General features: G+C 39.5%; 4 protein-coding genes across 8 annotated transcripts in view; 3 read left to right on the top strand and 1 right to left on the bottom strand.

Moving 5' to 3' along the window:
• Window positions 1–5,974, top strand: part of stk16 (serine/threonine kinase 16) — a 6,857-nt gene extending 883 nt beyond the window's left edge. The window contains exons 1-8 of one of the 2 annotated variants that reach the window (XM_062424283.1): window positions 23–88; window positions 389–513; window positions 1,039–1,258; window positions 1,345–1,478; window positions 1,723–1,810; window positions 2,884–3,012; window positions 3,161–3,282; window positions 3,792–5,974. In XM_062424283.1, the coding sequence (XP_062280267.1) occupies window positions 428–513; window positions 1,039–1,258; window positions 1,345–1,478; window positions 1,723–1,810; window positions 2,884–3,012; window positions 3,161–3,282; window positions 3,792–3,930 (918 nt within the window). In that variant the 5' untranslated portion in view covers window positions 23–88; window positions 389–427 and the 3' untranslated portion in view covers window positions 3,931–5,974. Of the gene's footprint in view, window positions 1–22; window positions 89–388; window positions 514–1,038; window positions 1,259–1,344; window positions 1,479–1,722; window positions 1,811–2,883; window positions 3,013–3,160; window positions 3,283–3,791 lie in introns of those variants that run through there. The other variant, XM_062424276.1, reaches the window with a different exon arrangement.
• A 22,390-nt stretch (window positions 5,975–28,364) lies between these two features.
• Window positions 28,365–32,282, top strand: mnx2b (motor neuron and pancreas homeobox 2b). 2 transcript variants are annotated; one of them, XM_062418439.1, is made up of 3 exons: window positions 28,365–28,797; window positions 30,025–30,185; window positions 31,855–32,282. In XM_062418439.1, exons 1-3 carry the CDS (start codon window positions 28,365–28,367, stop codon window positions 32,266–32,268), a joined length of 1,008 nt encoding a protein of 335 aa, XP_062274423.1. In that variant the 3' UTR covers window positions 32,269–32,282. The 2 variants fall into 2 exon arrangements, with proteins under 2 accessions (XP_062274423.1, XP_062274422.1); XM_062418438.1 differs by having other exon boundaries at window positions 28,365–28,821.
• Window positions 32,283–37,012: 4,730 nt separating this feature from the next.
• Window positions 37,013–43,960, top strand: atic (5-aminoimidazole-4-carboxamide ribonucleotide formyltransferase/IMP cyclohydrolase). The gene is made up of 15 exons (XM_062424265.1): window positions 37,013–37,205; window positions 37,403–37,529; window positions 37,623–37,766; window positions 39,117–39,205; window positions 39,430–39,581; window positions 41,178–41,334; window positions 41,662–41,787; window positions 41,896–42,003; window positions 42,091–42,176; window positions 42,288–42,377; window positions 42,465–42,590; window positions 42,733–42,825; window positions 42,907–43,089; window positions 43,225–43,380; window positions 43,582–43,960. Exons 1-15 carry the CDS (start codon window positions 37,187–37,189, stop codon window positions 43,699–43,701), a joined length of 1,776 nt encoding a protein of 591 aa, XP_062280249.1. The 5' UTR covers window positions 37,013–37,186; the 3' UTR covers window positions 43,702–43,960.
• A 243-nt stretch (window positions 43,961–44,203) lies between these two features.
• LOC133984765 (fibronectin-like) lies at window positions 44,204–66,034 on the bottom strand. 3 transcript variants are annotated; one of them, XM_062424254.1, is made up of 46 exons: window positions 65,737–66,034; window positions 65,329–65,454; window positions 64,887–65,024; window positions 64,427–64,558; window positions 63,909–64,046; window positions 63,609–63,755; window positions 63,310–63,492; window positions 62,884–63,066; window positions 62,404–62,580; window positions 61,744–61,899; window positions 61,468–61,596; window positions 61,225–61,368; window positions 59,674–59,795; window positions 58,814–58,982; window positions 58,551–58,727; window positions 58,290–58,418; window positions 58,090–58,179; window positions 57,767–57,961; window positions 56,378–56,656; window positions 56,011–56,274; window positions 55,810–55,904; window positions 55,014–55,182; window positions 54,691–54,777; window positions 54,298–54,489; window positions 53,043–53,321; window positions 52,577–52,768; window positions 52,289–52,378; window positions 51,182–51,448; window positions 50,900–51,016; window positions 50,636–50,797; window positions 50,384–50,539; window positions 50,118–50,234; window positions 49,644–49,913; window positions 49,358–49,545; window positions 49,184–49,271; window positions 48,908–49,087; window positions 48,686–48,775; window positions 47,892–48,080; window positions 47,627–47,716; window positions 46,787–47,223; window positions 46,538–46,676; window positions 45,855–46,016; window positions 45,630–45,755; window positions 45,445–45,551; window positions 45,222–45,317; window positions 44,204–45,038 (listed from the first exon to the last, which is right to left on the bottom strand). In XM_062424254.1, the coding sequence occupies exons 1-46, from the start codon at window positions 65,870–65,872 to the stop codon at window positions 44,961–44,963; spliced, it is 7,377 nt and encodes a 2,458-aa protein (XP_062280238.1). In that variant the 5' UTR covers window positions 65,873–66,034; the 3' UTR covers window positions 44,204–44,960. The 3 variants fall into 3 exon arrangements, with proteins under 3 accessions (XP_062280238.1, XP_062280221.1, XP_062280229.1); XM_062424237.1 differs by lacking the exon at window positions 53,043–53,321; XM_062424245.1 differs by lacking the exon at window positions 53,043–53,321 and having other exon boundaries at window positions 44,977–45,092; window positions 45,195–45,317.
• Between the last annotated feature and the right edge of the window lie 4,547 nt (window positions 66,035–70,581).

Below are 70,581 nucleotides of genomic sequence, written 5' to 3'. Positions count from 1 at the left end.
AGAAGAAGAACAATGGCGAAATATGACAGCAGCGAGCTAACTCGGTAAACAGAAAGCTAGCTGATAAAAGAAAAAAAAAAAAAAACAGGTAATGACTTCCAGGGTCGATTTCTTAAGTCAATATTATATACAATTACTCAGTGATAAAACAGACCTCAATCTCTTATTTTGACTATTGTAACGTTAGCTTGAAAAGTTGCTGTTCTCACGTTAGGTGTAGATGACGTTACAGTAACAGTAAATGTTTTATTGCTTGACACTTCTTTGTTTAAACAGATGTTTATTTCCCACAATGGGCTAACATTTCTCAGTTTGCTTCCAATAATTAATATTTTAATGCGTAAAATAACATTCAAACATCACTCTCTGTACTTGTCATTTGCCCCAGGTCTTTAAAAGCTCGCTGGTGAACAATGTACCAGTCAACATGGGACAGACCCTGTGCATATGCTCCCGTGGCTCCATCACCATTGACAACAAAAAATACTACTTTGTCCAGAAACTAGACGAGGGGTAAGATAATATGTTGATATTGTATGTTTGTTTTTTTCTAACTCCACCTTTAAGCTTAAATCTGTTAATATTTCATATTTTACCTATTCTAATAACACTTGCACAACTTTTACATATCACTGGGTGACATTTTTCTTCAATACAATGAACACAGGCATTGTATTGTCCTGCTGCCTTAAGTACTCATCTAAACCTCAATTGGAAAATAGTCCCCAACATATGCACTGTTTAATCCGGTTCAGGTAACATTTACTGAACACTAAAGTTGACCAGCTGTTACAGGAAAACAATGAAAGTATACATACCTGACTTCTTTTTGAGAATTTATCATATTCAGTGGAACAAATGGGCTTTGGACTTAGAGCCACTGACAGGCTGGGGAAGTCAAAGTATTTAGAGAAGTACATTATTGGTTCTAGTTTTTTCATGGTATTCATTGAAAGTAACAATATATTGAGTGGTGCTAGCCTGTAACATCCAATTTGCCCCTCCCTAAATTTTAATCTCTCTGTGTCCCCTCTTCAGTGGTTTCAGTTATGTGGATTTGGTAGAAGGGGTAAAGGATGGTCACTTCTATGCCCTGAAGAGGATCCTGTGCCATGACCGTGAGGGCCGTCAGGAGGCTCAGACAGAGGTGGAGATGCATCAGATGTTTAGTCACCCCAATGTGTTGAGTCTAGTAGCACACACCTTTGTTGAACGTGCGGGCAAGAGTGAAGCCTGGTTACTTCTGCCTTATATAAGTGTAAGTTGGTGCTACAGTTTGTGTGATGAGATTAACCGCAAGGAAAATGGTTTGATTGTAACATGTTGGTGTGTTTGTGCAAACAGAAAGGCAGTCTGTGGTCTGTTCTGGAGAAACTCAGAGACAAAGGGAGCTCAATGCCTGAAAAACAAATTTTGCAAATCTTGCGTGGCATCTGCTCTGGACTAAAGGCCATTCATGAGAAAGGCTATGCACACAGGTAATCTCTCTCCACACACACACACACTTACAACAAGCAATTCTGCATAATGTGGTTGAAATACAAACCATAAATTGGCAACAACATTAAACTTATCAGAGAAATCTGAAATTTCTGTTAGGAATCATAGTGTTAGCCTACTTATGGTGATACCACAATTTGCCAGACAAACATTGAATATTTGGTTTGCAACTTTTTTTATGCTGACAAAATTGCAAACATCTAAACACATGTGATTCATCAGAGATCTGAAGCCTACGAACGTGCTTCTGGATGAGGATGACAAACCATTGCTGATGGACCTGGGCTCTATGAACAGGGCCAGGATTGAGGTAAGAATGCAGAGTTTTTTCAAGATTTTACCAAGACACTTGTTTGAAGCCTGAGGTTAGTCACACCCTCATAGTCTCTTCATTTTGTAGCATTCAAAGACTTCTTTGGTTTGGTAAGATCATTTCTTACGGTATAAGAAAACAGTAAGGTGCTATCATTCTGTAATTTTGTCTGTTAGGGTGATTGAAAGTCATTTGGAACATTCATGCTTTTATGTTGTAGTTTTTAGTATGAAATTGAATATATGCCCACTAGAAGAATCTTATGTTATATCTGAGAAAGGGGTCTTGAAATGAACACAAATAGACCCAAGTAACATATAACAAATCATTTCCAGTATAGTGTAATGCCCAACCATCAAAAATTATAACATAACCTTTAGTGGAAGCTTTCAGGTTCCTATACAGATACATATTTTGAGAGTAAAAGTTCACCACACTTCACATTGTTTTAGAAAGAAGAAGGACAAAATTTCTACGTCTAGATAACATTTTTAATGCCAATTAAGCATTTAGTAAACAGAAGCAAAAGTGAACATAGTCAAGCTCGGTCCTTAAGCTCAATAAAACCCTCAGTTTTCTTCATTATCTGCTTTGCTTTTTTGTTCCAAGGGAAAAGTCTGTCATCATGTTGCATAAATGCTTCTAACTATGCTTGTTTCATTGGCAGGCTTTTCTTGTTGGCACATAATAATAGCATCCCTATACATATATACAAATACATAGTGCTTCTCCTTTTACTTATTAGTGCTGCAGTTTTGTCTTTGTTTTTTTGAGCTTCCAACACTGATTGTGCCCCATTCTGCTGTTATGTTTTTCCCTCTACAACAACAGACATGATTACAATAGGAAACGTTTATCATGTGTACAGATACAAAAAGATGTTACGTAACGAACAAATCAAAAGTGATTGGCATACTTTTTAAAGGTATACTATGCAGGATTTTATGAAACAATCAGGAAATTGTGTTTTATTACTCTGATTCACACCTTCCTTTTTGCACCACTCTCGTCTTCATTTATATATCTAGGAAGTGTTGCACTATGATGATTATAATCTAACTGAATTACAGGTTAGAGGAACCAGAGAAGCCATGACCATACAGGACTGGGCAGCCCAACGGTGCACAATTTCCTACAGAGCTCCAGAACTCTTCAATGTAGAGAGCCACTGCATTGTAGACGAGCGCACTGACATCTGGGTAAAGCCTTGTATTCCTCAGCCTTTTTGGCTGGCATATTATTTTCTTAAGTGACATCAGTAGCACTCTGAAACCTCAAGTGCAGATCATTCACTCGCCCCTTCTTTTTCTCTTTGTTTTTTTCTGTGATCTGCCCATACTCCTGTAGTCACTTGGCTGTGTGCTTTACTGTATGATGATGTTGGAGGGGCCTTATGACCTGGTGTTTCAGAAGGGGGACAGTGTTGCCCTGGCTGTCCAGAATCCTGTGTCCATCCCACAGTCTTGCAGGTCAGTCTTCATTCAGACTGTAACATTATCTCACAGTAACTTAAATAATGTTTCCTTTTGAAGTATTGTTTTTTGTTCCTGCCCTGGTTTGTGGTAGGAAAAACTCCCACTGATTTTTCTGCTTGGGGAAAAAAAACGGTAGTTCCAAAGTTAATATGAGCTGTTAAAAAGTCTTTAATGTCATAGCAGACCAAAACTGAATTGAGTTAAATTAACTGGATTTTAAACAAACATGTAATGTGAAAAGATTAACTGGGGTATATTATTTAGTTTTGGTTGTTTTTATCGTATTTGAACACAGCTCTGCCCCCGAAACCCCACTTCCTGTTGCCCTAGATTCTCAGGTGTTACTTTGTGCAAAATCAGTGGAGTTTGCATTTAAAATGACCCTGTTTTCAGCATTAATAATGTATGGTTCTGGTTAAGTTTAAAAGTATTTTTAACAAGATCTTTATGACAAAATCGAACTTAAGTTGTACTAATTTGCTGTTTGTACATCTTGTACCCAGTTACTCTGAAGGCCTGCAATTGCTGCTGAGCTCCATAATGGTGTCAAATCCCCAGGAGAGACCAAATATCAACTGGGTTCTTGACCAGGTACAGGACCTGCAGAGTCGCAGCCCCAACACCCAAACCAACATGGTCTGATCTTGCACAGTACAATAGTTATGGGGTCTAGGAATGAGACCTTTGCACACAAATGAACGTCTTATTTTAAGCGTGAAAATGTTCCTTTTATTTATTGACTTCTTGTGTAACACCTTAGGTAGGTACAGACTTTAATTCAGCTTGGGGAGCTTTGCAACACTTTCAGCTTTTAGTTTGAATAATCTGATGCAGCCAGTGTATCACAGTTGAACCTTGTAATCTTACAAAATGATCAAAAATGGCCTTAAACTTAGTTTCACCCTGCAATATGATGCTTCAAAGTCAAATATTGCTTCTGATAATTAAGTGGCTTCACCTTGTAATCTTAAAGGAATAGTTTGAAACAAAAGACTCTTATTTACTATTTTGCTAAACGTGACATGAGATAGATTAAAACCACTCATGTCTGCCAGCTGATGCAACAGCAAAGACAGGAAACTGCTAATCTGTCTGTCCCAAGATAACAAAATCTGCTTATCAGCTTTTTACAGCTCACCAATTATTACATTATGTTGCGTTTGTGAAATCCATATGAAAACCAAAGTGTAAAAATAACAAGCAGGTTTATTAGGTTATTGTAGTTTTCACACTTCAGTTTGTGTACAGATTAAAACAAATAAGATATAACAAACATGTTGATGAGTGAACTTTAGAAGTGCTGTAAGGTGAATCTTTCTCCTTTGGTCAGGACCAGGATAGCTGTTTCCTTGCTGGCTGTGAACTTATATATAGCCTACAGACATGAAAGTGGTATAACATATAAGCAAAATTCCCAAAATGTCAAACTATTCCTTTAAAAAGTGAAAAACGTTTTATCTTATTATTGTAGGTATTTTATTTTATTTTATTTTTTTTGCAAGAAAAGGGAAAACACAAAAGCTTTTCCAAACTTTCCAGTGGTTGAAAGCTACCTGAGTTTAAACCATATCAGACATAATTCCCTACTAAGAAGGTCCAATATTATACAGTTCCTTTGATTCCAGAGTATTGGCTGTGTAGTACCTCGTGGCTACACGTGTGTGCTGTAATCATCAATGTGCAGAGTCGCCTTCAGCTTTTCTCCACACTTGCACTCATACTTTTTGTCTCTACCTGGGAAAAGTTGAGACAGTACGCTTCTCTCCTGCAATGCTGCTTTTGAACACACAGAGGTGCTCCACCATCAAAGGCCACATATTAATGTGATCATGGTTCTGTCTTGTACAGCTTATAATGTGTGAATGGGCTCTTTGTAAAACATAGCAAAGAGTATCCACTTGCATAAAAAGAAAAAACGTAACGGAAAAGGGGTTAGGTTTTACTGCTACACACCTGAACAATAATAAAATGAACTTTTAATCATTTTAATGAATGACTTAGAAATGTTTTTATTACCTGAAAGTCAGTCATTGTCATACCTACCACTGCAGTTTAACCTTTTTACTTCACTTTTCACTGTATTGTGTTTTTAAACGGTTTAGTATTTTCCATTCCAGCCATGCTTTTATTTAATCCTGGGTTTCCTGTTATGTGTGAATGTGGTACACACTTTTGTTCTCTCAGGGTTCACCCACATCTCAAAGCGTCACACGGTCTTTCCTAGTAGACCTAAATGGTACCTTTTAAAACCAGTGTTAGATACTATTATGGGCATTTAAGTTAAGATTAATGCTTTTGTGACTCTGTAATGCTGTGGTATTGGATCGTATTACAACTAAAACAATTCCCTGTTGAAGTGCAGTCAATTCTTTGAATGGTGATTGACATACTGTTTAAATATATCATTATTTTAATGCTAAGTTTGGATATGTCAATTGACGTTTTGTGTTTTTGTTCATGGTAAACTAAATGCAGGTATCACGCTGATAAACTAAGACATTTTTTTTAAGTACTGGTCAAGTTCACGGATATCAGTGAGCAACAGTGTATCTTCTGATTATGGAAAATCCTGTTGAAAGTATGTTAAATCTCTTATTCACTGCACATTAAAATGATAAGTAAATATAAAATATGTAGCACTGTATACAGTTTTAATACAATTGTCTGTGAAATAAAGCTGCATTTAAAGGTCGTCGGTGAAGAAAAATACTTGAATCATTACTGATATACAATTACTAATTGGTCTCCATGATATATTTGGACACAGCTTCTAATTAGTGGGTTCAGCTACATAAAATCATGCTTACAACTATGCATTTTCTATTGACAAACATTTGCAATTAAATGATTGGTACTGAAGAACTCAGTAAATTTAACGTGGCACTGTCATTGGATGCCATCTTTCTAACAAGTCTGTTCATTGAATTTCTGCCTTGCTGTTACTCAAGGCTTGCATTACTGTAATATTAATATTAATATTAATACTCCAGGCCCACATTTAACATGTCACTTAAGTGAAAGTGCTAATGTTATAAAGTAGTGTTATCTCAAGGTTTTATTTAGTATTTAGTATTTATAAATTGCCCCTGAGTATTATATTATTGATAGATAATTTGGTTAGAAATTTACAGGTATATTTGGTTGATGGTGCTCATTTGAATTATTTTATGTTTAGTTGGATAGTTTAATCTATAACAAATCATCTTGTTTTATCATCTCATTGAGTTTTATAAGTAACATTACAAGTATGAAGCTTAATTTACACTTCTATGTTAAGGGGCTACACCGTACTATATTTAAGTACAAATTTTACTTTTCAACTAATTTCACTATGGTGGCTACACACAGGTACCATAGTGAAATTAGTTGAAAAGTAAAATTTGTACTTAAATACAGTATTTGAGTAAATTTACTTTGATTCATTCCACCACTGTCTGCTACAGTTGCCTTGGTCATCTATGAGTGTGTCTTTTAAAAAGTGTAAATCTCCAGGAGCCACAATCGCTCAGCTGGTATGCTGCACAAGCTCATAGAAAGGGACTGCTGAGTGTGGAGGCACGTAAAAATCATTTGTCCTGTTTCGACACTGACAACCAAACTACCAAACAGCCTTGGAACTCTTATTCAGATACAATGCAAGAACTAGATTGGAGCTTCATGTAGTGGATTTCCATTGTTGAGCAGCAATACTCAATCTGAAGTCCAAGCTCCTTGTCTTCCCAGCCAGTCCATCTATATAACATGAGATCTGTATCCAGCTTGAATCAATCCAACTCATGCTAACAAAGTCTGCCCGAATCCTTTCATGATTGATGACCAACTAACCTTTAAGATTCACATGGCCTCAATTTCTCAGTTGTCCTGTACAACATCACGAAGATCAGATCCTACCTGTAAGAGCATGCAGGAGAACTCCTGGTACAGGCTCTTGTAATATCACACATTGACTATTGCAGCTCCTTACTGGCACGCCTCCCTGCATCTGCATATACATTCAAACCTCTGCAGATGATCCAGAACCCGGTGGTATTGGATTCAAACTTAGCTTTATGGCATTTACTCGTGTTATTCTCTCCTGACTAGATCCCTGCTTGTGCTGTATCCGCTCTCAGATGTACGTCGCTTTGGATAAAAGCGTCTGCTAAATGAAATTGTAAATGTAAGTTCACCATGCACAATGGCAATTGCAAATGGAGTGGTGTAAAGCACACCGCCATTGGACCCTGGAGCTGTGGAAACGTCTTGGCGTGATGAATCATACTTTACTATCTGGTGATTTGATGGATGTCTGTTTGTTTGAAAGATGACAGGAGAATGCTGCCTTCCGGAATGCATAGTGCCAACTATAAAGTTTGGTGGAGCAGGAGTGATTGACTCATTTTTTTAATGTTTTGGGCTAGACTCCTTAGTGTCACTTATGGGACGTCTAAATGCTGCAGCTTACAACATTTTAGGCTTTCAGCTTCTTAGCAACAATCTGGGGCACAATTTGGAAGGCCTTCTCCTGTTAACATGGCAGTGCCCCCATGCACAAAGCCAGGTCCATAAAGAAATGGTTTTCCAAGTTTGGCCTCAACCTTATCCAAGACCTTTGAGTTGAACTGGAACATCAGTGCCAGACCTCACTGATGGTCGAATGGCTGATTGAGAGCTAATCCCTGCATCCCAGTTTCAAAACCTCATGGAAAGCCTAGCAGAAGAACGGAGGCTGTTGCCGCAGTGTATCATTGCCCACGTTTTTGTAATACAATGTCGAGCAATCTCATATAAGTGTTACAATTATGGCAATGTAGTGTAGAGTGCTTACAAAGGTGACACTCATCCCTTTAGTGTAAATAAAGAAGTATTTTGAAATAATAAATAATTCTGAAGTAGCAATGAGTCAATAAGAGAACGTGAAAATGATCTATTTACAGATTTAGTTTTCTCATTTCTAAATCATTTGGCTCCAACATTCAGAGGTTTTAATAAGACAAATTCATCTTTTTTGTTTGTGGTACCTGGTTTCACTTCAAATATATGCTACAATTTTTAATTAAGAGGCTTCAGCCTTTGATGGATAGTGTCTCATGACAGGCTTGTACAACCTTGATATAAAAGTATTACAGAAATGGTTATTTGTGTGTTTGTGTGCTTGGAAAGAAATATCAAATTGCTCATGTAGCAGGATTTACAACCCTTGCGTCCACTAAGATCAGTAAGATGTCACACTTCACTGCTGTCCCAATTACTTCCGAAGGTAATTTCTACCAGACCAGGCACAAACACACACAAATGACCAGTCATAAAATATACATACTATAACATCACACATATTTACACTGCATATGCCCTTTTATACACAAACACCCTAAGGATTCATTACACTTGAATTAATGATACTAGTTGATTTCTTCCTCAGGCCCACCTACAAACCCCAGACTCCCTAGAGATTAGGTTCAGGATGGAGAGGCTATGTTTATGGGTCCAACATGTGTCCACACACACACTCCCATATTCTGCCCCTGCTTTTTATTTTCACTATCATTTGCCTGTGAGGGGCTGAAATGATGTCATACAATACAAGCGCAAGGTCAACTCAATGCTGGCCTACATTTTAGCACCAATTTCATGTGCTTTTGCTTGTCATTCAGTTAGTCAGTGTGTGTGTGTTTCATCTGTAACCCAACCCCAGTCCTCAAACACAAACACACTTTAGCACTCATGCCATAAAACATCTGCAGGCTTTATTGATTTGGCGATGAATCAATTAGTGAATTATTTAATTAGCAAAGCATTATGGGTCAGCGCATAGCTGCTCCCACCTTGCAGTGTTCCTAGGTCTCTTTAAATCATCACACATATGTTTGGATCCTATGTGTCTGTGAACATGCAGTCTTGTCTATAAAACATGGCCACACAAAAGTTTTCTTAATGCACTGAATTAAGATATGATTTTAGTGAGACCTTGTAAAGACGCCCAGTAAAGTTTCTGTTGCTACGCGCCAGACAAGGGATCCTATTTCTTTACAGCTTTATGTGTACAGACCCAGAACTTTTCCTGTCACTCAAGTCCAAATTAGCCTTGGCTGCAGTTGAAAGACGGAGAAATATGGACATTACGTCTACCCAGTTGAGTGGATGAGTTATGACTTGTGTTCGTGATCGGGGCGTTCTTTTCTTCCAGGAGCTTTCTTTGTGCTCATTAATTCATGGGAGCGTTTGGGTTAAAATGCATAATGAGTTCATTAAGGGGGATTGGCGTAATCAGGAAAGGTATTGCCTTAATTACTGGCACAGGGCCAGACCTATCCGTTCTCTGTGAGATCGGCAACCCACCCTGTCCACAGAGCTCACTAATTTAATTAAGTGTACAAAATGCTACACCCTAACGTCGCCCTTGGGGGCAATTATGGCACTAGAGATTGAAAGATCTCCACTGGGGGTATTTTACTTACTGGCAGGAGATTGCCTGTGTCAGTTAGCTGATTGCATTGATTATATTGATTTGTAACAGCTTTTCGGGTAATTTCATCTGCAAAGGTGAGAGCAACACGTTGGCCCAGAGACTTTTTTATTTATTCTTTCTTTATTTAGTCCATGGACTCTTTTGCCAAGTGATTAGATGAAATGGAGCTCCACAATAAGTCTTTTAAAGTGGGAGTTAGGGAGGGAGGATCAATAGTTTTTATTTGCCGTATAAGGTCAGTACAGGTTGGATGTTATGAATTCTTTTAAAGGCATCACAACTCTTTCATCCACTGTGTAGCTGCATGGTTGTGCTGAAGCAGCAAGAAAGTGGCTTAAACAGGACATCCAGCAAATAAGACAGACAGACACAGTGGACAGGTCTAAAACACTTAAATCACACAAACCTGCACTTTGAGACAGATTGCTTTATTATTCTCTCTTAAGTCTGTCCACACTGTCTGATTAAAAAGCCAAAAAGCCTTACAAGAAAAATTACCTTAAATGCAGGTTTAGTTTCTACTATATATATTTGGTCAGCAGGCCTAGTAACACTGAACCACATCTGATATGTCAATATATATGCTATTATCTCATGTTTAATGATACAGTAAATAGTTATATGGATCAAACCATACTTTCAACATTAAGGAAAACAGTTTCACTTTCACAGAAATGGTTTCATCTGTTTATAGACATTCATTGTGTATATTTCTAAAGATTGTTGTGTACGAATATGCTGAGAGCAACTTAAGCAAACTTGGCCAATATAGATTATTCTGATATTGGCCCTTTACGCAGCCCCTCAGTTCAGCCTGTGTCTGACACAGACCGTTTTAGCCTATGTGTTTTTAAAGGCCCCCATCCCATTGAGCCCACTCTGGTTTGGTTAGCTTCTGGAAGTTGCCCCTCTGCAGACTACTGTTGGCACCAGAGGCTAAATAAAGAAATAGCTGGATTTCACTTCTTTTTCTCATTCTTTGCTCAAAATTTCAACTTCTCAAATACATTTGTACATGTTAGAGCTAAAATCTGTGAGTGGACCATGTAAACAACCCATGGAACAACATTAGCAACAAAGGCTACGTATGCTACGCCAGAGTAGATGTGTGACAAGTCACGAGGAGGAAGTATGGGTTACTTTGCAATCGTTTAAAGCAGGCTGAAGCCTTGGCTTTTGACATTGAGGGAGCATTTTTAACCATGTTTAACATAGACATCTGACATTATAACAGTATATAAATGACAGGAAATAACAAAAAAAGGCATGTAATGACCCCTTACACAAGGAAATATAGAAAACATCTTCATCACATTTACAACACATATGCAGAATTTAGAAAAAATATTACAAGTAAATAAAACAAAAGCAAATTAAGAATGGGGAATGTGTCACTGGTGTTTCATATATTTTCAGCCTATGTGTGAAAGCTGTGAAGATGTTTTCTTCATTTAGTGTTTTCTGAATTGGTGTGTGTCAAGGTGTCTCGGCCACCGTATCCGAAATGCTTTTGAAACAGCAACTAGTGTGTCCATTAAAGAGAGAAATGTGACCCACCAGATTAGTTTTAAGTGCAGGCCTATAACCTTTGCTAAGCATGGCAAAGGCAAACGGAGGCTAATAGTTTGATGAGCAGTTCATCAGCGCTGATTAAGAGGATCGGGTGACAAGATAATCCAGAGGTGGCATGGTCATTAACAGTGGCCAAAGAAGAGTAAATTAGCTGATTAAACAACTTCCCACCCAGCCAATGCCAAGCAGGCAGAAAGGAGGAGTTTCATGATTGATGGATGAGGAGGCGTGGAGGAAGTGTTTATGTCGCTTGCCAGTAGAGTTGTCACTGAATGAGTGAAGTGTCTTCATCAATTTCGAGCCATTACCATGTCAAAAGGAGAGGATGGTGCTTGAGGGAGGGGAACAGATTGGAGGAGGAGAGTAGCAGAAAGCCCATCTGCATACTACAAGCTTATTCATTTTCACACACACATACACATACACATACACATACACACACACACACACACACACACACACACACACATACACACACACACACACACACTTCACTCCTCCTGCCCCTCCCCCCACCCCAGGCAGCCCAGTTTACCGTAAGGCTGTTTAATTTTCCTGAAATAGGGCTGTGACAGCTGTGTCATGCTGATGAGAAGGTTTTGAGAAGAGTGGCAGCCTGTCACATTTCATCTATCTCAGCTCTGATACTGCTGAGCCTCCTCCTCTTCTTCTCCTGCCTTCACCTGTGTCTCTTCACTCCTCCGTCTAAGATGTCAGACCTTTTTCTTCAAATAAACACAGCAGTTCCAGTCTGTTAAAGTGATGTGTATGCATACATTAGGGAGGGGCATTGATTGACGTTGGAAAAGGACAAAAGCAATAACTGGGAGCTGTTTTTTATTTCACCTGCATTGATTGTTATAGGTCCCTTTATCATCTGACCCGGCTCAATTATGCCAATTGGATAGCGCAGTGACACCATGAAGTTGTGGGGACAGTAAAATGAAACATAGGAGTGTGAGATTAAAGCATGTGTGTGTGTTTGAGGAAGGTGGAGTAAAGATGAAGTAGATGAGTGTAGAAATAGCTTGTTTGTGGGAATATGCATCACTTAGGACGTATTACTCTGCAGAAAGAAGGACAGCGATTTAAATGTTAGTGATGTCATTTCCACCTGTCAGTCATGTCAGGGATGCGATAAATGTGGAGCCATTACATAAATGAGATGTTGACGTGACCCTCTATATGCAGGGATGCAGACACACATACTGGTATCTCTTTGGTTTTATGTAAATAGAATACAAATCCAGTAAAGGACCCGAATCCACTCTGTCAGCTACAAGCAATGCTTTTGTCAATTGTACATCCAGAGCGTCCAGTAGATTCTCCAAAGAGCTCTAAAAGTATCAGAAATAAATTGAGTTAGTCTGTTTTTGTATCAAAATAAAGTAAAAATGTAAAAAGCTATATTCATAAATTCATATGATCTATTTCAGCAAATAATATCCAAGTTTTTGAGTATTTGCTTTCTTTGAAATGGCTTTCTTTGACTACTGTTAAATTAAAAAAAATCACGGGAGACTGTTCCTGAAGTAGATGAGCTATATGGATGTGTTCAATATACAGTGACAGTGGGACAAGAGTTGATGCAAGTGGACCTAAGATTTCTTAGAATTTGATAGTTGCATCTTTTTTTAGTAGACTTTGTTGATGAAGCTTTTACAACTTTACCTGCTTCTTTTTGGTCATCAGCTGGTAGAAATTCAACATCTGTCCTGACAGCTCTCCAAATACAGTGTTCTGCACTTGCCACTCTACAAAATGTCCCATACCAGGAAGAATAAATGAGAGATGAAACGCTTAGTCAATTAGTCAACAGAAAATGAATACCCAACTGTTTTGATAATCAATTCACCATTTCAGTAATTTTTCAATCACAATGTAGGATGCAATTCCCTCATTATTTTTTTGTAAAATGACAGCATTCTACCTCATTAAAAAATCAAACAGCCACCCATGTGTGAACATACAAATATTTGAAACATTGGAGGGTTTTGGATGGTTCAAGTTTCCACATCACACTTGACTAAGCTGCATACTGGACAACAGTTGGCTCCAAACCATTAGTGATTTGTGATACAAATAGCAGTCGTAGGTACACTTCTTAAACTTAAACTCTTAAAAAAAGATTAAGGTGAGCACAGACAAACTTTCCTCCCTCAGCAGATGAATGTGAAAAGAGCCTTCTAGTGTTGAACTTTGCACCCTCTACACAGTGAAATTAACATGACCAAACGGAAGAAGAAAAAAGAAAAACACTCATACTCTAAGCAATAACTTCATTAATAAAGAAAATAGTTGGCAGATTAATTGACAATGAAAATAATCATTAGTTGCTGCCCTAAACCAAATGTCCAAATGCAAACCTTTTCTCAGTCCAGAGCATTAAAGGACCATTGTGTAGGATTTTTTAGTTTATAATCACATAAAAACTAAGAATTGTGACTTTGTGCTTTTGTTACCTAAGAATGAGCCCTTCATATCTACATAATGACTCTAGAGAGGGAGTTACATGTTTTTTGCAAGTTTCATGGGCCACGAGTGGTGGTTGGAAGAGGGTGGGGGGTGGGGGTGGGGGTGGGGGGTTCAGTTTGTTACAATCTGCAACCTCACCACTAGATGCCACTGAATCCAACACATTGGTCCTAAGACAAGAAGCTTCTTTTTTTTTTAAATCAGGGAATATAATAGTTACATTGTACCATGGTATATACCAAGATTAGTTACCTGTCTTTTCAATGATCTCTCTCTTCTGTGATTTGTCTTTTCTCCTCTCCTATGTGACTGTTGAACATTAGCGAAATGTACTGAGAGAGAATATCTTGCACTTTAACTGAGGCACTGATGGCAAAACTCTATGACCAAACTTAATATTCAAGTGTTATGTGTGAAATTTTGGGTTCACTTTGTGAATGTCTCTGTGCACACACAAATACAGGTACCTGTACCTACACGAGGACATGCAATTGCATGTGTAACCTTCACAAACAGTGGATGGAGCCGATGTGACTACGCCTCCGCCTAGGACTGTATTAATGATGCCTGCCGCTTTGATGCTGTCAGCTAGACAGATTACCACCGCTCTTAACCCTCTTTTGAACTCGGCGTGCCACACAAAAGCCAGCTGTACGCCTTCATACCGGTGCAAACACTCAATGCCACTTTATTCACTGTCATTACTTCACAAGTGAAGGAAGGACACATTTATTTTGAGTCAGCATTAAGATCATATGCCACTCAGTGAAAACAGGCTGGATTAGAAAAGGTCAACACCTCAATAAAGGCGTACAACAGTTGAAAGGGAAAAGCATCATCATCATATGTCGATTAGCTCAACATCCCTGGGAAAGCAAATATAGTTATAGCAACAAAAAACTCAGATCAATCAATGTGGGAAGAGTATTACAGAGTTAACAGCGGTGTATGAAGTTGACTGTGGTAGTTATTTAAAGAATCTGCATTGGCACACCAGTTAAAGTATGAGGACCAGAGATGAGAGCCATTCATGAGTTTATTGACTTGTTCAACAGATTTCCATTTAAATAGTTGACAGTCTCAGATCATTTAATGGCTAAAAGGCAAATGAAGACAATAATCAGTAAACAACAACACTAATAAATCTAATCTAAATCAAATCAAAGCTTTTATTAACCATTGGACAAAGAAACAACAATAACTCCAACAAATATCCATAACTTACTCAATAATGCATCCAGTGAACAGTCAACTGGAGGAGATAGCTGATATTACATTCAGATCAGCATGCTGCAGACAAAGTCAAAGACTGAGCAAGACCTGATCCAGTCAGTTCAGGTGTGACCTGTTAGGTTGAGACTAAGTCCCACAGACATAGGACTGGGCAAGAAGGAAGATTTTCAACAAGCAGTGTTCTTCTTTCTCTAAGAATTGAAATGGTTTGATGTTCTGCTCGTGGTCACAGTTATCTGTTCACCCATCAGTCAAAGTGAAACAGGGAAGAATTAGACAGTCAGCAGTCGGCATGACTTTGTTCTGGTCTATGATGGGCATACTGTAGATGTGATCTGTGAGGCATTGTAATCTTATCATATACACATAAACAAGTCTGAGAATCTACAGCCACTAGTGGCTCTCTGAGGATGTATTTCAGCATGCTAACATGCCCACAATAACAACAATAACATGCTGATGTTTAGCAGGTATGGTTTATACCATGTACACCATCTTATATTAACATTTTGGCATGCTTACATTTGAATTAACATTAAACATAAAGTACAGCCAAGGCTGATGGGAATGTCTTACATTTGTAGGTTAAAATTTGTCATATACTTAAGTTCATGAAAGTGGACAAATGGAAATGCATGATTGTGCTAGATGAAACATTCATGGATCACTAATGTGGTTGCAATTTATCCATTTGTCAGTCCATTTAATAGTTATATTCAGTCTGAATCAAAGTAGTGGACTAACAAACAAACTTTTTTATCCTTACTAGCACATATTTAGTGTTACACATTAAGAATTTTTGGGACTATTTTATCATTCATTAAATTATAAATATATGAAAAATCCCATTTGGATTATGTAAAATCCTACAGTATGGCTCTAATGATTTAAAGTGATGTGTAAACATAATTTCTGTTCATTTCTGTTTGGGGACTATTTTATCATATATAAATATATGAAAAATCCCATTTGGATTATTTCTAATCCCACAGTACGGCCCTAGCGACTTACATTTATGTGCAAACATTGTGACAGTACTGACAAGCAAATGACAAGAAACATCTTCCAATAAGAGCGTCTGATGCTGATCTGTAAAATCTGATCTTAAAATCTGTAATTTATGATCTAAACAGTGCATGAATCCTTGTTTTTAGTCTGAGTAAGTGATATTGAAGCTTGTGGTGTAAATTACAATTGGGACAGAAAACTGCATCCATGTGTCACTTTGCGGTTTGGAGAGCTGAGGTGGGATATGTGCGGGTGGGGGTTGTGGTGTTGGTGGTGGTGCAGAGGGGTTAGAAGGTCAGTGTCTCTCCTGCCCAAGGAGGGGCTGCTGTCTTTGTAGGTGTGGGTGGGTAGGTGGAGGGGGGATTTAATTAGAGCAAGTGCCTGCCTCCCCCTCTGGTCCCCTGCTCCGTATTACTACTTGCTGCCAAGGGTTAACTGGCCTGATAAATGGGATCAGTCACACTTGTACACGCACATACACATGCACACACCTGTTTTGTAGAGGGAAAACGGCTAAGGCCTGAAAGATACTGATACTATACTGAAATATCATTTAACCCACACACTACGCGCTCTAGATATTTAGCTGATACTGACCCATGTACAGATGGCAGAACTCTGCAACAGCTGCATCAAATGTTGTACTTTTTGTGGGTTGGAAATCAAAAGAAGCCTAAAGGAACACTCTATAAATGTTCCAAGTCAGACACCTCCGACACCATGATGTTAAAAGGCTGCTTATAAAATTAAATCTATTCTTACGCACAATTTAAGGTGATGTACCTGGCTCTGGTCAACTGCAAACTTCCACTCACATCCTCATCTTCCTCTTAGCGATATACAGTATAGTATCGCTGAAATATTGGTAGATGGCATCTCTCCATTCATTTATCAAGCTTTACTCCTAGATTGCTGACTATCTTTAGCATTTCACAGTACATTAAAGTACACAGTGATGTAAAAGAGACAAACACTTAAAGCAGTATCAAAAATAAGTGTAAATTCTTGATTACATCTTAAAATATTTTAAAGACTTCACATACCTCAGAGTCCTGACATTGTGTGGTGTGTTTACTGCGTGTCCAAAAAAAGAAATATGATGAAAATGTATCCTTCTGTTTGGTGACATTCATAAGGTCACTTCCACAGAGTCTATCTGTGTGGGGACGCCAATGAAGAAAAGTATGTTAGTTGACACACTGCTAGTGCATGTTTTTTCATAAATCTTCAGTCTTAATCAAAGCGGAGGCCATGTCCATTAATAACCCAGTGTGGTTGGCCTGATGACAGAACACAATGCACCTAATGGAACAATTTATTTCCATAATGCTGCATTGTCAGGGCAAGCACACAACCTCGGGGAAGGGGAAGCAGAAGAAAGTGTAAGAGAGAGGGAGCCAGTGCAAGAAAACTAAGAGGACAATGAAGGACATAATAGGCAAATTCAGTGAGTTTTGAGAACATTAGTGGGTGCATATTTATATTTTAATGGTAGAAGAAACAAACAGTGCCAGGTATTTGCCCAAATCAAAACAATACTGAATAGCATTCCACTTTAAGAGATGTTTTAACTCCATATTTATAGCTGTGGGACACACACTGGGGATTGCTCATACTTTAATGAACATCCTGCAAGTGAGGGCATATACTGATTAAAAGGTCAAAACACCTGTTATGATTGGTAATGTATATGCCCTAAAATTCCTTCAAAAGATAAGTGCACATTTTGGGAAATGCTTTCTTGTAAGGAGCTACTCTGGCTATTTCCAGACTTCAAAAAAATACATCTACCAACATGTCTAAAGGTACTGTAATACTGAACCAATCCTTTAAATAAGACTATACTTATACTTTAGATCAGATGATTAATAACTGCCTTAACACTGAGACTTTAGACAGGGTCACTTTATCATACAATACTGTCAGTCCTTGAGTCCTAACACTAACCCTGGCGTAGTTGTCCTATTGTTCTTGAAAAACACTGTGGTCCTTTCAGATGAACAAATATTTCATGGAAGAGTTTTGTGTGAGTGGCAGAGCAGGATACAGTAGATGTTCTAATTAGTGGCTGAAGTTTTGTGTCGGCCACGTTGTGAGACAGGGCAGGAGACAAATCACTTAGCGGCAGCTTCATCATCCTCGCTTGTCAGAACCTCTGACAGAACAGACAATTATGGAATTGCTAATTCCTCAGTTAGCTCACTCTGAGCCAGTCACAGTTTGGCACATCTGGAACCTTTCATGAAAGTCAACACATCAGAGCACCAAGCGCAAACAACACTTGGACAAATAGAATATCACAAACGCTAATAATCACAAGTGTTAATCTCATAAGGATATTTGAACAAAAAACAAATGTCAATAAACACAAGATTTAGCAATGTGAATGTGATTGGTTACTCAGTTTGATGAACACACACCACACACTAGAACCCAGTTTCTTTTTGTTTGAAAGAGGACGTCAGTATTTATTTACCCACCTTATTTGTATAGCCCTTTTTTAAAACAAAAGCTTTGCAATGCACAAAAGTATTACTATAAAAACTAAAAGTGGAAAACACACATCATGTTAAAGACTGAAGTTAGTTAGGATCATAAAATTAATATAAACAGCTGTGGTGAAAGAGGATGCTTAAAAAAGATTGACATTGCAAATTCACTTTGATATGAAAGTGTGTTTTGCAAAGAAACTTAAAATATGCTAACAACTTGGCTAGGGAGCCCCCAGTAATGCAACTGTGTGAACCAAAAAAATGTGTCTAAAAAAAGAGATTGAATGTTGTACTTAAGTAACTGGTGGTGTCTGACGTTGCGTGCATTGTGTTTTAATGAAGATGATCTCCATTTTAACCCATCTACAGTGATTTTGTGTCATTATAATACTACATATTACTTAATTAGTTATTATTTAACTATGTTACACATATATTTTGCCACTGTATATTGACCCTGTTACACTTACGTTTGTCAGGTGGCAAGACACAACTCCAAATAAATGCTAATTGTGTCTGCTGGATGTTGTGTTTTCAGCTTGTTGTTGCGCTCCCTTCAGATGACCAAAAAAATAACAAATGCAGGTTTAAAATCAGCAGCCAGTGAGAGGAGGCATGAATACATTTTACATAATCTACTTTCTGGGGTTAATTTTACGTATGGTTGAATTGCAAAAGATAAAATGAAAAGAGGCACGTATGACTAGTTCACTAGAATCAGCGAAGGTCAAAAATATCTGAATTTCACTAGAGGTTATGTTTTAGAATGTTTATTTAACCATGATAAACGGGCGTGGTCAAATTTCAGACAGCATCCTCGGCATAAGTGGATGAAGCACGGAGCACAAAAGGACACATCAAAGGTCTCCGATTTTGATTATTGTAGCTATAAAGGCCGGGGTGTTCTTTGTTGTCTGAGCGCCTGTCTGTTCCTGTTCAGGCAGGCCTCAAAGGCAAAGGAGGAGAGCTGGTCGACAAAGAGATGCAGTTATTGTTAAAATATTATTATATAAATAAAATAATGGCACACACTTTCAGACAAACTCTCCTGGAGGTTATTCATAGTGTTGCAATTGTTTGTCCAAAGAAAAAGTGTCCAAATAAAATTGTGTATAGAAAGAAATAAAAGAGTTCAAACCCGGAAGAACCTCAGATTTAAGTTGTGACAAAGTTCTTGTTTAATTATGATAATTGTCTTTATGTCTCAAAATGAATATGGTGATTATTTCAATTACAGTACCACTTATAAAACCTTTGGATCCCTGTTTACTAAATGAGCATGGATAAGCCAGACTGCTGATAGATTGACATTTTCAATGCACATTTTTAACACGAACAAGATGAATAATTTGTCCTTCTTTAGGTATGTATGACGGGCTGACTAAAAATGATTTAGGCTTCCTTAAAGAATGAGCATGTGTAGTTTATCAGGAGGAGGGGCAGCTTATTCAAACCAATTAGCACACTGACAGAGAGGGATGAGTCCCCTGACCTTCCTACCCTTGTAGCCGTAAATAGAACAAATTTAATGAACAAAGAGTGAAAAAAAGATGAGTGAATGATGCAGACAAGTTTATTTAAACCACCTCAAATCTAAAACTTACATTGTAACTTTGTCCCTATAAGTCAGTGGCACAATGTAGTGATTCTAATGTAAGGCTAAAACAAAGGCAAAAACGTGTTGTTTATTTCTACGTGCACTGTTATGTGACATGCGTTATTGAAAGTTAAAGTTAATGCTAACTCTTTACACAGATCTAAAAAACTAATGTTAGCCGTATAACATGAATACAAAATGAATAGAGATCTATCCGTTGATACTCTCATGTGGGTGTGAGGGTATTTTGACTTCTGTCACTTCATCAGAGCTCTGCTGCCGAAGGAGCCGTACTGACCACACTTTGTCACACCTCTGGCGACATTTTGATCAATTGAGAGCCATTAAAATACACCACAATGCTGTGATTTACATCTGCCACAATGTCATAGATTGACGAATCTTAACAGCGCTCCATTAGTCTATTGACAAAGTCAAGGGACTGATCAATTCATATAAATTTTTTTGGAATATTGACTGCGTCTTAACAGAAATTACCTGATGGGAGGTGCCACTACTAAGAGCTCAGAGCGCAGAAAGAGATTCATTTGCTTAAAAGATTAGCCTCATGCATGATTGAATTTGTTTTTTAATCTGCACGGGCCATCTTGCACTGCTCATAACAATTACTTGAAGTAACAGAAAGATCTTGGGATTTAATTGGATGAATTTTTTTTTTTTTTTAAACTTCCTCTTCTCCTCTAGCTCTGTCTGTGTTAAACTCTAAAAGACACATGATGGTCTTTTGTTTTGTGGTCTAATTTACTTCAAGACCAGCTGCTGAATTTTATATGTACTTATGTGAAAACAGCTGCAGTATACTGTACAGTATGTTTGGAACACAGGGAGTGCTGCTTAAAGCTTATTGGTATTTATTTAATGTGGCTACAATCAATGTTTTATATTAACACTGGATCACACAACTGCTTATATGTCAAAGTGGTCTCTCTTAGTGATGATCCTACTGAGAATTATCACCCCACCCTGCAGTTACTCTAAACACTATGGAGCTTTAAAGTTTCTTTCAATTCATTGTTGTGGGTTTCTGTCCAGCAACTTTTACTGTTTTGATTCACTCTCACCATTGACATACTGTAGTTTTCAGCCACACTTTATGCTAGCACCAAACAGTTAGCAGACACCGTTAGCAAAAAACGTCATGGAGCATTTCGAGACTTAAGATCCAGATATTTTTCTTATGAACAGAGCTACAAAGACAGTGAACATTCAAAGTTTAAGGTATCTTTATATTGGACTTACATTCTCCAGGTGGCCAGAAACACAGCTCCCAATGTTGCTTTGTGTCTTCCAGTTATGTAATTTTATTAGCAACTGTGGACAAAAATCTAGGTACTGCAGGTTTTAACATTTTCTGCAGGTGAAATAAGTTTTTTATTCTTAAAAATAGAGTTCGACCAATGCTGGATTTTGGGGACTGATGCCAATAATATTAGGGAGTAAAAGAATCCTGATATGGATATCAGCCGATAATCCTATACATTATATATATGTGCACACTTCTTTTTTTTTGCAATGAGCCCTTAATTGTGGTTATCAAACATTTGTGACATAGTTATGTAATGAAGGCATGATATTTTACCTTTTAACAATAAACATTATTGTATAAAATCACATCACTCCACTGATACAGTGAATTCACTTGGCTCTACTTAAAGTCTGTCTGTGTCTTGTGCTCGCTATCTTTCACTGCTTTCCTCACCCTCTCCCCTCAGTAACCTTTGGTTAGTGTTAACAGGCAAATCGGGCAATAAGAGAACATTACCTGAGAGCTAATGGCAGTGGGCAATTTCCTCACAGCGGAAAGCATGGTTGAAGGCATGAGCAACAAGCCTCATCCCCAAAGTAGCAATTAGATGAAGATTTAAATGTCATTTTCGACAGGAAAGTGTGGCTTACAGTGGACAGGTATTTTATTTGAAACACTCTGTATCCAAAAGTGAAACTAATTTGATCTGTAGGGAGAACCAGGGAGAGCAAACAACCAACTGGCGGAGATTTCAAAGCACTTGATGGCTCTGAATATCCTCATGCAGTAAGTGGCCAGATAATGCATAGTAGAGAGGCACACTGAGATAGCAGGGTGAAAGTAATGATGTCTTGTTGTGACTGATAAGGTACATTTATCTCCTATCTCCCATGTCTTTGCACAATGGGGCCCTTGTATGGCTGATAGTAAAACAGGGCCGTTAGATGGAAGGACCCATTAAATGGTCATAAAACTCACACTGGACTGGATAATGTTGAAAGGAAGCTTTTGTTTCCTGTGTGGAAAAATAAGCAGGTGAGCTGAGAAAGAAAGCCGCAAGGTTAAAATCCCCCAATTTAGATCTGAAGCCGACTATGAAGTTGTGATGTTTTATTTGTTCTGCCTCTATTGTGGCTCATCAAACGTGTCCACTTTATTAAGCTGCCATTGATTAGCTAAGATCACATTTGAACAATGCAAGGGAGCTATTCAGATCAGATCAAATGTCACTAGATTAACAAAGCAAGGTAGCACTTTTCATTCCAGCACCATGCATTTATTTAGATATCTTTACATGCACAAATATGTAAGGATTGTTTAATTTCTTCTGAACACAGTTAGTTACTTTTGTAATCTAAAGTGTAACATTCACTCATATAATGGAATACATTTTTGAGATGTTTGATTTATCTGAAGCATTTTGTTATATGATTATTTATTAGATTCTATCTTATGATGGAAATAATCATCCATGCTCTTATGCCATTGTGGAATGCAGGTACAGTATTTATTTTAAAATAGAAATTAAATGGTAATCAGTTTCATTTTTAGCTGTTCTTCAATGTTGGTCAGTCAGTCCAACCACTATCACATTGATCCTTATTGATACGTCTCAACAACTCTTAGAGGGATTGACACGAAATCTTGTATTTTTTACTTTTTTGGAATTTTATTCTTTGGTTTATGACTATCTGATAAGATTCCATCACCGTCAGCTATACTTTGTGTTTTATTGCTAATAGAGATGTGAAGTGGCAGAAGTGTTTGTCTTCATCGTGTATTTCCATTTCAAAAAAAATATTGAACACTGAACTCTCCTGGATAACCTAACAACCATACAGGTTTATGTTATGACCAACAAGTTCTAATTATTTCTGAAAATCCTGTTTTGTCTGTCATTTTCCAGTTAGTCACAAATCAGAGCGGCAGCAAAATCAAACATACTTCATCTTAAATGCCTGTAAAAAAAACTCAGCGCTGTTTGCTCAATGAGTCCAAAATCAGAATCCACAAAGTGTTTTAAGTAGCAGATAGCAACATTGGTTTTCTCAACTCTGTAATCTTTATCTTTGTTAGCAACAATTTTGAAAAGAATGGCCTGTTTGTGCCTTGCCATTTATTAGGTTTGTAGGAAACAGACATATTTTCTTTCAAAGAACTGCATTTTGTACCAGCAGCTCGTGAAAGTGCTGATACACAACTGATTTGAGAGAGAGGGAGATGAGCAGGAAGGGGCCAAAGTGGGTGACAGAAGGAGATTCACATCCATTGGGCTAGATGTCATATGGCAAAGCTCAATATTGGTTAATAAATGATGGGGACAGGGTACAGAGACTGAGAAGAGAAGTAAAACTCTAATAAATTACTTTTATCTCCTTAATGAGACAACATTAATTTTGGTCTCAAGGTCTGGCAGAAGGCTGGCTGATTTATCATCTGCCTTTAACGGTGTGGGAATTAGTCTAATTACTGGGGGGTATGGAGAGCTGATTTTCACTTCACAGAAAGCCCATTGTGCACATGGATCGTTCATCACAGCCATGGTCGGGATGTTGTACTGCAGTCATGGTGGGAAAAGTCAGATGCATGTCGACAACGTCCCCGAAGGCCACATGTGCCACAACAGGCGTAAAAGAACTGCAGAAATAGGAATGGGCACATAAACACACACACCGGCATGCACACCACACTGCTGCATGGTGTCGACATGCTTTCAAATCACCTGTGCAATTAGAAATGTTGCTTATTTCAGCCCCTGTACAGTTTAAACTTACTGTTAACAGCATGAAGGGTCTTATCAATAGGTTAAAAAAAACAGCAAGGATCAGCAACCCAGTGGGAGTCAATAATGTGCTGACTAGTCGAACAACTTGCACACAGAAAGCACCGAAGTCAACCTGTATTAGTTTTAGGACAGGGCAAGCTGTCTCAGAGCTGTGGTAATGATTGAAAAATATGCCTGTAATTGCTGATAAGCTCTTTAATGTTTCAGTAAACTCCTGTTGGCCGCTAAGTTTACTGACGCATAACTCCTCGATAAACTGCAGCTTTGTAGTGCAGCGTCAAGGGCTGGCGGCCCCTTTGAACCAAATGTACTCACACGGCGGGAAGGTGTGTGCTGCATTTTGAGAGTTCTGTATAGAGTTCAAGAGGGCATATGTAACAGAGGAAAAGGAAGAAGGGAATGAGAGTTTAAGGTTGTATGTCAGATTCAGTATTAAAAGGCCCTCCATTGAGATCTCAAGAAGTTCCAGTGAGTTTTCACCTATTGTCCAGATAATCTACCTGATGAACTACACCCAGATTATGAGGTAGCTGTGGTTGCTGTTGTGTGACTCAAATGTGTGTATCATCTACACTAAAATGTCCCTCAGCAACAGAGTAAATGGTACAAGTCTGGTTGCACTGCACTGTGGCTGACCACCTCTCAAAGGTTTTTCCCTAAAGTGATCAATACAGGATCACATTTCTATTTCTGCTATTAGCCAAGATGCAAAAGAAAAAATGCTCAATTTATATGTTTCTGTAATGTCAAACAGGTATTCAGTTTGTCTGTTATTTGAAATGCAATTACTTCTCATGTTAAAGATGCCCTATGTAGTTTTTAACTACAATATTAGAGCTGTGGCTCAAAGTTTTTATGAGTGATTCCCTGTTTTATTTGGTCTTGCATACACACACAAGGATGTACATATGTGTGCACAAGCCAATGGCTTCACACTATTCCACTGGTCTTTCGGTGGCAGTAACACATCAAGAGTTGTTAATGACATAACAAATTTAGCTTGGAAGGACGTGTTGGACATATCACACACATAATGAGTTTTGTTGAGTAACACTGAATTTAAATATAACTTTTGTTTGTTTGCAGTAAAACTCAACGGGACAACTTTAAATGCGATAGGAAACGTACTGCACATTTTCTACACAGGAAGACATGATAAATGCTTACCTGAGGGCGCAAGTAAAGCGGACAGCTGACCCAGACTGACAGTGGCACCAGAATCCCTGAGTTAATTGCATATCCATTTTTGCACAAAAGTTGATTCATTGACATTTACAACATTGAAGTTCAACAACTAATTTACCGTTGGGGCCCCCAAACAGGTTAATACAGGCATAAGTGCTCACATCTCACAAAGCATCCTAAAATCAGCATTTGTTCATTAATTTTTTATTTACTTGTGTACTTATTTGTTAATTATTAACTTGCTCGCTTCTTTTTTTATCAGTTTATATTTTTTAAAGCTAGACACTACCCTGCAAATCATGTTTGTGTGAAGTATAAGTAAGTATCCCAAAAGAAGCATTTTGGGGATTTTTTTTGTTTTTATTATTAAAAAATACCAATATTGGACTAGCAAGCAGATATGCACACATCTCTTACGACACCATTTGATCCCTTCAAGGAGAAAACCTTGTGCAAAGCGCTGCTCAGGCACAGGCAGCTGACACTGGATGCAGGGCCGCAGTTTCAGGCACTGATTCAATTTAATTTGTGCACCTCTGTCAACAGGACTGGGTGACGGATTTACCCCTGGCCTGCCTATTTAAATTACTTTCAAATCATAAAAGCAAGGGAACGAGGCTTCGGGGGGGAAGAGGTTGAGAGAAACAGGCAGAAAGCAGCACTGATTTCCCTGGAGCAAATTACCTCTATATCAGCGCCAGAGACAGGCGGTAATCTGCCTGATAGAGAGCTGAGGGTGCGAGAGCTGCTGTGGTGAAGGGGAAAGAGAAAGAGAGAGAGGAGTGGGCGGACCTGCCAGACCGCTCCAATTTTCTGGAGGTCAACAATACGCACACACATAACATAGCATGAGTGGGGGTCCTTGAAAAGATTCCCCCCAATGTAGTAGTGTTTTATTCATATCAGCGGAATGGATTTCAATTTCCTTAGATTTAGAGGCTCTAGGGTGGAGGCCTGAACTGCAGTTTGGATTAGACTGTAACTTTGTGACATCTAAGACAAAAACAAGACTGACCGTTTGTTATTGAAGGTGTTACCACTGATAAAGTGATGAAGCCACTAAAAAACTGATGTAACGCCTTCATTTAACAACTTTTAAACCAAATATGACTTCTAGAGGAATTATTTGATAAACTCCAATCATCATAGTGAATTTTGACAAATGCACACTTGGTACACAGGTAGGAGAAAAAACATTATGCAAAAGAAGATAGTAAGGGCCCATGAGGACATTGAGGTCATCTCCTTGATAAAACAAAAACTTAAAAACGTACTCATGGTGCACTTATAGGCCTCCAGAATCCCAATAGTCAATAAAGTTGTTAAATTTGACTATGTTTAGGCCAACAATAAGTAAAGAAATAGGTTAATTGTTAATTTCCCCCCACCAGAATTGCAATATATTCATGGCTGTGTGAAAAATAAAGCAGCATTTAGACCATCTTGTCAAAACTTAGAGGACATTTGTCAAAACCTTTTACTAAATATAGAAACTGTTAGTTTGGGGCTGTTGGGCAGAATCAACCATAGCATCCTGGTTTGGCCTTGACTTTCAACACTAAAAATCAATACAGATATTTAGCAAAACAGAATTTCCTTCATAAAGATCTATAGCTCAGTGCAGAACTGTTGCTTTTTTTTTTAAATGCATTGAAACTGTTTAAATTAACTGTTAAAATTCAAATAATCAATATCTAATTATGCTCAAGATTTCATAGATGTTGAGCATAATGTAAGCCCTTGTTTGCATTGTAGCAGCGTGCTGATATAAGAGGCACACTTTTTAAGTCACGTTTTAACAGATTCTCTACAGACTGCACTTTAAATTAGGCTACTGTGTTATTATTTTTTGCGAAGAATGTATAAATAAGACTTTTGTTAGTGAAATTAGACCTCGTGCATTGCATTCAATTGACATAGTTTACTACACGTAACCAGTTTTTAGAGAATAAGTCAGACTGATGCACCTCAGCTTTTGCAGGTCTTAAAATGGCATTAGTTCACATTAAGCAGAAGGCCAATTAACTTATAGCCTCTTTTGCCAAGTCATTACACTTTTATACGGTTTGTGTGCAATTCTTGGTCGTAAACTTTAATGGCGTCGATATGGCCTTATGAGAATGAAGCATGCCATTAATATTAATGATTTAAATACCGGACACAATGTGAGGTTTTTTGTTTTTTTTTGTCACATCATCACGCAAATGAAGGTACCCAATACCATTAAGACTGCTGAAAAAGAGCCAATATTTGTTGCTAAGGTGTGGAAGATGTTCGCACCACTGATTTGGACAATCAAAGCGGTGTATTTCTTTGTTTATGGCAAGGTAGATGCAATCTGTGGTGAGTATGAGCTGGCAGTAAGATAGATACTGAAAATACAATTGGCTAATCTTCTAATGTACCTTCAAGCTTTGATGCAGTTGAAGGTGTTTGCAGGCGGGACAGGGGTTGGACATTACCTCACTCAGAATGCTTTCTGGGGTGAGAAACGAGCGAGTAATTAGCTGATTAGAGGCCCGTCAGAACGGCTCAGCTTCCAGCCAATCCCAGCTCACAACGGCCTGCAGGGGTGGAGAAGGACGGCTGATGGAGTGAGACACATACCTCTGTGTGTACTTAGTGAAGTTAGCATTAAACACCAGCACGGTAGCGATCCTACAAACTGACATTTACTAGGTAGGCTAACATCTGTAAACTGCAGTCCCATGGAAATAGATGGAGGGATGCAAATGTCAGTAAACGAGTCTGCCAGAGAGCTCCTTTTCGAAGATCATTAGTAGTTAAGATACAAGCTGATAATGTACTGATGCTTATTTTTGAATAGTAGGGCTATAACGTGTGTGGTGACCCCTCCAGGCTGAACTTTTGAGAAAACACAAAGAAGAACATGAGTTTGTGAGTGGAATAGGATCCACTCTGTAGGCGCTCTGACGCACGGCACAGGTGCGCACCCGCCAAACTTGGCACGTTTGTTTCTTTAAGACTCTGCAGTCCTCCTGGGTGAAGCCATCATGGAGAAATCGAAAAACTTCAGAATCGACGCCTTGCTCGCCGATGAGACAAACCGGGGCAGCCGAGACCTCTCCCCCGGTCTGAGCAGTGACAGCCCCGCGGGCAGCCCGGTCTCCTGCCGCCGTGCGGACACTCCATCTCCGCGGGCCTCACAACTTCAGACCGGAATAATCCCCAAGCCGAGTATTCTAAATCTCCAGCACCAAGGACTCGCTTCACTGCACCATGGGGCAATTCCCGCCATGTATCCTGCACCCATGTACCCATTATCAGCTTTGGGTGGCCAGCACCCCGCGTTCGCGTACACCGGTTTCACGCAGCTGACACAGACGTACCCAGAGCACCTGAAGGCGGCTGCCATGGCAGGATCTCTGCCTCTGGAGCACTGGATCCGCGCTGGGATCATGATGCCACGACTGCCAGATTACAGCTGTAAGTATGATCTAATAAAATCATTTCATGGGCCAAAAATATCTTAAAATAAACTCCAAAAACTCCAGGTGAAATGAGAGAATTCAGGTGTAAATTGTTTCATGTGCAAAAGTTTTTTTTATTATTATTATTTATTCAGAGACAGACCCAAACATGTGTCACTTGTACGCAATCGAAAGTGGATAATTTTTTACAGGAAGGAGACGATCTAATCAGGTCGTTTGACTTCTGAGGAATCTGCCGCTGAGGTGTTGTAAACTCATTCATTCAGCACAATGGCTAATTGTAACCGAGTTTATTTTTGACTTAATTCGATTTAGATGCCGATAAAAATAATAATAATAATAATGACGATGATGATGATGATCATAATAGCCTAGATTTAGAATTTAAATTACATATCTTTCTATGCTTAAATATGAATTTTTAAGTAAAAGTTTAATATAATTTCATTGGTGATTGCGAAAGAAGCTGACTAAGCGTTTTACTTACGTTATTTAGGTTGAAGTGGCATTCATTCATTTCGCATCCATTATGATTACTATAATTTACAACCTATTTTTGAAAGCAAGCTTTCCCACTCTCGGGGAGCTGTTTTATTCAAAGAAAGGATGCACTGAGGATCTATGTGGATACAGCCATACATTTTCCCTTGGCCTCGGTTTATTGCTCATATCTGTGTCATATTTTAATTTTGGCCCATTTATTTCTCTATAAACGCCAACCACATGAAAACTGTCTTTGTGTGACGAAGAAACTATAAACAAACACCTAAAACGTTCTGTAGTTCATCAATAAAATCCCAAAAGCCTTCATTGAATTTTCATTAAGTTAATGGCACGCCTGTGTTTTTATGGCCTCTGCGCCAGCTTCTGCCGTGTCCCCCCCGTCAACAATAAACTGGAGTAAAGCTATTATTGTTAATGATGGCCAGTGAGTGCGGGCATATGTGTGCGTGTTCCCACCCGCAAAATTATATTGAACTTCCTATGTCCTTGATATTACATAAATAAGACTAGAGGCAGCCAAATGTTTCAGACTTAAATACTTGAATGTTCTCTAAAGATCTCAATTGTGTGTTTAATAGAAAAGCCCTGCAAGAAATCAAATTAAGCCTGAGACCTATTATATTTACTATGAAATGAGCTGTCATAAAATAACTGGAGGTAAATGTCATCAATGAAGCCACAGATGTACAAGCTGATCATTTTGCTCTGTCTCTTCCAGCAGGCCCTCAGTCAGGTCTGTTAGGGAAGTGCAGGAGGCCCCGGACCGCCTTCACCAGTCAGCAGCTCCTGGAGCTGGAGAACCAGTTCAAACTCAACAAGTACCTGTCCAGACCCAAACGCTTTGAAGTGGCCACCTCACTCATGCTGACTGAAACACAGGTGAGCGAGATCAGTCCACCTCACAGGACATCAAAATGAGGTGCATGGCATTGTAGAGTGTAGATGTAGTAAAACATAACAGTCTTCTTCATATTGTTTCAAGGCGAATACAAACTGCAACAGGCCAGCCACAGCATTCTCATCCAACATCAAAACCATGTATTTGTGTAAGATAATTGGATTTTAACAGATTATTATAATTAACATAGAGCAGGGACCTTTAGTGGATAACTCCAAAAGACATTATAGCCATTTTTATTTTATTATTTAACCAGGAAAATATAATTCAGCTGTGTCCTGGCTATGATAGAGACCAATAACAATGAGACAGATAACACTAAATATGCCACAAATCGCATCAGAATTAAACAGATGCGGTTATAAAATCATGATTAACATTCCTGATTCAATCATGTAAAAGATTTCATCCTAAGAACAACCTAAATTTCACCATAAACCAAAGCTGTTTCAATCTTTACATACCGTTCAGGGTGTAATTTGACCCATTTTTACATTTGACAGAAGAAAAAACACCTTGAAAACTTTTCTTTTAGCCAGAAACTTGATGACTTATCCCAATGTGACCCAGAATATACAAAAATGGAAATATTTCATCTTTTTAAAAAACATTTTTGTGCAGCAGACATGCATTTTTGTTAAGTGTTTAATCAATATTTATTAAAAAATCTAAAACCACCATTCAAAAATACAGTTTTCTTCACATTCAATATAATGAATTGCAATCGTTATGTTTTCCTGTGTAATGTAATGTTGGACCATCATATAGTGTGATTGTAAAGGTTTTTCTCCATAAACAAAAAATTTAAAAATTAAAGAATACACTCTCTCTGCTAACCCTAACCCTCCCTGAAAGCCTCATTGGGGATTATTCATCAATTTATTCATGGCTGATGAGGTATTAATGAATGATTTGTGGTTTGGAAATCTATAAAGACTAATTATGAGTTTATATTCTGTAAAATGGCAGAATATAAACAGTATATTAGGGTTAATATCTGAACTGGTGACTTTGCATTTCACCATTTATGCTGTTGTTTCTATTTTAATTGCAAATTCCCGATAGTGTTGCAGAGTTATATTACACTCTTTTCGTTTATAGCTATATTTTCTATCAAGTGCACTGCACAAACTAAATATATCATGTTCTTTCATTTTCACAAAAATGTTTTAAAACAGAGAAGTTGTACAAGGTTTTATAGAGTAACAAAAATATATATATTTTAATGGATTCTAAATTATTTTAGAGATTTGTTGGAGATTCTGCACTTCCTCTTGAATCATATTTGACTCAAAAACTCGTGATTTGTACATTAGTGTCAATGAGAAAGGAAAAGTGAATCAGAAGGTCTACAAATTATTTTTGACCTGGCATATATTCAAGTCAAGTGAAGTTAATTTATTTATGTTGCCCTGAATAATAGATTTGTCTCAGAGAGTTTTACAATTGGAATAGCATTGGGAAAAGAGGACCGGAGGGAGAACAACATAGGAGGAATCCCACTTCAGACAATGAGAGAAATATATTAAGATTTTTTTTTACGGATGTACAGTAATAACAAAAATGTGTTATGAAATCTATTCACACAAACTCTGGACAATAATTCATAAATTTGACCATCATTGTCATTGCTCTGTCATCTCTTTCCAGGTCAAAATCTGGTTCCAAAATCGGAGGATGAAGTGGAAGCGCAGTCGAAAGGCGAAGGAGCAGGCTACTGCCTCGGCCCAGTCCGAGACTGAGCGACTACGCAGCGGAGGGAAAACAGCCACCAACAAATCCGATGAGAGCAGACGACCCAGGAATCCAGACGACAGAGAGATAGATCTGGATTTGGAGGATGGTGAAGAGGAAGAAGAGGAGGACGAGGAGGAGGTGGAAGAGGAGGAAGCCCAGCATGGTTTTTCTGTTGCTATGGGTAACGGCGTTGGGATGCCACGATCCACAGACTTCTTGCAGCGTGGCACCGACGTTGGCTACAATCCCCACAGCCCTTTCTCCGATGATGAGCTGGAGGGGGTGCAAGTAGGAGGAGGTGACAGGAAGATCGGGGCTGGACTGTGAAAAGACCTTTACACCGAGGAAACCCTGGTTTGATATCCAGAGTGACAGATGACAGAGACACTGGGACATGTTTGAGTTTGGGGTCATGGTCATATCTTTTGTCTGGTCTGCTCCGTGAATGATTCTGTGTTCCAATCAGGACTTTTTGCTGGAATCACTCATTATTCACGCAGCTACCAAACACTCTCCCAGACAAGAGGAAGTCCTCCCATGTCCAAACAGACTCATGATTTTGACACAGCTATACTGTATAAACTATCTGTGAATAAAATAATCTCTAAACACTGTAAATTTCATAGCATGCCACGGGGGAGGGGGAAGGTGCTCATATCCTCCTCAGATTTAGCTGTTTACCTGAGAATCTGCCAGTCAGTTTCTTTGTCTTTGATCCGTCCACTGCCAGCTGGAGGCACCACCCGGTAAACACACATGACTACATGAATGAAGGATGTGAAGCGAGACGAGCAAACTGTAGTGCATTCAGACAGCGTAAGAATGTACAGTACATTGTGAAGACAAAAAAAGTTGAACAAGGGGGGGGAAAAAATAAGACAAGCTCAGAAACATCTGCTGCGTTGGACGTCTTCAAGGCAGAAGATCTCACACTACATTTACTTTGTGCATTTTGTGTGAATATTGATGTGATATTGGACTCATATTGTTTTTGTTCTTGATGATGTTAATGAATTTGTTCTTGTCGCTTACATGTAAATGAATTTAATTTATTTGAATGATTGCAAAGATGAATCATACATGTATTTATCTGAAACTCGTTTGTGGTCTAACTGTGAAATAAAAACAGAAAAGAAAAGAAGAAGCTGTCAAAGTTCCTGATTGGAAATGGGAGTGTGTTAGACTGAAAAGTTATCACGAAAAGTGACCAAGATGCTAGCTGCGCGAAGAACAAAGTATTGACTAATTTCTAGCTTAGCGTTGAATGAGTTTGTCGTGCTCTTCTTGCTAATAGCTTTATAACGTATTACAATGGAAAAGAAAGAAAAAATCACAAGTTAAGACAACTTTGTGAAACAAAACACCTTCTTTTGTAAACAAAAGAAGGTGTCTCATTCGGAGGAAATTTGCCAATTTTTTAGACAAATAAATCTTTTCTCTGTTCACATCTTCAACTCTTTTCCCATCTTTCGGAGCCACCATGCTGTCTCTGGTAGCAAAGCAAGAGCACATCCAAAGTAATTCTCAGTTAGTGGTTTAATTTATTACGAGAGCTCTCAGATATTAATTACTCGGTGGGGTTTACTGATAGCCAAATAATTAAGTTAATGAAGAGGAAGTAAAGCAATCAAAGCCTGATGGTGATGTCACACAGGCCCATTTTAATTTCCACAGAGCAACAGCACGATGATTGTGCGTGACTGTGGTGGGGCGTTTTATTGGGCCCTCATGTAAAAGGCTGTGATTAAAGAGCAGATGGGAGGACAGGCCGTATGGTGTCGTTTAGCCCCTTCTCAGACCACAGTCCCATATTTATATAGTGATTAGATGCATTCTTAACTGGCTGGAAAGACACTGGCTCTTCTTGTAAAATAAAAAAAACAAAACAAGACAGAGCTCTACAATAATTGGAAGTGCCTTTAAACACTGATAGGACTTTTAGCAGAGACTCTGAAGCTGCATCATGCTGCTCAAAAACAAGAAGGAACTGATAAGAATCTCAAGGTTAAGCAATCAGTTTTAAGTTGTTGTTCTTTTCCCAGAAATGTTTTTAAGAAATATCAGCAATCATCTCTAAAATAATTCACTGCGTTGCCAAGTTTATATGAAGGAGAAATGAGTCACAGTGAGAAAGCAGATTAAAATAATCTTATTGCACATGCTTGTTGTGAATGTGTGCAGATTTAGGTTACTTTATGGGGTCATATCATCCTACTTCTATAGCTGAATGTCCAAATCAAGAGTAATACATCATTACATACAAAGAAACTTTCCTTTACACATCACCTGTAATCTGTGAGAGACCTGTACTGGATCAAATTAAGTATAGTGGATTTGTTGCTCTGTTAAGTGAAGGTTTGTGCAAATACACTGATGTGTTATTATTTGAATTTAGTGTGAAATTAAATGTATATGTAAAATCATCCTCATACATTCATGGATCTTAGAAAAGCAGTTGCTGCTGGTTAGGAACAAGCAAAATGAATCAACTAAATGATCACTATTACTCACATTTATTTCCATGCCATCAATATTACTGTACAGGAGCAGTTTAATAATATACATTTATCAGTCAGATCAGGTCATTTTTGTATTTGTAGCCCAAAATTTACCCATAATTCAGATCAATCAAAACTGTTACCAACAAACCTATAACAGGAAAAAGGGAAGAAATCTCAAGGCCGGCAGAGGAATGGAAAATTCACAGAACAAAAGATGTTTGGGAGCTTTAAAGAAGCTGGTCAATGGCTCACAATCACTTACTGATAATTAACCAGAAACAGAAAACCCTGCAGCATCAAATATCCTGCTCAATTCCCTAAATTAACACCACCAGCATGTCTAACTCGAAGGACTCCAAAGGAGTTTTCATTGAACTTTTCAGACTTGATTTAATAGGGGCGAATAGAGTGAACACAACACACATGCAGACTGAAACTCTATCAAACTGCAGCTTTTAATTTGGCTGATGAAAAATCATGGGAATCAATAGGAGCTCATTTAGTTGTGTGACTTGTCAGCTGTATGACGAATGCCATTCGGCCTGTTTTATGACACAGGCCCCTCTGACACAGTACAAAAATCACAGCTAATTGATAAGGCAGTGGAGCAATATATGGAGGTCATTGATTCCGTTTCTCTTCTAATTTAATCTGAATACACCAGTCATGTTGATTAAAAAATCCCTGCATAAATTACAGCTGCTGCTGATAATGCTGTCAGTTTTGTCAACAGCCAGCTCGACTAAAGTGCTGACGGCCTTAGCTCTTTCTTTCTTTTTCTTTTTTTTTTAACCAATAATGCATAGTGAGCCTGTGTCTTTCAATAAAAAATGTTTCACTGTCTTTTGAATCACTCAAGTCACCCCTGAGATGTCAAGCACAGAGTGGTTACCAGAAACCCCCCATTTTCATAGTTATACAAATAAATCGGCCTCTTTTTGCTTTGTTGAACTATAAATCAGCGACCCTTTAAAATATTTACACCCTGTAGTTTAATCAATCAGCAAAATGTCGGGCTCATTACGTAAATATGAACAGATTGTCCGATCTTTTAACGTAATCACACGTATTGCAGGTTTCCCCGGACCCGGTCCTGTCACTTAACTAATGGGCAAGTGTAGAGTGAGTGACGGGCCCCAATAAATTCACATCTGTCCGACTCAAAACGCTGTTCTAAAGCATGAAAAGGCACCGTTTTTGCCCATAAAGTTTATTGAAAAGGCGTGGCCAGGGTGAGAATGTAATCATGGGCGTCATTTATTGTTGCAGGAAATGTATGTTACAGGTGTTTTACCAATTACTGGGAACATGATGCCTGTGGCCATTCTCTGTTTGTCAGTGTAACCTTCAGTTCATGCTGATCAGCGACACACAAACACAGGAGTCTGCTCATTTTATTTAAAATCAGCTTTCACTGTCAATAAAAATGCACAAAAGCATAGGAGGAGCATTTATGATATTTAAGAGTTTTCATTATTATAAGCCTTTTTTTTTTAAAGCAGTGAGTGAGAACCTCATATTTTCTGATAGCAATAGTAAAAGGGTGTCTTCAAAATCTGAATTATGATCAAAATTGTTCAGGATCTTTGAATCAAAAATGAAGGTTTTGGGCAATGATGCAAACCTTCAGACTTATCTTTGGACACAAATTGTAATCTGCTGATTATATGTGAAGGAAAAATGTGAATTTATGACATCCTAGGGAGAAGAGGAATCAGTCATTTTTATTGCGCAGACCACATCTGCCCTCTGGTGGGGAAATCAAAGATGACACACCAGACACACAAGTAGTCAGGCAGACATGGATGTTTTTTGTGAGACATACAACAGTGTGTGTGTGTGTGTGTGTGTGTGTGTGTGTGTGTGTGTGTGTGTGTGTGTGTGTGTGTGTGTGTGTGTGTGTGTGTGTGTGTGTGTGTGTGTGTGTGTGCCACCAGATCTCAACCCAACAGTACTGGGAGAATATACCAATGTCTTCAACAGCACTCTCCATCATTAAAACACATCTCATTATTATTATTATTAGTAGTAGTAGTAGTTGTAGTAGGTAGTAGTATTGTTATTGTTGTCATTGTTGTAGTTACACAGATTGAGACTGAATTACTGCAACAAAATAAGTTGATAAAATGTGGGTGGTTAAATTTGGAGACCTCAGCAGTAGTTTTACACAACTTCTATTTTAAGAAAAATGCAGATTTTTTATTCATTTGTTTTTTTCCGGACTATAAAGTTTTAATGTAATTAAACTTGCATTGTTTCTTCCTTCTTGTTTTTAATAGTGCATTGCTGCCTTGACTTGCATATTTTGGCATGTGGATGTGTATTTGTAAGGAGGTTGCATCATACACCCAATATGTCTGTCAAACCATGTGCTGCTCATCCACCAGAACCTGCACAACAAACGCCCCTCTACAGCACCACTAGTGGGGGGAAACTGCAGAGTTCAAATAATGAATGTTGTGTGTTTTGTTTTGAAGTGAATTTTGGACAAACGGGACCTGGAAACTTTCCTCTCTTTATGGTAAAAATGCGCATTTTCTGCGCCGCTAGGGCGTGCTCGTTTGTAAGGGGCGGGCCGACTTCAGCTGGGCGGGTCTTTTTTTTACACTTTTGAAGCACATGATGAAGCATTGAAAAACTTGCAGATTTGTCTCTGTAGTGATTGCATGTGAAACTGAGGCAAGACTTAGCAGAAACCTTCCTGACACACACACTGACCGCAGACTCACACTGTGACTGTGAACATGGCCTCTTCAGAGCTTGGTAAGATTTTTATCTTCTTTAATTATCTCTCTGTCGCCATGATTAAAGTTTTTTTCCCCCTGCGACATGAAGGATGCTAGCTCGCTGGCTAACATTAGCCAACGTGGTCAGCTGTATCTTGCTAAAAGCATAGCTTAACTTCTCTTTCTGTGTGTGTAAAGAAGTCTGTCAAGTGTTTCCTGAATCTGTCTTCGCAGCACTTTTGAGTGTGTCAGACAAAACTGACCTGCTGGGGTTTGCCAAGAGGCTGGTGGATGCGGGGCTGTTTCTGGTCGCCTCAGGTGGTACAGCCAAAGCTCTGCGTGATGCTGGACTCTCTGTCAGGTGGGTGCTCAGGTTTGACCCTTCATATTTTATCAAAAGAAGTGTAGTTTTGTGTGTTTTCCTGCACTAACCTCCCTCTACTTTGGATGTCAGGGATGTGTCAGAGCTGACTGGACACCCAGAGATGCTGGGAGGCCGGGTGAAGACCCTGCATCCTGCTGTCCATGGAGGCATCCTGGCCAGGAAAACCCCATCTGACACCGCAGACATGGAGAAGTTGGGCTACAGTCTGGTTAGGTGAGAGGAGAAGAAGAAATAACTGGAAAAGATGTGATCATGTGGATTCAAAGAAATTCACAATTTAAGAATTGTTGGTGCAGTGATTTAAGTACAAAAGAGGGAGAAAGCTGAATGTTAAGGGATTTGCTACAAATCCCAGTTGACTCAGAGAGCATTCATGACCTGTGTCTGTCAGGCAGATCACAAGTTACTATGATTAGAGTATAGACGTGCATTGTAGCATCAGGAGGCACGTGTAGTTGATTTAGCAGCTGGTTAATTGGGAAGGTGCTGCTCCTGCAAGCTCATCTTGTGACTCTTATTTGTTTAAGTCTCAAGATTAGATCACATATTTTACTGTGAATTGAACCGCTCACTTGATTTAAACCTGATGGGGATAGCACGTGATTGATTAGACACTGATTGCTTATCTCAGACATTTCTGTGTATCAATGATTCTGACAAATTTGAAGTGTTTCTCAACTGTTTGCATGGTGAGAAGGAAGATTGAATGGATCATCTTAACAATAACCCTGAAATGCATGTTTATCTAAGTGTTTGCTTACACACTGACAGGAAGGTCTATAGTTCATGAGATCCTTGTTCACAGAGTTACTTTAACAGCGGCAATATGAGCAAATGAGAAAATGCTTACATCAGACACAAGGACAAAAATGTAAAAAAATAAATAAATAACAAAAAACACTGAAGTACAAAAATAAGTCTGCACAAAGTCTCTAATGCAGGAATGTGGTGAATTGTGCTGAAGTGATCAATCAACTGATTATCAGTTATCATTATCAGAAAATGAATAATGGATCAACACTGTTTTATAAATGTATGTATTGTAAAATGTAAGTCATTTTGTAAAAGAAAATGTCAGCTGGTCACAACTTCTCTGATGTGTAGATTTGCTACTTTTTGCAGCTTCATATCTATAAATTGAATGTGTTTGTTGGACAAAACAAGCAGTTGTAAGACAATGGGCTCTGGGAAATTGTGATTAGCATTTTTCATGAAACAATCATTTATGTTACTGATTAAATAACACATTAATTGATAGTGAAAATAAATGTTAGTTGGAGCCCTAGCAGCTAAATTTATTGGACAGAGAATGCAAATGGTGATACATTTGAAAAATTTACTGAAGTTTTACCTTCTTTTAAGGCAAGCAACCAGCTCTAAGTTGCTTCAGTGTAATAAACCCAAAATATGAAAAGAAAAGAAACGCCTTTAACAAGAAGTAAGAGAGCGAGCGTTGTTGTGAGTGTGAGCATCATGGTTGTGTGTTTTCAAACGGAGAATGCTGCTGTTTATTGTGTTGATGATGAAGAGTATGAAATTAATCTCTCTGTTGGCTCTCTTCAGGGTGGTGGTGTGCAACCTCTACCCATTTGTGAAGACTGTCTCTAACCCGAATGTTACAGTGGAAGATGCTGTGGAGCAGATTGATATTGGTGCGTTGTGCAGCAAAGATTGTGTATAGCTTCAAACTGTAAAGTAGAATAATGCTAACTACTAAACTAATGCTTGTACCACTTGTAATGCACAGTACCAACAGATGAATGTGTCACATTGCATTAAACACTGTATTTGTTGATGTCCTTCACACCACTAATATTAAAAATGCTTAGATTGTTGGCATGAGCATTTGAAGAATGTATATTTTCTTTCAATGCAGGTGGTGTGACTCTGCTGAGAGCAGCAGCCAAGAATCACGCTCGGGTAACCATTGTGTGTGACCCCGCTGATTATCCACTGGTGGCCAAGGAGATGGAGAGTTCAGGAGACAAAGATACGACCATGGAAACACGCAAGACTCTGGCGCTCAAAGTAAAACAACTTTGTTTTCCCTTTACTGTTTTAACTTGCAAGTAGGTGAATTGAATTTGGATTATATTAGAGGGTTTAAAGGGACCTTTCTGATTGGTGTATAAAACAAAGTTTATGAAAAGTACTATGAAAAGTCAGGGCCTCATTTGTGTACACAAAGATTTGTTTTTAAGCTTTAAAAAAATCTAGATTTTAGGGTTTCTGAGTATGTTTTTAATATGCCCCCCCCCCCCCCCCTCTTTAAAAAAAAAAAGTTTATTTTTGTGTTTTATGTGCTTCAAAAGGATTGTGTAATATTTAAGTACTTTAATTACTCTGTTTAGAGAAGAAGAAAACAAGTACATATGATTATTTATTTATGTGTTGCATAAATTGCAAATGATTGAAATAAACTACACTAAATAAATAGGCCTCACAGCAGCTTAAAAATGTATAAGTTGCTTTTTAATTGAGAACCAGAAATCATTACAATGAGCTGAAACAATTAATCGATTTGATAAAAAATTAATCAGCATCCTTCTTAGTTTTGTGTGATAATGAACTGAATGTGTTTTAGGTTTTGGACTGCTCGCCTGAACAAACAGCTGCTTTTAATATTTTTTCAATTAGACAATGTTTTTCTCCATTTCCAACATTTTATACTAAGTGATTAAACAAGAAAATAATTACATATGATTGTATAATTGAAATAGGTTAGTCGGTCAGTTAACTCTGAAACCTGCTGATTCCCCTCTTCAAGTACACAAACAATAACAAGTTTGACATATGAAAAAGTTTCTGTGAGAAATAATAATTTTTTATATTCAGATTTGCTCAGTCATAAGCAGGAAATGATAATTTTACCTTCAAACCAGTATTTTAAAATGGGAAAGACTTGAATTGCTAGTGTGTTACTGCAAGCTGTCACTGTTCAGACTTGTTCAGACCAGACTCATTTCGATCTCAAAGACTTGCAGTTTCTGGGTGAAGAGGTGAATCATGTTGTTGGCTCTTTTTTTTTTTTTTTTTTTTTTAAAGTGTGAGCAGGCCTCAATCCTAAAATGATGGTTGCGTAATATTAACCACATGTTGGATTCTTACAAAACATATGAGGAGGCAAAAGTCAGTCAATATCTTTTCACTGTTCATACTTAAGTGATCACATCAGTCAGTGTATGTAAAGGCACATGGGTGATCACCAAGGAAATGTTGCTGCTGTGCTCACTTGCTTTATTTTTATTGTTTACTTACAGCTGAGGGTCAATGCAAGACAAAGTCCAGTTTAGGCTTTTATCACAAGTGTTGAAATATGTGTTTAGGTTACTGAGTTTAACTTTTGATCAACTGTGAACTTTCACCTTTTTATGCAGGCTGAGCTGCACATTGAGGTCAATGGGTACAGTAAGCTCGGAAATTATGTTAATTTACTTTAGGGATGATGCCTCTTATAAATGTGCAGATTGTATTATGTCAGTCCTGATCCTGAAGCGCATTTTATCTAATTTTAAACTGTTGTGCTCTGTCATAAAGGCTTTGGGTTGGATGATTTTTGCTTTGGCACACATGGTATGTTGACATTTTTTCTCATCAGTGTATTTCATGTGCTTTGTTCTTCAGGCTTTCACACACACAGCACAGTATGATGATGCCATATCGGACTACTTTCGTGGACAGTACAGCAGAGGTGTTTCCCAGCTGCCCCTGCGTTATGGCATGAACCCCCACCAAGCACCTGCTCAACTCTACACCCTGCGTCCAGCCCTCCCACTCAAAGGTAGACCCACAGTACACCACAATTGTCTTGACTGATTTGTTACATGCAGTTTATTTTGCATTTAGCTTTTGCTCTGACCAACTTACCGTAAGTGCAACAGAAGAAGAATCCTTAAAGTTTATTTTACCAGTAAGACTGCCAGGGTTGGGCTTGTAGCACCCTGACATCCTTAAATAAAATAATCGTCTGTGTTTAAGGTACATTTTTGCTTTTGGTTGTAAATTAAGTAATGAAGACTTAAAGATTAAAACTGCCCCCGAATAATTTACCCTGATACATGATGGATTTTGTGTTTTTGCTTCTACTCCTCTCACTGCCTGCTCTCAGTGGTCAACGGCTCCCCCGGTTTTATTAACCTGTGTGACGCTCTGAATGCCTGGCAGCTGGTCAGGGAGCTAAAGAGCGCTCTCGGTATGGCTGCTGCCACCTCCTTCAAACACGTCAGCCCTGCTGGTAAGATGAAAAGAAACACGCTAACACTTCCTCAAAGTGAAAATGTGAACTTGGAATGAAGTGCCTTGAATCTGAAAATGACTCTTGGCATTTTTTTTTCTTCTGAAGGAGCTGCAGTAGGAGTTCCTCTCACTGAGGAGGAAGCCAAGGTGTGCATGGTGCACGACATGCTGAAGGATCTCACCCCGCTGGCCACGGCCTACGCCAGGGCAAGAGGTTAAAAACAATAAATTACACATCACCTGTAGTATTTACACATTGAGCTTTACATGTCATATGTGCTAACCTTCTCTTCATTCCCAGGTTCTGACAGGATGTCTTCTTTTGGAGACTTCATTGCCGTGTCAGATGTTTGTGACGTTCCCACTGCCAAGATTATATCAAGAGAGGTAAAATCATACGTTCAGTATTGTGGAAAATGAAATACTGATCATGTGAGGAACTGAGTGTTTGGTTAAAAATCTGATTTGCTCAGTCAAGATTTAACTTATTGCTCTCAGGTGTCTGATGGTATCATCGCTCCTGGTTATGAAGAAGAGGCACTCAAGATCCTCTCTAAAAAGAAAAATGGCAACTATTGCGTCCTTCAGGTGAGAGATTTTTGTCAGTTATTATTTTTCCATTCAAATACAGATGATTAGAAAACAGAGTTGAGTTAATGTGTGTGTTTGTCCCAGATGGACCCTGAGTATGCGCCTGATGAGGCTGAGGTGAGGGTGTTGTTCGGCCTCCATCTCAAACAAAAGAGGAACGGAGGGCTCATCAATAAGGAGTTCTTTAGCAACATTGTGTCCAAGGGCTCGGTGAGTCACTATTCTTGTAAAGATGTACAGTGTATAAATGTGTTCAGGGTCATCCTCCTTTGGCATTTTAGATTATTATTGACCCTAATCTTATCTAAAGGACAAGCGTTGACCCTTTTTTGATTCTTTCTGTGTCCTCAAGCTCTCTGAGGAAGCTGTGCGTGACCTCACTGTGGCCACCATCGCTGTCAAGTACACTCAGTCCAACTCTGTCTGCTATGCTAAAGACGGACAGGTAATACAATGACAGAAAAAAAGGATAAGGAGAGAAGAATCTGATTCATGTTGACTATTTTTTATGTTGTGTGGCTCACAGGTTATTGGGATTGGTGCGGGTCAGCAGTCTCGTATCCACTGCACACGGTTGGCAGGTGACAAAGCTGATAACTGGTGGCTGAGACACAACCCTCGTGTCCTGACCATGAAGTTCCGCAGTGGTGTGAAGCGAGCGGAGATGGCAAACGCCATCGACCAGTATGTCAGCGATACTATTGGAGAGGTAAGTGGTAACAGTGCTTTAGTATTAAACTTAAGATATACATATTAAAATGAACGAATAGGGATAGCCATTTTCTAGTGTATTTCTAGTGTACCTTGAAAATAATTTAAAAATCCATGCATATTGTGTTGATAGGGTCCAGACCTGGCAGTGTGGAAGTCCATGTATGAAGAAGTACCTGAGCTTCTGTCACAGACTGAAAAGAAGAACTGGATCAGCTCCCTGCAGGCAGTGGCTGTCAGCTCTGACGCATTCTTCCCCTTCAGAGATAACATAGATCGTGCCAAACGGGTAAATATGACACACCTTACAACCAAGCATGGGGTTTGCACTGTATGCACTTTAAGATATTGCATGGAAATGGCCTGCAGGTATACTGAATTGTCACTGCTACTGTGGTTTGGAAATTCTATTGGCTTTGAAAATAGCAACACGCTGACAAGCTTTCCACCTATCTTTACTAACGTTTCTTCCCTCTGTGTGTGTCTGTAGAGCGGTGTTGAGTACATCGCAGCTCCTGCAGGCTCTGCTGCTGACGAGATTGTGATTAATGCCTGTAATGAGCAGGGCATCACTCTGGTGCACACCAACCTGCGGCTCTTCCACCACTGAGCATCTCAACACTATCCCAGTTTTTCTGTAAACTCAACTCACAATTTTGCATTATTACTGAGTCAAAAACCTTTTTCTAACATTTACTGATACTTCAAACATTCCCACCCTCATGTCACGCTAGTGCAGATATCATAGATGCTGTTTTGCAACACTCTAATACGTTCCTGACTCCCCTGACTCCCCTAACAGAGATAGCTGTTAATGCTTATCATAGGTCAGTCATGTTTCAGTATGAAATAAACTTACTGTGACAGTTCATGAGTGTTGCGTGAGTTTTTATTGTCAATGTAGAGACATTGTTTAAACAGTATGACGTTTTGTAACCCCTCCAATGCCTTCAGTTTCTAATGGATCTGCTTTATTTTACTTATTCCAGCAGTCTTGAGACCATTGACCTTATCTGTTTAGTCTTCTGCAAACATTTTAGTGTATATTGCAAAACTAGTGTGTGCCCTTAACCCTCAGGTTTGCAAAAAAAATAAAAAGAATAAACATAACATTGTGTAAGGGTTCAGGATCTCTCCAGCTTTATTAAAATAAGGGACTTCTTTTTTTTTTGTCAAAGGTAGAAACAACTTTGGCACAGACAACAAAGTACAAAAATAGAACAGTTCAAATTCTCACATCTCAGCTCACACATTCACACATTGAGATTAAAGGGATAAATTAGTAAAAAGACAGAGTTCAGAATGTGTCAATCACACACAGTGCGACCCCCCTCCGCATAACAGAAGAAGGGCTACAGAAAAGAAAAGCACATTTTCATGGACAGTTTAAACAACATTATGTTAAAACTACATTGACATTCTTTTTACGCAGTGCTTACTTTCTGACAGTTTCTGCTCTTTCATTAGGAAATGTTTCTGAATTAGTTGAATGGAAAACAAAATGCCAATTTGACATATGTAAATCTGTGTGGTGACGAGATCAAAATAACATCCATTGAGGCGCATATACAAATATGTGGAAAATATTGTAACTCTTTTAAAGCTGTGGGAAATGTTGCACAGAAAAGAATATTGTGATGGCACGAGTCCTCATTTTTCAAGAGACTTGACAGTCAACAGTGAAAAGACATTAGAACATTTTTTCAAAAGGCAGCAGAGCAGTTTAACCTAACCTAATCTTTAGCTGAAGGTGTGTCAGAAAGTGATAAGGCAGTTAGTTCAGTCACAGACAGCATGGCTTCTACAGGGTGAGACAGTGCAGCGATTGGACGGTGAGGGAGCAAAGCAGATGTCTGATGGCTGATCCTTTTATTCCCGAGTATTTTGGGGGACGTGTGCATCTGCCAGCAGGTCGGGACGGAGACACTCAATGGGGCAATGAATGTTCTGAAAGAGGAGTTGTGGAAACATTTAATCACAAACTTCAACTGTTTTTCCAATCTGGACCTAGAGACCTCATGTAGGATCATTTATTATATATATTTAGAGAGATGTTTAATCAGATTGTAAAGAATTAAAAATATATATATTTGAGAAGGTAACAATTGTATGTATACTAATTCCACTCACCAGTTTGCGTAGTGTGTTGTCTCCATATCTAACAGGCTGCAGCAGACTGGCATCTACATCAGCACCTGGTCTGCGGCAGTTCTCACAACGCCAGCCCTGACAAAATCAAAGATGAACACTTATACATGCTTCATTTTATTTAAGAGTTACCATAAGTCATTATAAGCACCACATTGTACTCTTAAACAACAGACCCAAAGTTACAGAGGCTGCTGTGCCTTACCTGCTGTCCTCCGAAGCATGTGCAGGTGCAGATAGCACCCAGGTACTCCTTCTGCCACTGGTTGCCCACCTGGTATGCTTTGCCATCATCATAGCACACAGAGTCATCTGCATGGACATAGACATTAGCATTCATATGCGACTCCTTCACATTAAACATTTTGTCGGGGTATTAAGAGGCCTTACGTGGTTCACACTTGAACTCTCCTTTGCCATTTCCCAAGCAAGTGCAGCTCATCAAGTGACCATTCTCTGCCTGGCGGTCCCACTTCTCGTTAATGCCATAGTTGACGCCGTTGTCATGGCACCACTCTGATGGAAAAAATAGTAATTAATAAATTCTAGCGAAATAAACTCCAGTTTGATTTCAAATTTAGGTATGTATTCCTGTTAAATAACCAAAAAACTTACTAGAAGAATCACATCTGAAGTGGCCACTGCCCAAGCCCAGGCATCTGCACCACAGCTTGAAGCCGGTCTCAGACATGCGCTCCCACTCAGCACCAACATCATGGTAGGTTGCGGTAAAGGCATCATAACAGGAGTCCTTATTGGATGGCACACCCTCTGGAACTGAATGAAAATGGATGAGGAAAAATATTAGGAAAAAATGTATGTAAGTGGTTAGTTAAAGATTTGATCTGCCACCTCTTGTCCCGAGCAAGAATCATGTTTAGTTATTTATAATACATTGGATTTTCCTTCAGTATACCTCTAAGAAGATAAGAGGCAAATTTCAAAAGTGGTTTAACAAAGTATTAGCAATAATTCTGTATATTTGTTTGTCAAAAGATCATTTTCACTGAGTTTTCACAGCAGGGTAAACACAAGCTGCAGGAATACAATAATAGTTTGATTTAAGGTCAGCTAATGAGCAAGTGCTGATACAATAGTCTGAATTATTGTCATCACTTCTACTATTGTCCCACAGTGCAATGCACAAAGGAAATTGAGGAGCTGCTCACAGCTGAAAGAATTAAAAACAAATTGTGGATTTTGGTCAAACAGCTCCTCAAACCTAACCCCCAAAAAATGGATGATTGACATGAATGAGCACCTGTATCATTTCTTGTTAGCTGCTGTGGTATGCTTACTTGTGTTTCCAGCAGTGACGATCTGCTCCAGAACCTTGTGTTTGAGTGCTCCCTTCAGAGCCTCCACAATCACATTATAGTCTGCTCCAGGGGTAAGTCCAATCAGGGTAGCAGTGGTGGATGTCTCTGGCAAGCGAATCTGGACAGGCAGCAAGAGACAAGGTTTGTCCACATGAAATAACAATGCTCTAAAATGTAACCGATAAATAATTAAGTGCAGACTTGATGGACTGGAAACCATTGTTTTACCTGGAACATCTTCTCATTTGTGTGTGTGAGTGGATTGCACGAGACCAGGTAGGCGTTGCTCTGACTGTATGGCTTCCAGGAGATGGTGGTCTGAGTTTGAGCCTCCTGTGGCACTCCTGTTTCATTACCAAACGTGGTGCCAATGGGCACGTTCAGCTTCACAATGGGCAGCCTGCGGCCCTCTGCATCAGGGAGGGGCACAAAGACCAGGGGCTCACGAACTTGACCATAGGGTGACTGTGGGTAGCCATTGTTCCCATTAAACCTGTTGTCTCCATTGTTGTTGTCGAACTCTTTGTACTCTATGTTACCAACAATCCCATCGTGGCCACTGCCGCCTGCTACCGGGACTGTGTTGTCCAAGTCAGTTTCAGGCACATCCAGCCTGTCATCACCACTGCCAGGGCGCTGGGGCAGGGGAAGCAGGGATTCTGGTTCTGGGCAGGAGAGATGGGGTTAGGGAAGCAAGCAGGTTAGACAAGGGCGAGCTAAAGCAGAGCTGCTATAACATATTACAGCCAACAGGAGGTGACACAGCTTTGCTAAAGTACTACTTTATGACAAAGTGCCACAATGCAATATTACGAGCACACACAGATATTTTGAATGGCATTTCAGGAGGCATTCAAAATAAACATGGGGTTTTATTGTTTTAGGAGCCTAATGCTGACTGCACGGTTCATCTCATGGCCTCAGAGCTGTTGCAACAAAACATGTAATGCAGCTGAGCATATTAAAGCTGCCATTCAAACCATTACCTTTTTAAGATGTTTACCCACTGCGAATCGTGAATTTCTGCACTTATTACATAATATAAATGATGATTCTTAAAATACTCACGAGTCCTGATTTTGCCAATCAGAGGTGTGCTCCTCTGTGTGTTCTGAATGGCGATGATCTTGATGATGTACTCTGTGGATGGTCTCAGGCCTGAAGAAAAGGATGATTATCACATTTTGGGATTGGTAGGTTGCACCTGGCATGTAAGAGTATGATATATCTGGTGGAGCCTCAGTGATGCTTTGAGTTTTTAGAAAATAAATATTCCCTTTTCAACATCTATAGTGGCAGCACTCCTAGCTGTAAAAATGGACCAGCAGCATACCAGATATGGTGGCGTAGTTTTGGCCGGCGTGAGGGCGTGGGATGAGCTCTCGTGGTGCTCCTCCTGATTGTTCGTAGGTGACGTAGTATCCTGTGATGTGTGTGGCAGGAGGGTGCCAGGTGAAGGAGATGGAGGTGGGGGTCAAAGATGTGAACTGGAGGTTGGTTGGAGCCTGGACCACTGGTTTATCTACAAAGAAGACATTAAATATTAAATCATCTGATTGATTGTGTCTGTGTATGTGCATTAATGTAAAATATGTACATGATTTATTTCCATCTTTCTCTCTCTGTCTCTGCACACTGCTTGTATTCATTTTATTTATATGTTATTTGACAAGGTAGCTTTATTTGTATAAATCTGCTTTACATAAGGCAAAGAAATGCATTAGAATGACATAAAATACAGATAAAAATAATAAATAACTGGAAAAACAGTTATGCAGTTGTGCAGTTAATCATCAGGTTGGATCTATTTGTGCTAAAAGCAGCTTCACTGTGATTCACAGACTCAAGGGAACAACAATGAGCTCATTTCGCCTAATTTTTCAGAACTGTGGCACTTTACAAGCTTGACCATATATATATCTGCTTTGTACAATCCACATGTAATCAAAATTTGGACATCTAGTTTCTTGTGATTGTAAATGATAGCATATAAGAAAAAATAAGATTCAAAGCTACTCCTTAAAACAAAGAATGTGGTCAGCTCCACATTATGAACCAGATGTCACCAAAATACATTTACAGTTTGCATAGGAGAGATGATAAGAGGCAAAGATTGGCATACTGTACCTGTCTGAACAGTGAGAGAAAATGGGGCACTCCTTGTGTTGCCATTCAGAACGTACAGGTTAACAGAATACATGGTTCCAGGCTGCAATCCTTAGAAAAACAAATTAAAGACAGGATGAAGTAAGACTGGGACAATGAATCCAATTACACACATGCAGGCGCACAGACTTCCAAATCTCACATCTGAAACTAATTTCCACTTCTTTAGTAGGTGTGGTGTACCTGTGAGAGTGTACATCTGTGCGTCTTTTGGAATGGTCTTGGTGATGGTGGGTCGTGAGGCACCGACTGGTGTGGCATCAATGAGGTAACCACTGATGGTTTCCTCCTTGGTGCGCCAGGTCAGTGTGAAAGAGGAGTCCTTCACATCCGAGATGCGCACACGCCTTGGAGGACTTACATCTGTATAGAGGAAGAAAAAAAAAAGATATAAGAAAAGAGTTGTGCTTAATAATTGTAAATGTAGCATATGTGTCTGTTAACGGAGCTGCCAATTACCTTGCAGTGTGGTCGCCTCTACCTCCACTGGCCTGCTTGTGACAGAGTTCTTCAGAGCATAGACTTCAATCTGGTATGTGGTCGCCACCTGAAACACATAGGCATGCAGTCAATATTTAGTCACTGACAGAATTTATGAATCCATTAAAATACAGAGACAAGAACTCTGTTTACCATGAGCGCTGGTACAATGACACTTGTGGTGTCTGGAGCAACATTCATCTCCTTGGTGGGGGCGTTGATGTTCTTAGCCCTGACGACCACACGGTATCCTGTCAGGCGAGCACTGGGGGCTCTCCATTGCACAGTGAAGGAGGTGGGACCAACCTCTGAGACAACCAGGTTGGTCGGAGCAGGGATTACTAAAATGGAAAGACACAAACAAATTTAGAATTTGATTACACTGCAACTTTAGATCAGCGAACATACTGTATCAAAAAAGTCATGGGCGTGTTTCTACCTGTGGCCTGTGTTCCCACCAATGGCTTGCTGGGTGTGCGGTCATGGAGAGCAATGACTTTAACAGTGTACTCTGTCCCGGGGCGAAGGCCTCTCAGCACCACACTGTCCTGGTCACCTCTGGGTGGTGGACGCAGCTCCCTCTCGCCCTCCTCTGAGCTGGAGTAGAGGATGCGATATGATGTCACCGTGCCGTCTGGACTGTCCCAGGTGATGCGCATGGTAGTGGAGTCAATGTCAGAGAAGGTCAGGTCCTTAGGACGGTCCATAGCTACAGGAAATGAGGAAGAGAGAGCAGAAACCAGGTTGTTGTATGGATGATTTTTTTTTAAATCAGGTTATAGCAGAAAGCCAACTGTGACACAGTTACCTATGCATGGAAAAACATTCATTAATGATGGCAGAGTGTAACTGTGCAGAGTGTAACCCTCCAGACTTTCTTGGTTCAAGTTTTACTAAGTATAGTCAAACTAACCAGTGATGGCATTCTCCACCACAGCAGAAGAGGGTTGATCATCTGTGCCCAGGGCATAGACACTGAAAACATACTCAACAGTGGGCATCAGTCCTGTGAATGTCATCTCTGTTTGATCTGTAACAGAAAAGCAAAAAGGAATAAGTAATGGTAAAGTATCAGTATCTAGTAAAAACAGAGGATAGTGTATTGGAAGTATATAAACGTTTATATAAAATAAAGATTAAATGGTTCTGAAAAGCATTTTTTTTCTTTGCCATTCTTACCAGGAGCAACCACCTCGGAGTAGGAGGGTCCCAGACCATTCTTGGGGACACTGGTGATTCTGTAGCCTTTGATGGGTCCCTGAGCAGGGGACCAGCGCACGGTGATGGCGTTGTCACTCACATCAGTCACCTTCATTTCGGTGGGGGGCTCAATATCTAAAGAGTTTGAAACATGGCAAGCTTTAGTTTGTGTTCAAACTCTCAACATTTTGATTTGATGTTGTTGTTGTTTTTTTCTCCATATTGCCATACCAGTCTTGTGTGTGATGTAGACAGGGGTGTTGGAGGTAGGGCTGTCCCCTCTTCCGGTAACAGCGTAGACCGTGATGGTGTAGTCAGTACCAGGCTTCAGACCAGTGATGGTGGCAGTAGTCTGAGGGGCTTGCACTATGAACTCTTGAGGAGTCTCACCACCTAAGAAAAAGAGAAGAAAAGGACAGAGAGTTAATCTTGGAATATGGTGGAGGTTTATTTGTTGGTTAAAAGGAAATATAAATGATAATACTGTGTGCAGACCTGCTCCTCCATAGGTGACCCTGTAGTGCTTCACTGAGGCAGAGGGAGCTTCCCAGCGAATGGTGATGCTGATGGGGGTAGATGATGTTACCCGCAGGTCAGTGGGAGCATCAGAGGCTGGAAAAATTAGGAGAGGAGAGCAGAGGAGAAGACACTGCATTATAATAAAAATATATATTCAGAGCAAATTAGATCACAATTATGATTTAGATTCAGATGAGGAATGTCATTAGAAGGAAGGAAACAGATGATGTGATGATAGAAACCAGCGCAGAAACTCACTGGTGGCCTGTGTGCCAGTCAAAGGCTGACTGTCCTGGCCGTTGTTAACAGCGTACACAGAGATGATGTACTCTGTCTCTGGTGCCAGTCCAGTCAAAGTGTAGAAGGTCTTGGATGGGGCCAACCTCTCAACCTTGGCCGGTCCACCACTGGTCCTCTGATAGCTGAGACGGTAACCGGTAATAACAGCAGTTGGGGCCACCCAGTGAACTTTGAAGGCGTTGGTCTGAATTTCAGAGAAGTCCAAGCCAGTAGGAGAGTCCAGAGCTGGAGTGAAAGATATCAGTTCAGATGAGGAGCTATTGCATGCAGTCACATAATTATAAGGCGTCACAGCCTGTTTAACAATTTGTGGGTTGTTGACTTTTTTTAGAGTGGTTGCCTACCTTTTTTTAAACCATAGCACCCTTTGACACAATGTATCAGAATGTATTTTAATGAACTAGCAAAACCAATAACATTGATGTAAAGTATGTAATATACTAATATCAATAATATAGGCCTGTTCTCTCACACTCAGAAATAAAATAAGTCGGGCGTTTTAGGCTATGTTGCTATACAAATAAAGTTTATTAAAAAGCATGAAAAACTGAGCCATGATCATAAATGAGACAAATTCTGGGGTCTGGAACAACTTTGCATACTTATGTGTTATTAATTTATTTCTTATGCTTCATGAACAACAATTTGTGTATATAATGTATATTATATTAACATAATGTGTGTATATTGTTGTTTTTTTCTGTTTTCTATGCCTTTCTGCTGTTGTTGTTGTTAATGAGTGTTTATGTGTTTGTAAAAACGTAAAAATCAATCAATACGAAATACACAATGAAGCGAAATTAAGCATGCTAATTGGTGAAATGTATTTCTTTTGTTTAAAAGCAGAGCAGTCTTGTTGCCAATCTAAGCTGCAGCATAGTGACATATTTAACTGGGTTTTTAATTCAGTTTTTTCAATGTTTTTTCTTGTTTAATTCACTTTGATATGCTTGAAAATATAGAAATTACTGATAATGTCACAGTTTTTCTGATGTAACATTATTTATACTGTACAGTAAAAAAAATGGAAATGAGCACAACTTTGGTACATGTCTTCCTACTCACTTGTCCTCTGAGTTGCTGTGGCTGGTTCACTCTCTCTTTCACCGTACACACACACAACACTGATGCGGTACTCAGTGTTGGGAAGTAGGTCTATATGAAAAAAGAAGGTTACAGATCCAGTGAGAATAGAAAATGCAAAGAAAAAACAATATTTTTTCTTTGGTGTAGTTCTGTTTTGCACACGTTTTGCAAATGTGTATAACAGTTATTTAGCACTGACCTTAGATTTATAAAACAGTTTTCTGTCAAACACTTGGCTACTCAAATACAGTCTTTGTGCTGTCTTACTCTGCAGCAAGAAGGTGTTGGTGGCTCCGCCCACATTAACCTCCTTGATGTCATCATCAGTGGACACAGGGTGGTAGCGTATGACAAATCGAGAGATGTCGCTTGGTGTGGCAACATGGGGGACTGTCCATGTCACCCTGATGTGGTCAGGACCCACCCCTCTGAACTGCAGATTGGTGGGAGCGGGAATTGCTAGAGGAATGAGGAGTTAAAACGTTTAGCTAACACAGAAAAGAAAAACTTACGATACTGAAATACTTACTTCATAGATTGCAAAGAGGTTAACTAAATAAAATCAGATTAACAATGACATAAAGTAAAACATACTTGTCATACATTTCTGATATTTACTGCAATTGTTTTAGTTAATTGCATGTCTTGTAATAAAAGGGCTGTTTAATGTGTTTTCATAAATCCTCTCAGATCAAAACCCCGCCCCATAGATTAAGTGAAAGAATTAAATCACCAGCTTGTATTTGCTTTGTGTATGTGGTCGGCTTGCTTTCCCCCTCTTCTGTAACACTGAAGATACTGAAGTCATAGTCCACGCCCGGCTCCAAACCACGAATCGTGTAATAACCAGCAGATGCCTCCACCACATCTTGAAAAATTGGCAAACTTTGGCCTGATGCTACTACCGTTATCCGGTATTCAGTAATGGTAGTATAGTTCAGTGGGATCCAGTGCAGGCCAATGGTGGTGTCAGTAAGGTCGACAAAGTCAATATGACTTGGTGGGGGGATGTCTGAAAGGGTTAGGCCAGTTGCAAAGCGCAAGCAGAATTAGAGAGACAGAAATGCAGGACTCAAAAGCCATAAAAATCACATTAATTATGTCAAAAACATTCATTAAATTCCCTATAAAGCATTTAGTGTAACAGTAGCCATGCTGTAAAGACCAATTTCAAAATGTATTTAAAGGTAAACCCCAAGCAGCAATTAATACTACAGTTCTAAGCACGCTCCAGAAATATTAATCCACCTTCCCAATTAACAAGATCTTCATGCAAGGTTGTATGTTAGCCACCCTGTTAGTAGTAGAAGATGCATTAAATAATAACTTTTAATTTTTATAAAGGAGTCACTAATAGTAGCATATCTGCAGAGAATGAGAGGCAAAATCTTGGCTGTAATTAACATCATTGTATTGATTTTGTCGCACATTCGTTGATTTTGTTCAGCCTCACCGCTCTCATTAAGTTCATTTCCAAGCACAGCAGGCAGCTGTTTTTAGAAAACAAGCTAATAAAGCCAGTTTACACTTCATCTCTGGACCAATTGGCTGGCAGCTGAAGTTAGCACCTAGCTGGTGAAGTCGCACACATGCTTAAATATTTTTCTCAACACCGAAACAGAGTTGAAGATAGGGTGAGTATTGGACTTATATAAGTCAGGTGACAACTGCAATGGGACAATAGTGTTGCTCTGTGTAAATAGGCAATTTCCCACTAACTTGTTTCCAATAATAACTTAGACAGAGCTGTGTGTTTGTTAGATTGTTTTGAAGTTATTCTGACCCCAAGTGACCAAAAATCAATTATTGCAGCTTTTAGAAAAGGCCTGTGAACACAGTGATAGGAGGTGAAATACTGGAGTCTGATCCATTTTGGCACAACTTTTCCTGGAAAATGTCTCTTTCTCTTTCTTTCTCACATGCAGTGATCTTTTTATGAGGACACAGTTATGCGTTTTATTCCTGCTGACCTTCCTGCTGGCTCCTACCTGGAGTGATAATAGTGGACACAGGCACACTTTCCAAATGGCCCTTGGTAGTGAACACGCTGACATTGTACTCCACTCCCAGATTCAGGTTTTCTAGTGTGCATGAGGTTTGATCAGCCCTGACTAATTCTTCCAGGGAGTTTCCTCGTTGGCCATTGGTCGGTGTGCTTGTCACTTTGTAGCCTGTGATGTCTGCAGAGGAGGAGACATGGCAAATGTGAGAGAGATAAAACATTATGACAAGATTTTTTTTTTAACTTATGACTCACTGTGAGAAATGAAAAGGAAATACTGGGAAGAGACATTTGTCATGGTGAAAAAAAAAAGGCCAAGGTCTAGACTTGGTGTGATCAAATGGGCTGACTGTGCGTGGGGAGCACAGTCAATATTTACCTGGTGTTTTGGAGGCTACCCAGTGGACAGTAAGATCTCCTGTGTCGGGGCTGGACTCCACCCTCAGGTCAGTGGGAGGAGATAAAGCTGCAAGGAGAGGAAGCAGACCATGTCAAAAGCATAAGAAAACTGATTTGATGCAACCTCTTACACAAACTTGTTTGAACTGAGCTATGGTGGCCCACAGCAATACTAAAGCAATCTGGTGATCAGTTATACAACTTATTTTACATCAGCTTTTGTTTTGCAGTCATCACCATGGCTGTCTTTTTTTTTTTAAATGTAATTTTTTTTTTTTTTAATTAAGTGAATCAGATACTCACTAGTGACAACGTTGCGGGTGATGGGGTTTCCACGGTGGCGTCCGTTGAAGATGGGCTGGACGCTGTAGGTGTACTGAGTTCCAGGGATAAGATCAGAAACATAAACACGTCCAGTGTCAGAGGTCTCTTCTCTTGGAGACTCGCCTACCTGGCTGGGCAGCACAGACAGCTGGAAAGAAGGAGGTAGACATACAGACATCAGAAACTCATAAAATACACTTCAGATACACCACAGCAAAGATATTAAACCTACAATAATTGAATTTTTGGCCACTTGTGGGAAGCGCAAAGTATCTGCTTATGTAGCTGATCTGGTGAAAATGTTAGAAAACAGCCACCTATTCACAGATCCAATAGACTTGGAGCAACATCAGTACTAATTTAGATACGCCTTAAGACCCGACAAATGTAAGTCCAATTTTGCTCTGCTTTGCTCTCCAACAACTCTTAAGGAAAACATCTAGTTATTAAGTCTAGTCATAAACTTTGACTACGCTTTGGCAGACACCATACAGTGATTCTACTGTGGCTAGAAACAAGGCTGATGAGAGCGGTGAGACTATAACAAAGTAGTGGGCTGTCAACCCCTCAAAAATGAGCTAAAACATGCTAAAAACCTCCACAGAGCTAAAGGAAACTAGTTAGGCAATAATCCTCTATGAGTTTATCACTATGAGTAACCCCTTTCACATGTTGTATAGAGATTTGAACAATTCGATTTGAAATATTTATTAGAAAAGCTTTGATTTTGTTTTATTATGAACAACTGTTTCTCTTGATGATAAACTGACTCTACCTTGTAGCTGAACCTGCGGAGAGGTGTCCAGCTGACAATGATAGAGGTATCAGTGACCTCTGTGTTGAAAGGAGGAGCATTTCCCATCTGGGGTGCTGGAAAGAGAAAATTATAAAATTACGATTATTCGATTATTACGATTATATATCATTGCGATAATTTGCTGTACTTCGATGATGTCGTGTTTTTCTTAATACTGACCTGTGGTGAAATATGTAGTGACGCCCTCACTCAGGTCATTGTCCAGCTCAGAGTGCAGGATGGCAGTGTACTGGGTGTCCGGACGCAAATTCCTCAGTGGGAACTGGGTGACTCTGCCTGGGATCCTCTTCTCGATAGGGTTGGAACCCTCGATGCTCAAGAGAAGACGATAGCCAGATACGATGGCACGGGGAGCCTCCCATATTGCCAACGCGCTGTCTGGGCCGATGTCAGTAAAGCGCACATTGGTGGGAGCATCAGGTTCTGGAGGAGTTTGAAAATACAAATCATGTAAGAAGAGAAAAAATCTCTCATGTCTTATATTTTGACGTTTCCACATTTTTGTCTCAAATCAGGTCATACTTACTGGTAGACTTCTCTCCCACAAGTGGCTTGCTCTCCACTCCACTGTTGATGGCATAGATGTAGAAGCGGTACAGTGTACCAGGCTGCAAGTGGCTGATGACAGCGTACGCATTGGGTGAGATAGGTAGCTGTAGGGGCCTCGTCTCTGTGCCATCAGGTCCAATGGGGGAGAAGTTCACCCTGTAACCAGTCACCTCGCTGGGTGGGCCAGTCCAGGTGATGGCAATCTTCACATCTGAAACCTCATAAACCTGAAGGTCTGTGGGTGCTGGTACCTCCTCTATGAACAGGAATTAGAAGAATAAGTCACAAGGGTTATGGACGGACTTAAAGATACTCTGTGGGAGTTTTTATAATACAAAACCCATGCAGTGGTGCACAAGCAGTGCACAAGTACTGGGGTGGTGCAAGATATTAATATTAATGGTTTTATGCTCGGCAGTTGGTGGTGGTAATGTGCCAAGAAACACAGCAATGCACTTGCAAAGGCAGAGAAGAGAAATACTGCAAGCTGGCAATCATAGATGCATTAAGGATGCATTTTGGTGAAAAAAACTTTGCTTAATTGTGTAGGTACAGGGCTAACTTAAAAGAGCTAAGTACAATAAAACAATCCAAAAATCTGTTTATCTTTACTGTGTCAGTTTTGCCAAAAACACGTACTTTTCACAAAACCATTATAATAAAAGGCTTTAAAAATGTCCATGACGTGATATTTACAGATTTCAACAATACAGACCCAGACATTGCAAAAGCTAGACATGGTTAAAAGTATTCACTGTCATTCTCTACAGCATCTGGTTTTGCTTTTACAAGCATAACAAAACAATAAATTTTGCTGCCGTGCCAAGCACAAGGAGGAAAGAGTCAGAAATGGAAATCCAATTAAAGATATAATGAGGATTTATGAAGTATGTGTGTGGATGAGGACTGTATGTGCATGCTTGCTCTCATGAGTGTGAAATTTCCACTGTACTTGTGTCCGTTCATAAGCCCACTATGAATTAAGGAAAGGTTATTCAGGGGCCATGATAAGATTAAATGAGATAAACCGAAAGGGAAAAAATGTAACCAAAGCATACTTTGTCACAGCCGTGTTTTGGCAAGCTCAAGTCTTTCCCAAACCCTTTTTGGGAAAGATTTTGAAAAAGGAAAAACCCTTTTCAAAGCTCCCTGGCTCTATAAGGAATCTTAGCTGTGAGTATAGGCCTAATCTACGCCCTGTCAATCATGTAGCTTTTCTTTACAAAAAATAGATTTACATTTTTTACATTTACTGGAAATGAAAAGATTAATACAATGTGGGTAATGAAGGTTTATCTTTCATGTGGACCATTTCCATTAATTTCACTTTTTCTTAACTGAAAGATATAGTATTTAAAATGTTTACCTGGTGGAGGAGATCCACCAGTTGTAACCTGCACAAACACAGGCTCACTCTCCTGTTCCTCCTCCACAGCGTAGATGCTGATGTTGTAAAGCACAGCAGGGCGAAGGTCAACCAGGGTCACTGAGGTCTCGGATTCTGGCAGGTTCAGCTCAGTGCTGCTGCCTTCCACTGATGGCGTGTACACCACACGATAACCTGACAGGAACAGACATACAGTTACACACAGACAGAATAAAATAAATCTTGAAATCAAAATACTAATTAAAATTAAAAAAATTAAATCAGATTTACACACATACAGAAACAAAAAAGGAGTTCCTTACCAGTGATAGGAGCCTGAGGTCTGGACCAGCTGACTTGGATTGATGACTCTCCAATTTCATCAACATTATACCGAGCAGGGGTGTCAGGAGCTGGAGAAAGGACGTGAATGGAAATTACTTATTTGGGCAGTTTATTACCAAAAAAACAAAAAGCCCTGGGCTTACTAGCATGACAAAAAGCATCAGAGGGATTCTCCTACCTGTTGTCTGTGAGGTACTCAGGATGAGGGTCGGCTCTCCCTGATCTGGAAGCTCATAGACGTTGACATTGTATCTGCGTCCTGGCAGGAGGTCACCAATGGCGACAGAGGTGGCTGTGCGAGGAATATCTGGAAAAGCAGATTTAAAGTTAGTCAATTTTATAAGTTGAGTATAATTTAACCAGAATCTCAAGCCAATGACTTATTTGCATGGGACTTGAAGGTAGTATGAAGGCTTTAGGGATGGTCAAAGGCTCTTACCCAAGAATTGTGGCTTGGCCCCGTCTTCACTGAGCTCATACTCCACCCTGAAGCCGGAGATGGTGGATGAGGCTGACGTCCAGGATACAACAAAGCTGTTTGAGGTGATTTCTGTCACCGACTCAGAAGTGTCCACCACTGGAGGAGGCGGGGTGGTCTCTCCCTCCGATGTTTCCACTTGAAAGATAAGGGGATATCACTTTTATATAAGTACAGTGGATTTTTGGTATAAAGATGCTTGGAATCTGCTCAAGTCTACTCACAAGAACCATGGGTAGTGGTGAAATCGAAACGTGTGACCTCACGACGTCCGTAGCGCAGGATGCTAATCAGCTGACCCTCGTAGGTGATGCCTGGACGCAACCCGCTGATGGTATAGGAGTTCAGGTTGCCGGGGATGGTCACCTCTTTCCAGGGCTGGCGAGTATTTTTCTATCAAGCAGGGTGAAAAGATTTTATTAATAATCTTTTAAGAATTTTATTGCAAGCATAAATCTTTAGAGTCGTCAACAATATCAACAGATTAGAAGGGATTTATGTTGGCATGTATGATTGGGATACTGGCAGGCCCAGATTGACTTCTTTTACTGCCACATCCTGCTTTTAGTATTTAGACTGGTTTTACATCCTGTCGGAAAACTACAAATTCTCTCAGCAGTAGAGCCTGATGAGGGAAAGTGACTTTGCTCTCCAAAATATACAAACCCCAATATACAAGAGAAAATTGGTTTGACTTTAATTAAGCTTCATACGCATTTCAACCAGCATGTCAGTCTTTGAGGGCTTTAAAGAGAAAAAGATGTGTGATCCCCCTCCACTGAAAGGGGGATATTTTCTTTGGAATATCTAAAATCCACATGTTTGCATAGGTAGACTGTAAAGGGGGAGTTAATGCACCCCCTTAATCATCTTGTTTGCCCTTGCTCAAACTTCAGTCAGATTTACCAAAAACAGTTGACCTCATTCAGAGAAAACAGAAAATACTCCCACAGATGTTTGCTCACCTTTACTAATGCTACCCATCACATTTTAAATAAAAAACTATAACTCACTCACATTTATTAAGTCAATTTGTGACCTCTTTTAAAATGAGAAGGAGTTCAGAACCTAAAGAGACACTCACAGTTCTCCATTTGAGGATGTACTGGGTAATGTGAACAGATGAAGGGGGGTTCCACTGTATGGGGTGGGAGTCTGGCTGTTTTCCTGCCTCTGTGATGATCACCTGGATAGGTCCATGGCCGCCTAATGAGGAAAGAAAAGAACAAATCTGCTATCACCAATGATAAAAGGACTCTTGATGAGAGACAGAGAAAATCTCACACAGTGTTAAAGATAAAGTTACATAACAGTGTTACCAGTAGAGAGTGTGGGTGACAGTTGGCTACTTTGGCCTGATAGATTCATCTTTTTGAGACAAAACCAAACCACCAGACGGTGCTAAACCAACTCATATACCCACTGACATATTTCAGTCTGACATAACACTGAACTACTGTATTCACTACAGTTTATCTACCCTGTGTACTTCACAGGTAGAGGCTAGAAGTCCACTAAGTCGTACAAACACACTTTCCAAATGTTGCAACAGGAACTTTTTAAGGTCAATGTTTGATTCAGAACACACAATGTGCTGCAGTACAAAGTATCACATTAAGCAACCTTTAGTAGCCAGTGCCAGTGACAGATGATGATGGTGATAGTGGGAGGCAGGAAGTGTGTATAATGCCCCCCGCCCCTTCTGTATAGCCCAATATCCCTTTCCCCTCTGCAGGTCAGCACAAAAACACTCAACTCATGGCGGGGGAGGAAAAGCTTCTCTAACTACAAAGACCAAAAGGAAGACCGGGTTGATGTGATTGGCCGGCACGTCTCCATTTGCCAGACTTCAAAGTCAAGAAAACCCAAACCCCCACTTTCCTCTACTAACCTGCCAAGTGAACTTGTTATTTTGTTGACGGGTGATGGGGGAGTTAAGAGTATGTGAGAAGAAGGAGGTAGGAAATGTAGTGTAGTTGACGTACAGCTAATACAGATTTAGTACTAAACAGCTGTCTTCCTTTGTGCAGTAAAGGGCTGAGAAGCACTCAAAGGGTTAAAAAAAAAGCCGGGAATTGAAATACTAACTCTTAGTTGGCCATGACTACTCATCTTCATGATCATGGAGAGAGTATAAAGTCACCAACAACAGTCTACACACAATATTTTGTAGTATGCAGGGATATAGGAGTGCTGAAGTTGTGAGTGTTTTATAAAATATAAGATTTTTACAAGATTTAAAAAAAAATCATGATTGCTGGTTTAGGCTACTTTGCAATTTAAATTTGAACATAGTGTACATGCTTATATCTGTAACCTGCAAATTCAATTCAAAATACGATATTGGGTCATTTTACACAATCGTGTGTAAAAAAAACGGAGTGCCCAGCTGATCCAATGACACAACAGAATAGATGATAATGGGGAGAGAGGGTAAAAAATATCAAACCTACAAGGTTTCCATCACCTTCACTGTCATTTTACATTTTTTAAGTCTTAAGTCAAGGCATCATTTTAAGTGTTTTGTCTATAAACACTTAAAGTCCCAGCCATGTTAGTCAAGATTCACTTTTGGATTGTACAGCAAAATGTACCAGTCATGGATTGATTTAAACAACTTGTGAGGATGACTTACCTTGGTTGGTCTGCTGGGGTTCACATCTCATCTCTCCAATCCCATTGCCATAGCAATAACAACGGTATTGTATGCCATGGATCATTTTGTCCCATGTCTCTCCAATCTGATGGAACGCCCTCGTTTGTGGCTCCTGGCACTGATCTGTTGAAGGAAACAGAAGAAAACCAACACATAAGATGATGGGGCAAAGAAGTGAGGTTGTAATTCCCTAAAGGCTAAAGTGATGAGCCATGAACGCACCGATAGCGTCACACTTCCAGCGTCCACGTCCCTGTCCATGGCAGGTGCAGTTCATCATGTAGCCCTCGTCGTGGACCTTGGAGAATTCCTGGTTCACTTCATAGTGCAAGCCATCAACAATACACTGATCTGAATATGAAAAGGTGAGAGGAAAACATGCATTCAACAAATACTTTTTATGCTTAAGTGTCAGTGTTTACAAGACTGCTGTGATTATTTCAAGACATCTTCTAAAAGTTGAACAGTTCATAATCCAAATGAAAGTGGCTCCCTGACCTCGCAGCTGTGAGTGAGCAATACAGCTCCACTCCCCACGGCCGTTGCCGAGACATGTGCATTCCATCATGTGACCCATGACATCATGGCGTTTGTCCCACTTGTCGCCTACACGGTGCATCATTCCATCGTTGGTGGTGCACACCTCCTCGTGGGCTAAGAAAAAAAGAAAGGGATAGAAATAAGAACAAAAAGTACTTGTCTCTTGTGTTCCTGTGTGTCAGCGGGCATGTATGTGTGCACTGACATGCATCTATCTGTCTTAAGAGGGAATTCTCTTTGGTCCAGTTCAACTAAGTGTCATGACTGTGTAATGGCTTTCAAAGACTCAACACTCTCTCATGACTATAAACCCCCTCTCTTTCACACACCAGTTATTAGGTCCCTTGTCGTCTGCAAGGGACCCATGAAACCAAACAGCCATTAGCATCCATGAGAACAAGATGAGATAAAGAAAAAGGGTTAAAAAAACAGTAATTACATCCCTTTCAAAAGAAAGACATCAATATATGGTATAAAGCCTCCAAAGTGTAGCATGTGAAAATGTCTGACTTTGGCAATATGCCCCAGGTTCACTGAGGGTGCATGGTTTTTAGACATTTCACTGACAAGCTTCAAAACAACATGTTGCAGAACAAACAAAGTGGCACACAAACTCACCAGCCATGGGGCAGAATCCAAAGCGCTGCTCTGTGTCATAGTTGTAGGTGGTACCACACCATCTCATGCCATCACGGCGCCCGTCAGAGGTGCAGTCAGTGTAGTTGCGGCCACTATAGAGGAAGGGAAACTGGCACAGAGCGCCGTTGGAGTTGCCGCCTCGTGTCACCACCACGGCTGGTATTGAGAAAGAAACAGCTGCTGTTAATCTCTGATTTTATCACACTACCATGTCATGTCTTCTTCAAAGTTTGGGGATGTAACTGATGAAAGTTTTGCAATAGTTGCACAAATATTATTATTTATTTTAATAAATATTTTTTGTAATTTCATCAAGTCAATCAAGTATCCATGTGTGGCATAAGGGAGACTTTTAAAGGTAAGACTATGGAGGGAATGGAGTTAAATATCAGCCAGCAATATTCAGAAAACCAATAACTTGATCAAGCCCAAGTTTACATCCCCATCCCCAAGTCTCACCATTCTTCTCAGTACAGAAAGAGTACTGCTGCTCCCTCTCATAGTCTGAGGAGGTAGAGCACCAGAGCTGCCCGTCTGTGCGTCCATCTGAGGTGCAGGAGTAGTAGGTCTTCCCCATGAAGACAAATGGGAACGCACATGGCTTGCCATCAGAGTTGCCCCCATACACCTGGTTCCTGACCTCTGCACAGACAGGAGAGACGAATGAGGAAAGTGTAATTAAAGGAGAAACAAAGCAATGTAGATCTTGTTATTATGGTTGTTGATCATATTTGAGCTTATTTCATGTCAGGGAAACCTGATTAGATGCATAATAGACCACAAATTTGCATTTGAGAAAATTCTGTCCTGTAGACTAATTAATTAAAAAACAAAACTTTGTATAACTGAGACTCATGCTTTTCTTTCCACCCCTCCTGTACTCACCCCACTCCTGACAGCTGACTCCATTGCCCAGACAGGTACAGAGCATCTGTTTGCTGCCCTGGCTTCTGGTCCAGCTTTCTCCATTGTAGTAGGTGGCCCCGGAGTCTGTGCGGCAGGTTCCCTCAGTTGGAGGCTCAGGCTGTGGCTGAGGCTGGGGTTGGACGTGGACGACAGTACTTGTGCCTGTATACCACCAAACAGATTGTAAGAATGAGGGGCCATCCATGCTGCGATCTGTGTTTGCCTTCTAGAGAAACACTTTTATCACAACTGAACTTGTGCAAGAGTTTGAGACTCACCCCTGCCTGCGTTGTGCCTCTCACACTTCCATTCTCCGCGGCCATTCCCTAAGCACAGGCACTGCAGGGCGTGTCCGCTTGTGTCAGTCTTTCTCCAGTTGTCTCCAATTCGGTAGGACTTCCTGGTGTCCTGGTCGTTGCAACGGTCTGGTTGAAGAACAACAGTAGACATCAGCCGCCAGTGAAAACATGTAAGTGTGTGTGTGTGTGTGTGTGTGTGTGTGTGTGTGTGTGTGTGTGTGTGTGTGTGTGTGTGTGTGTGTGTGTGTGTGTGTGTGTGTGTGTGTGTAGTCTGCTTACTCCTTGAGGTGCATGTGATGCGTCCATTTCCCTCTCCCAGACAGGTGCAGTCAAGCATCATCCAACCTTGGTACGGTTTCTCCCAGGTCTCCCCCACGACGTATGACGATGCAGCATTGTTGTCGTAGCAACGTTCAGCTGGGCAGAAAAAATAGCAAAGCCTTAATTTATGACATCTGCAGTTCATCAAAAGATACTGTACAACCCAGGATCTAAATCACTGGGAACTTTCCATGATAAATAAACCAAGTGAAAATCAATAACTCTGGCAAAAGATACACTACACACTACACACTAACCTTGTTGGTCTGGACTGCTGTCAAATATTTACAGTGATATCAAACACAGTCATGCTACTGAGAAATTACCCTGTCGGTAAGTGTGTGTGTGTGTGTGTGTGTGTGTAGTGGCAGCTGAATGTGCAAGCTTGCATGTTTAAATTCTATCGCATAGATGTCAAGTGTTGACATCTCGTCTTCCCTGCAGCTTTGTACATTCATTCAATAAAAGATACTCACCTACAGGTTTGCAGGTCCATTCTCCTTTGCCATTTCCAAGACACACACACTCCAGCATGTAATCAGCAGTGTCATGAGGCCTCTGCCAAGTGTCCCCGATTTTATAAGACCTCCCACTTTCATGGCAACGGTCTGTAAATGACAAAATGTAGATTTTCTTTTAGTTGGTTTGGTTTTAAAAAAAGATGTCCCTAATATAAATGATGACACATGTCCATCATCCCATATTACACATTCAGAGATTTCAAATTCAAGTTCATTCTTAAACACTTGGGTAAAATATTCAGAGATAATGATGTTTCCACTGCATGAAAGTAAATGTAAAATGTAAAATAAGACAAACTGTTCATTAACTTTGCATTTGAGTTTCAAACCATTAAATTTTGCTTATTTCAGGAATATTTGTGATGCGAAATACTTATTTTTGAACAGTAGGCTTTTTAGTTTTTAGTTAACTTACTTGCGATGGTACAGCTGATCTTGGCTCGACCAGAACCAATACAGGTGCAGTCCCAAATCATCCCATCCTTAGGTCTCTCGTAGGTTTCACCGACCCGGTATGTCCGGTCATTGGATTTATCATAACACGACTCCTCCACTAAGAAAAAGACAGAGAAAACACCAAAGCTTTGAGAGGCTGGACTGTAAACTTATTGGTGCGTAAAGGCGCACTGTTGATTGAACAGTACACATCTTGATCTGTTTCTAAGTCTTTTTAAGTGATTCAGCTCTGCTGTTTTTGTCATGATGCTGTTTACTTTTACATGGCACATTGTTAGAGAAGTCGTGAAACATGTTTATTAAAATGCGGTGAAAGGCTCTTATCTCTATTTTCACACGTTTCCAGATGTGAAAAGTAACCAGGCATTTCTGGAATAACGTTATGGTTCTCTGTCACTGACCTGCAGGTTTTGTTTTACATTTGATGCCTGCGTCTCCATTGCAGGTGCACAGCAGTGTATTTCCAAGGTAGGGTTTCTCCCACTGCTCGTTCAGTCTGTATGAGCGACCGTTGTCCTCACAGCCGACTGGAAATCATATAATAACAATATTTTATTGTTATATGCTTGAGTGTTATTAAAACATGAGGATAAAAATGAGTAGAAATGATTAGATAAAAAAACATTAAGTAGACTATAGTTAAGTTCTTGTATTGTCACTACATGCAACAGACATTAGAAATCACTTTAAATGCAAAGAAAAAAATCACCTTTGCGTTTTTACGCATTAACTTAAGTTCAATTAAATTCAAATCCAATATAATTAGTACTTTACTTATTAGTAATGTGTAAGGTAATACTTGTACTAACCCGGAGTAGCGGCGTCGTGGAGCACAGGATACACCTGATATTGGCCAGTTTGTCTTTTGCTCTTCTTTGGCAAGCCGTGGACTGCACTGGTGACGCACAGCGCAACCAGCAACCCTGTGAGCGGGCTACCAGTCATTTTGAGGAAAGGAAAAATCTCGAGGGAAATTAGAAAATGAATAGAATTAATCTAAGAACAGTATAAAAAGAAGCAACGAAGTTAAGCTTGGAGAGATCTCGTTTCTGTCCCTTATTCGGTGCTGTTCCAGGCGGTTCTGTTTACCGCCTTGCAGCTGGTGTACCAGACTGTGGAGAGGGGAGCGCACTGTATTTATACTTGGACACACGCTGCAGCCTATTGAAGGGGAGGGCTTTAATTGGCGCTTGGATGACCCGCCCGATGGTGAGCAACGCTGACACTTGACACTTCACTTTCAAGGTATGAAAGAGGCCACAAGACGAGAGGAAAAACCTCAAGTTATAAAGATGAATGAGCACCCAAAATCTCGTCATCAGTGTCAGGAAGAGGACTGTAAATATAAAACTGTAATAATAAAAAACATACCAGTCTTAAAAGATGTCCCCTGCAAAAACTGAAGTTAAAGGTCCTGCACAATTTCAATCAATGTGTCTGATTTGACCACTGCTCAGGTAACGCAGGGTGGGGCTATGCTGGGAATCTGGCGTCAACAAATTTCAGGTACCACTCAAACAGGTACAACATCAACAACAACAGAAGAGTAAAGAAGATGTCTAGTCAGGTAGGACATGAGTGAAAACACCAGTGTGGGTGAACTAAGTTTGAATCGGTGTTTTAACTTAAAAACTCCACACAGACCACAGTAATACATTAAATAGACCTTATGATAATACAACTACTCATATTGTGTCGTTTTTATGGAATATTCAAATATAGTACATTTAAAAACAATAAATAGATCCACAGTCTTAAAATGTGGTGAAGCACCCCCACAATTTGTTATAAACCCCAAATTACAGGGTTGTGTTCTGGAGGTCTATGTCAGTGATTTTTGTTTATGATGTCTTAATATTAAGCAATGTCTCCTTGCAACCCATGTCATAGGCTGCATGTCTACAAGTTGTATGTGTTTCAGTTTGAGTTTCTCTTCTCTGATTGCTTCATTTAAGAGATCTGATGACATAAACCTATACAGCATTTAACAAGAAAGACGTAAAGATTAGAGAAAAGTTGAAAAAATAATCATGCATTTCTCTATCAGAATTTATTATTTTCTTATTTCTTACCAAGGCAATCATCTAATCAGAATTTATTATTTTCTTATTTCTTACCAAGGCAATCATCTCATGACCCAGTAGATTTATCTCACAACCCTTTCTAGACTTACAGGTTGGTAACCACTGCCCAACAAACCAAAATGTCCCCCCAGCTCTAGGATAGGTATTTGTGCTATTATTGGGAGCTATATAACAAGATCAGGGAGTATAACTATACATTTTTATGGTGTATGATGATTTAAATGTGATTTCAAATCATTTGGGGTCTAATGTCAGCTGTTTAGTTTACTCATGCTTTATGATGACTCTGCTAAATGAACAAAAATGAGGAAGAGTGTAACTCCACCCGATTGTGTGTCTTGACAACAGTACAAGTTATGTATTTTCTGTCCATGTTGAGAAATCAGACATAGTCATAATTTTTATGCACTGTCTTCTGACCCATGGCTTAATGGCAGTTTTTCCATCATGTCCTCTTTTAATTGGCAAACAATTGTTATAACGAGAAGTGTCTCAATACCTGCCTTTGAGTCATTGTGCAAAAGTTGACTCCGTGCCCAGTGTAATCATCCGTACATCTCAGATAATCTCATATTAATAAATTGTTCTTATCCCCCACTGCAAACAGACACACTCAAACACACAACTGCAACTTTCCCCGCCACCTGCACTACATCCATCATCGTGTTTTTCCCGTTATTCATTCCTCATCTGTTTAGATTTAAAAGTCTATATCTCTACATCTACAATTCACAGCCTCAAGCCTTTTTCCAGCAAACATGATATTCTGTTTTTGCATTGGAACGAGCAGTGTCCCATTGTAAAAACAACCATCTGCTGTTGTGGATAAAAAAAATTATACTTCCTCTCACGTTTATACATATTTCTGATTTCATGAGTTAATAACTTCAAAATCAGAATAAATATTTTGCATGTGTGCGCACATTTTGTATTTATTTTGGAAACTTTGGGATCTCAAAACTTAAAAAAAAACTTTTAAAAAAACTACTTTGGTTTGATGGTCATACAACACAGTTTAATTCCCACCAAGGGACTGTCAGATTAATTTCTGGGAAGTTAACTTCTCTACCAAGAAATGAAATGTTTTCAAAAAATAATGTGCAAAAAGGGAGGAAAAAATGATAAATCCACCCACAGCATGCTGCCTTGGTCATGTCATGGTGCAGGAGCCTGTCTGCATACAACAAGCTGCTGGTTCCATTAAACTAACTCATGGGTCTGGTCTGGAGAGCAGCTACTGTATGTGAGACTGTGGTCCAATGGTTCCTGTCACAGGGCTTGTGGAAGGGGTCGCGCCAGGAGGCTGAATGAAACAGCAAGCAGACAGCTTTAGGGGAAAAACAACAAAAACACTGTCCCTGTTTTTAAAGTGCAATTGAGTCACCAATCTCTCCCGGAAAGAGCCTCCACATATTTTCCACATGTGAAACAGCGCCAAGCTGTGGAGGATCAAAACACAAGACAGTTTCAAGCTATAGGATCTTAAGTATAACTTTAAAAAGCGTTACTTCCATATTCACTGATGTTATACAACCCCATTTTTTCCTCAAATATGTACTTATGCAGCATAAGGGAGGAACTGGTATAAAAGAACATATAAATATTTGTGGACAAAGAGACATTCATTTCCAACACGAATGGTGTATTTCGAGTATGACTTACTGTCCTGGGCTGTTATGTCTCACTATGAGATTTATGAGCTGTCTCTGTCAAAGCCTCTGGAAGGCAGCCTGGCTTATATCAAAGTGATTCTCCTCATTGCTATCCCTATCTTTCTCTGTTTTTCCATACATAACATCCATATTCAAGCAAAGATTTATCTGCACTCAGATTGTTTATACTGTGAATTTCTGTTGACCTTCAGTGTGAGTGATTTGTATTGGATAGGTTGGAAAGGTGAAAACCTGATCTGAAAATCCCTGAGAACTGGAACTGGCATTACGTTTTTTAAAGCGTGATGTATTAGGTCAACATTTTCCATTAACTTCAGTACAGTATAACGATGAAACCAAATGGAGTTTACAATCCACTGAAATAAACACAGCCTGTCTTTATTTGTTGTTGTCAAAGTTGCAATACAATTGCATGGTGATAAACTTTTAGTTGCAGATTATTCGAAAAGGTTGCAGTGCATTATCAAGAAGCATCGCACCTTTGACAGAAATAAAAGCAGACATGTTCACTGACTTCTCACTGCAGGTTGACCATCACACTGTACAGTAATTAGTCAAAATGGTAGAGGCTTTGAAGGAAGGAAAGCACAGTTAAAACACACACAAAAAGACCAGAATATGCATGAAATGGTGAGCTGTGATGTAAAGTAATTGTAATTTTTGAAGAATTGCACAATAGTTTTGGAAATACACTTACTGTCATGTCTGTATGGTAAATATAAAGCTACTTCAGCCCAGCATATAGACTTAGAACAGGGGAAATAGCTGACCTGGCTGGGTGATTTTGTCACCTCCAAAGGTGACAAAATCTACTAGCACCTCCAAAGCTCACCATTTAATATTGTATATTGCATTTGTCTGTACTGATGGGGAAGTGTAAAAATGACACTTTGTGGTTTTACAGGCCGTTACGTGCAGGACTCTTTCTTCTAAAGCCAACCAGCTGCTGACTGTAGCCTGATGTTGAATTGACAGATTTGAAAGTGGTAAATGGGATCTTCTTGTCTAATTTATTTCACAAACTGTCACACTATTCATTCAAAGGAGACATGACAATTTTTTTGTGAATGTTGGATATCTATGTCAAAAATAGTTCCAAAACCTGAGGCGTACATATATGAAATGGTGCCATCAATTCAATGCTCTGTTTGTAATGCTGCCTACTTACCCACTGATTCAACGTCACACATTGTTTGCATATGCCCACAAATGGCCATTCTACAGGTTCTTTGCATTTTCCACGTGTATATTTCAGATTGGATTCAGGCTCGAACATGTCTGGACGTATTGGAGAAGGTTATATTTCAAGTAAAGAACAAGAAAAAGAAGTGAAGTCCGACTACTATTGTTGGTTTACGTAGCCTCTGGAGTCGGTGAAAGTCTGCAGAACAGAGTGGGCTCATTAGGACGGAAGCCTTAAAGAGACGAGAGCTAAAATGACCCATTTCAGACAGAGGCTGAACTGAGACTGCATAAAGAGTCACTATAAGATTAATAAGGAGTTTCTTGAGCTGAAAATCATGCAAAGATATTATAGTAAATAATAAAAATATAAACATGGAAATGTCCATGATATGTCCCCTAAAAGTAAATTAACAAAACAAACAAAAAATGGTATGGTTCATGTTACCATCCATACAATCTGTGTAGGGGTGTGTGCTGCCAGTGCTTTTCCATATGAGCATATGAGTTGTGTGTTTGTACTTCAATGACTAAAAAGCTAAAATGAAACTGGTGAAACCAGCTGTTTCGTGTGGAATCTCCCACAGTTTTAAAATCTGAAAAGCCTTTGTAAAGTGTGCATAGATTTAGCAAATGCATGCAGAGAGAGCACTTAGTTGTTAATGTGTCCTGTCTTCACCAAACTATGGATGGGCAGTTTGGACAGTTAGAGCCA

Source organism: Scomber scombrus, chromosome 1 (genome assembly GCF_963691925.1).
Source record: "Scomber scombrus chromosome 1, fScoSco1.1, whole genome shotgun sequence".
NCBI classification, from domain to species: Eukaryota; Metazoa; Chordata; class Actinopteri; order Scombriformes; family Scombridae; genus Scomber; species Scomber scombrus.
Note: the sequence above shows the minus strand (reverse complement) of the source record. Positions and strands in the feature narration are given on the sequence as shown.

Bases quoted from the DNA above. Each gene is read 5' to 3' on its own strand.
- mnx2b (XM_062418438.1), top strand. From the start codon at position 28,365: ATGGAGAAATCGAAAAACTTCAGAATCGACGCCTTGCTCGCCGATGAG. The intron at 28,822-30,024 runs TTCATGGGCCAA...TGTCTCTTCCAG, and splicing joins GTATGATCTAATAAAATCAT to CAGGCCCTCAGTCAGGTCTG. The intron at 30,186-31,854 runs GTGAGCGAGATC...ATCTCTTTCCAG, and splicing joins TCATGCTGACTGAAACACAG to GTCAAAATCTGGTTCCAAAA.
- atic (XM_062424265.1), top strand. The intron at 37,767-39,116 runs GTGAGAGGAGAA...GGCTCTCTTCAG, and splicing joins TTGGGCTACAGTCTGGTTAG to GGTGGTGGTGTGCAACCTCT. The intron at 42,591-42,732 runs GTGAGTCACTAT...TGTGTCCTCAAG, and splicing joins ACATTGTGTCCAAGGGCTCG to CTCTCTGAGGAAGCTGTGCG.
- LOC133984765 (XM_062424254.1), bottom strand. From the start codon at position 65,872: ATGACTGGTAGCCCGCTCACAGGGTTGCTGGTTGCGCTGTGCGTCACC. The intron at 61,597-61,743 runs GTCAGGGAGCCA...TTTCATATTCAG, and splicing joins TGCTCACTCACAGCTGCGAG to ATCAGTGTATTGTTGATGGC. The intron at 47,224-47,626 runs GTGAGTATTTTA...TCTCCTGCCCAG, and splicing joins GATTGGCAAAATCAGGACTC to AACCAGAATCCCTGCTTCCC.